The sequence below is a fragment of the Physella acuta genome, unplaced genomic scaffold (genome assembly GCF_028476545.2).
Source record: "Physella acuta isolate Inbredline_101_S28 unplaced genomic scaffold, ASM2847654v3 ptg001164l, whole genome shotgun sequence".
Classification (NCBI taxonomy): Eukaryota; Metazoa; Mollusca; class Gastropoda; family Physidae; genus Physella; species Physella acuta.
This window is the reverse complement of record NW_026732681.1, coordinates 21,218-93,306: the sequence shown is the minus strand read 5'-3', so window position 1 is coordinate 93,306 and position 72,089 is coordinate 21,218. Positions and strand designations below refer to the sequence as shown.

Below are 72,089 nucleotides of genomic sequence, written 5' to 3'. Positions count from 1 at the left end.
ATTTCTGCGTCATCCCCGCGTTTTTTTTTTTGTGTCAGTCGGTTGACGTCACGGCGTCGCTTGTTGACCTAGATAGAACATGGATAGGGTCGTATGACGTCAAGATCACCGTTTTCATGCATGGATACATACCTGTCGGCCCGTGAACTGGAGACTTGGCGCCCTAGGGGGATCACGCGTAAAGCCAAGGTCTTCGGACTGACGTCATAGGGGTTAATTTTAGGGTCTTTTTTAGTGTCAAAATAAGAGTGGAATTTAAATAAACGGAAACCAAATGACCATATGCATATATGTAACAATTTGGTAAGGGCTGTTATTTTATTATTCTATATTGTGTTATATGGGTATAGAGCAATGATTTCTTAATTATACAAACAAAGTCATATATATATATATATATATATATATATATATATATATATATATATATATATATATATATATATATATATATATATATATATATATATACAAAGAACAAAAGAACATACAAATGTGGAATATAACAATTTGATAACGGCTGTTATTTTATTATTCTATATTATGTTATATGGGTATGGGTAGTGATTGCTAAATTATACACACAAACTGATATATATATATATATATATATATATATATATATATATATATATATATATATATATATATATACCTATATACACAAAGAACATACAAATGTAGAATACATAAACAAATGTCTACTTCTTCTTCGTTCTAAATTTTTAGTGTTGAAAGGGATCGAGTCTTATATTGCCAGGGGGTTTGAACTCGAGACATTTTCGAATTTATCAACCATGAGCTTTTGCCGACTCGACCACGCCTCCATCACAATTGAGGATACAATAAACAAATGTGTCTGGTTCAATTTTCCCCCTAACAATCCTCAACATGCCAGTAGATCTGATTCAAACGATTTTAACTGATCAAAAGTCAATGATTGTTAAAACATTTGCTAATAATTTCTTCAGCTGGAAAACACTTCACTCATGACGTCACGCAGGGGAACTCTCGTTCCGACTGGCTTGTTTTTGCTATTTCACTAGGCTACCCGCGACAGACGGCAGACGTGACCCACATTCAGACGCGACAGCTTTTGACACCGTCGCGCGCGGGTAACTTCCTGCTTTGTGCAGACCTACGTCATTGCTACGTCACGAACGCGTCATTTCGTATTATGCTTTAATTTTTTTTCAATTGAGTGAATAAATTTAAGTGTAACTTTAATTTTCGGAAGGTAACACGCCATATATGGTTGTAGCCCTACCGGGCATTAAGCAACAATAAGCCTGAAAGAGAAATAAAATGTTTTGAGACAAATTTGAATATCGTGCACGTTAGAACAGCTACACCCAAAAGAAATTATGCAACCTAGATCTAGATCAAACCGTCCCACGCGAAATTTGAACTACCTTATGCCCACATAGTGCACAATCCCCAAGACGCCCTAAAGATAAAAATCAACGTAAAGTACAAATCAAATAACACACCCACATTGCGTTTTCCACTTACATTTCCCGTGAAATTCTAATTTTTAATAAATCTAGGGTAACCTTCCTAAATATGCAACCCACCCAGCAAATATCCTCTTGGGTAATTACTTTTGTAATATCTCAAACTCATACTTCAGCTTTTAATTACACTTGTCAAATAAATCAAGACGTTTCATCATCATCACTGTCAATATTATTATTATTATTATCATTATTATTATATTAGATTATTATTATTTTCATGTTTTATTTAAAATGAAGTGTATATAATAATTTACTTTTAATAATCTACTTTTTTTCAATATTGTGAAATGAATATAATTATAAAGTATCTACTACACTACACGGCAAATTTACAATTCAGCATAATCTAGTTTTCGTGCAAAAATTCTATAACACCAAAAGCGTATGGGGTGGTATAAAGTTCTATATTGGTGAGGTTGATGGTATACATCAAGTATATATCTTCTCTTCTTCTTTTAATCCCGTTCGTGCCCAAGACACATGGGGCAGATGCAGTAGAGTTCATCTGATTTATTGACCTCGGCATATGAATGGTAATGTGTTCAGTACTATGCCCAGCTGCCCTTGTTTCCCTAATGTAAGTTAGGTACCAATCAGAGCTGGGTGGACTCAGGGACATTCCACTGATTTAAACCCGGATTCGAACTCGCGACTCTCGGGTTTGCCGTCCCCTCAATTATTATTTAAATTTCTCTAGACACATTTTTTTTGCAATCAATGTTTGAATCGGTCTTCAAATTTCTCTTTACTCATTTTAGCAATTAATAATTTAATCGGCCTTTTTTAAATACACCTTTTTTTTTCTTCTAAAGTTCTGCTAGCTATGAATGTTTGAATGATTACGTATAGCAGCTTACAATGTGTTTCTTTAAACTGAATTAAAATAAATATTCACTTGGTCCTGATCAGTGGCGTAGCGAGGTCGGGTGTCACCCGGTGCGGCACTTAATGGTGTCACCCCCCCAGAGGCGTAGAGACCCTTCCCAGGGACAAACTTTCAAATTTTCGATTTGCACCCCCCCTCAAACTTTCGATTTGCACCCCCCCCCCTCGAGTTTTCGATTTGCACCCCCCCCTCAAACTTTCGATTTCCACCCCCCCCCCCCTCGAGTTTTTCTCTATATATTTTGCTATTTTTTGCCTTGGTTCACCCCCCTAAATGGTGTCACCCGGTGCGGTCCGCACCCCCCGCCCCCCCTCGCTACGCCCCTGGTCCTGATGAAGACTATGAAGGATTTTCTGTAAAAATAATGGGGTTCTCTTTTGTTAAAAATTTTATAATTTCCAACAATTGATTAGGTGTAAAATTACATTTTATGACGGCCGAAGCTGTAGGAAGCTAAGCTGCTAACCCTAAAGTCTCGAGTTCGAAACCGGGTTCAAGTCGGTATAATGTCCCTGAGTCCCCCCCCCCACCCCCCGCTCTGATGGGTACCTAGTAAAGGTGGCTTAGAAAAGTGCAGACCACACATTACCCTCATCTACCGAGGTCAAGAAATACATGAACTCTACTTCATCTGCCCAATGTATCACTAGGTCTAAAGATGATTCTTTACTTTTGAAGCACATTTTCCTTGGGGTGTGTGAGTGTATGTGGGCGAATGAAGGGGTTCATACAATGTTACAGTATGCGGTGTGGTGGTCTTTTAGTTTTTCATATTATGTTTTAAGGAAAAATACACCCCATCCTTTCTCGCCTTCATTTCAAAATGTATAAACATAGCAACATATTGTATGATAACATTGACCAATCGCATGTTAGTCTTTGCTTTTTGTTGCAGGTAAAGTAGAGTTCATGTAACAAGGCGAAATGAAAGTTTAGCATGGTAGTTAAAATAAATGAAAAATCACGTAAATGGAGTTACCTAGCATGGGGGATGTGTGTGTGTGTTAGTGTGTGTGTGAGTATGTGTGTGAGGTATCTAATACTGTGTGAGAGTGTTTGAAGTTAGCCGACAAGATCGGATATATTTGCAAATTACGGTTCCAGCTGGTTAATGCTAAAAAAAATGTTAGGTGTAGAGGTTAGCCAGTCGGTCCAATATTTAGTTGTTAGGTTTAAATGGCCAGTCCAATGTGTGAGTGTGTAGGTTTAAAATGGCCAGTCCGGTGTGGATGTGTAGGTTTAAAATGGTCAGTCGTGTGTAGGTTTAAAATGGCCAGTCCAATGTGTGAGATATTTTCACTTCGAAAGAAACTCTTCTAATCACAATATGATATTCAGTTGAAATAGTTGCATTATAGCAGGGGTCTCCAAACTACGGCCCGCGGGCCTGATGCGGCCCGCGAAGTCCTCTCATCCGGCCCGCTGAGATTGTTTGTCCAAGGAAAAATCGTTTGTTTGTGATGGCTGAGGAACTTTGCCCAGAAAAATCAAAGACATGCCTGGAACAAACTGGCCCCCGAAATGAAATTTGATAGTTAATGCGGCCCTCGGACTGAAAAGTTTGGAGACCCCTGCATTATAGTTTCATTTTAGCTGTATTATAGTTTAAGCTTTGAGAGCAAAGCAGGTTAAGTAGGGTCAGACAAATTCAAAATGATCTGACAATTTAGGTGAGAAAATGGTGGAACACTGAGGCCTTTATCGTGACAACATCGTTTTCAATCGCTATGACGTGACAACAGGTCAACTACAATCAACATGACGTGACAATATATCACATATAAGCACTACGACGTGACAATAAGACATCTACAATCACCATAACATAACAGCAAATAATGTCTAATCATTATGACGTGACAACATATCACACTTAATCATCCTGACTTGACAATAAACCACATGTAATCACCATGACGTGACAATTAATCACAAATAATCACCATGACGACAACGAATCACATATAAACACCATGACGTTACAATTAGTAGTCTACAATCACCATGGCAACATATCACATTTAATCATAATGGCGTGACAATAAATCAATATAATCACCATGACTACGACAAATCACATTATAATCACCATGATGACAACAGTTTACATATAATCACCATGACTTGACAATTAATCACATATAATCACCATGACTTGACAATTAATCACATATAATCACCATGACTTGACAATTAATCACATATAATCACCATGATGACAACAGTTTACATATAATCACCATGACTTGACAATTAATCACATATAATCACCATGACTTGACAATTAATCACATATAATCACCATGACTTGACAATTAATCACATATAATCACCATGACGACAACAGATTACATATAATCACCATGACGACAACAGTTTACATATAATCACCAGGACTTGACAATAATCCTAATTTAATCCGCGCGGCGTGAAATACTTTCTCACCCCTCTGGGTGTGCCCAAACTGCCCCGCCCCCAGAGCTCCACCCCCATGTAATCTGACCATTCGTACGTGGGTGTCCCTGAAACAACAAACGAACATGCCGTTACATTCACAGTCCTAGATATTGACGCAAGCATGTTGACCTTCCTTCTTCAAAAGAATTAAATAACAGTATGTTTTGCACGTTTGAACCAGGTTAAAGAAAAAAAATAATTTTATTTTTTCTGTTTTTTTTTTTTTTTAATTTTTTTAATTATATGAATGTAATTGCAACAGTCTTGCGCTTTTTAATATCGTTGAAAAAAATACAAAGACAAGGAAAAAAAAAAAACACTAACGTCATAACGCGTAAGGCAGATCTCCCTGACCTAGTTCTTTTGTGGTTGTTTTTAAAAAAACAACAGCGGCAAAAAGGTGGCGAAACGAACCAGTGGAAAAATTTAACCTCCTGATAGTGATACACAGCTAGTAATAAGCTCAGTTGAAGAGTTTTGTGTAGCGTTGGGAAAAATACGTACCAAAGTATTTTTTTTTTGGGTACACATACGCTTGGAAATTTAAATAAATATAAGAGGGGAAGGATTTGGGCGTATATGTTGTTTTTAGCAAAGTGGCATATTTGAAATAAATAAGCTATTATTTCATTATGGATCGTGCACATGTATTCTGACTTGTTTGAATGTGTTTCTACCCCATATAAGTTACTTCACACAAAGGACCTGAGATATGTTTAAAAGAGGGAAAGTGTAATTCAGCTGTGTTAGCTTATTTACAGTATTTCTGTCAGGCATCTCTCGGGGTTGGGGTGGGAATGGCGTGGGGTGGCGGGGGGGGGGGGGGGAGATGAGGCTTGCAGATCCTCCCACCACACGAACCACATTCATCACCCCCTCTCTTTTGAATTAGAAACCAAAATTACTTTATGTTGAAAGTATATATTTTTACCACTGTCCGACATTTCAAGAGACCCCCCACCCCCACGCCACAGAAAAAAAGGTCAGAAAGAAACTCAATGTGCCCTCAGTTTGTTATGGGGTGTGCCCTCTAATTTGTGACTAAATGAGCCTTCAATTTGCTACCTAGTTAGCAATCCAGTTCTTTATTGAATATTATACCATCTAATTCGTAACTGAATGCTGTTTTTGTACGAACGTGTTTTAAAGTCGACCCTAGTAAAAGTATGATCGTGTTCACCTTTAGCCAGGCTAGGCCCCGTACAAACTAAGGCCCCAAACAAAGCAAGGCCCCGGTATACTGGGACCCCTTTAAAACGGGGCCGAGATAGCCTACACAAGGGCCCCTGTACAGCAACTTCATTACCATGAGTACATAATATTCCTCTGTTTACTGTGTAAAGTTGTGAAGTTGAACACATTTTAAACATCACTGTGCGGTACAGTAGAACGAGTTATTTTATTTTTAAACGAGCCGACCCGCGGCATATCATACGCCACTATTTAGTTGTTTTATTTTCTACTTTTCAGTAATTCATAATTTGTGAATTCGACAGTACCAATGCTGCCACTGAAAATATTTGCTTTAAAACACTAAAACCCTCCTTTCCCCCAACCCCTACCCCCCCCCCCCCACCCCCACCCCCACCCACGTGAAAGCAGCCTCCACTTAGTTACTTCCCCTAAGTATAAAATAGTTTTAAACTCAATTATCTGCCCCTAATAGCCGTCACTAAACCCGGCTCTACGATTGTAAACATTTAGCGTGAACTACAGCTCACCAGACCATGTAGGGGTGGGTGTTGTTGCGATATGCCTAGAGAGGAAAAGAGGGGACTGCTCGGCGCGCTTACAGCTTGTTTTCTAACGTCTCCCAGAAGAGAATTATATATATATATATATATATATATATATATATATATATATATATATATATATATATATATATATATATATATATATAGATATTGAAACTCATGCCCTGTTGAAGTATGCTCTTGTTTCACTAGACTAGGACATTACACAAGGTCCCTACTACACCTGACCCAGCATATAGCAGGGTCCAAGCAGGGGTAGATAGGGAAACAAAGAAAAAGGGCCCCTTTACGACTAGTAGTACATTTTGTTACCACACAAGCCCGATAAACGATGCGTACACACTCACGTCTCATTACAAATTACTATATACGGTAATAACAAAACGACACGTCGAATTGGTTATTTAAGTAAAGGAATTTTTAAAAAACCAAAACACTAATGACCCATTACACGTAACATGATGTTAAAATAAAAAGATGAAAAGTTTGCTGAATCTTATTACCAATAATATTCGTAATGTTATGAGTCATGGCAATAGTAGATAAAGGGAGGTAACCCGTAAAAAAAACGTTAAAAAACAATAAACAAGTCCATTAAAAAGTTGTTTTGATAAAAAGTTTTTTTTTGCTTAAAAATCTATCTTTGAAAAAAAGCAAAACAATAAATACGCGTAAAATAAATTTTAAACAAAGAACACACAGCAAGAATATTTAAAATAGTTTAATAAACATACACACATACACATTTATTCTGTCCATGAAACTGTGTTATTTAAACTGTCTGACCTCAAACCAGTTATTTCTCTTTCTCGAAAATTGTATTGGTCTAGGGGACATAACATTGAATATTAAATATTAAGTTATGCAGGACATTCTTACCTCCCATGCTCAAAATTTTTTTCTAATACTACGTTAAAATCAAACTGACCCGCTATTTACTAAGGGCGTTGAGCCTTTTCAAACACATCTAACGATCAACTCTATAACGAATACGCATATACGCTTTAGCGGATGAGGCTTGGATGGGGCCCATGACTAAACATTTCTAAGGGGCCCTGTGGCCTTTATATCCCTTAAACCATTGCTGCAAGTAGCTAGTTATTTTATTTACTATCATCATCATCTGCGACCAAGACACCAAGGGCAGATGTTTCGAAGATCTTGGCATAATGAGAGCTGGGTGGGCTCAGAGCGTCCTATGGACTCTAGCCTTTCGCGCTAGCAGTCTGACGCTTTACCACTGGTCCCCTTTAATTATTATAGCAACACCCTTGTCGCATGATGCTCTGAATACATTAATTCCATTATAAATACAATATATATATATATATATATATATATATATATATATATATATATATATATATATATATATATATATATATATATATATATATATATATATCTATATATATATATATATTTATATATATATATGTGTGTGTGTGTGTGTATATGAATATGTATATATATATACATATATATATATATATATATATATATATATATATATATATATATATATATATATATATATATATGTGTATATGAATATGTCTATATATATATATATATATATATATCTATATATATAATATATATATATATATATATATATATATATATATATATATATATATATATATATATATATATAAATATAAATATATATATATATATATATATATATATATATATATATATATATATATATATATATATATATATATATATATATATATATATATATATATATATATGTATATATGTATGTATAGACCTATATATGTCTATGTGTATATGTGTATATGCGTATATGTGTGTATGTATATGTATAGCCTATATATATATATATATATATATATATATATATATATATATACATATCCGAAAATCAAGACCTACAACTATGAGTAGTCCTACTTCTTATAAATATTATTTATTACTACTTATTATAAATACAATATATATATATATATATATATATATATATATATATATATATATATATATATATATATATATATATATATATATATATATATATATATATATATATGCATGTATATATGTATGTATAGGCCTATATATATATCTATGTGTATATGTGTATATGCGTATATGTGTGTATGTATATGTATAGCTTAAATATATATATATATATATATATATATATATATATATATATATATATATATATATATATATTATATATACTATATATATATATATATATATCCGAAAATCAAGACCTACAAGTATGAGTAGTCCTACTTCTTTCAACTAAACAAGTACTATTCTTTACTAATTAAAATTTTATAGAACAAAAACATACACTATCATAATTAAAACAAAAATATTTATTAAGTTTTGATGTAGAAAAAAAAAAGCAACATACAACGTATTTCTACTATAACTAAAGCAACTTTAAACAATTTATTACATAGTTGTCGCCCTTAAGATCTGACGAAAATTTGCATTAGTTCAAAGTGTCAGAATATCTTCCAATTAATTCATGATTTTTTACAAGCTTTTATTTAACTCACTTCCTCTTTCGTCAGTCTGTCTGTCTGTCTAGATCGAAACGCCCGAGCGAAATTGCAGGTACCTCTAACTGACAGATACGGTTCGTAATTGGTACGTGGGTCAAGACATGAAGACAATGCATCGTGACATTAAAATTTTATTTGATTGGTCGCCTGATTAATTTTCTGTGGTTTAATTAAAATTTTGACCAAATTAGTAGGCAGTTCTATCCACATGCGTTATCACGGCAAAAGCGCATCATCACGACCAATAGCTGCGCAAAAAAAAAAAAATCTAAAAAAAAAAACGTTTTAATAACAAGCTTTTATTAGTAATGTAAAAATATTTTTTAAAAAACGTTTTAAACAACAAGCTTTTATGTAATAATGCACTAAAAAGTAGAAAATAAATGATACACTACAATTTAAATTACAATAAAGAAAAGCGTGGTTCTCTTCCTAAATATTAGTAAAGGTATCCAATAGATACTAAAGTGACCCACGCTTTTCTTTATAGTAATTTAAATAGTAGTGTATAATTTATTTTCTACTTTTTAGTGCATTATTACATAAAAGCTTGTTATTAAAAAGTTTTTTATGATTTTTTTTGTACCAATTAAAAAAAAAATCAAACGTGTCAGTAACGAGTTTATGGTTACCGCCCTTTGTAAAGATTTTTTCTTTAATATTGCATTGTCTGTTGATCGTAAGAGTTTATGGACACAGTCACCGCCCCTTGGTCTGTCATTCCGCTACTCATCGTTCGGTACTGTCTGACTATCTTCAGTTCTCTGGCTAGCTGACACGTCGAACACTGGGCACAGAACGTTTCCAGCAGGCAGTCGTTACAGATTGATCCCTATCGGGGAACACAACATTAGACATTAGGTGCTGAACTATATATATATATATATATATATATATATATATATATATATATATATATATATATATATATATATATATATATATATATATATATATATATATGTATATATATTTATATTTATATGTATATATATATATGTATATATATATATATATATATGGGATGGCGTGGTCGGGCGATAGAGAGCACGACTGCGACCGAAAGTCTCGAGATCAAATCCACAGCTTGTTCCAGTATGACGCTCCTGGATTCACCCCTACATTTGATATTACTATTACCCTGAGGTCAAGGAAACAAACTCTACTTCACCTTTACTTCTTTTTTTTCCACTGAAATTTTACAATAATCTATATATATAATTCTTTTCTGGGAGACGCTAGAAAACAAGCTGTAAGCGCGCTCCCTACCACCCCACCCCTACATGGTCTGGTGAGCTGTGGTTCACGCTATGTTTACATTCGTGGAGTTGAGTTTAGTGACGGCTATTAGGGGCAGATAATTTAGTTTGAAACGATTTTAAACTTACAGGAGGTATTTAAGTGGAGGCTGCTTTCACGGGGAGAGGGGGGGGGGGTGTTGGGGGAAAAGGGGGGGGGGGGGGAGGGGGTGGGGGTTAGTGTTTTAAAGCAAATATTTTCAGTGGCAGCATTGGTACTGTCGAATTCACAAATTATGAATTACTGAAAAGTAAAAAAAAAAACAATTAAATAGCGGAGTATGATACGCCGCGGGTCGGCTCGTTGCTAATAATCTGGAACACCATCTTGCTTGCTCAGAGGCGTAGCGACCCTTCATGGTGCCCGGGGACAAACTTTTCAATTTGGCGCCCTCCCTCCCTCCCCCCCCCCCCCCCCCCGCGGAAATTTTTCATATTTATAATGCAAAACTGCAGCTAAAATGAGCTTTTAATTTTTTTTCCAACCCATTCTGGCGCCCTCTAGGGTCGTTGCCCGGGGACTTATATATCCCCCCCCCCTCTCGATACGCCTCTGATCCTGCTTTTTTAGTTGTTTTTTTTATATTGGTCGGCGTCGTTGAGACGGTAAAGCTCAGGAGTGTTGGTAAACCAAAAAGTCCAGAGTTCGAACCCACTGGTAAATGAGGCTCGATAACAATTTCATCCAGGAGAGAAAACTCCAAAATCAAAACAAGTCCTGTCTTGTAGGTTTCAATATGGCAGGAAATCATTTCCAACGTTACAATTTACAGAGAACAAAAATAATGTATTATATCATCACAAATGTTAACTCCTACTCACCCTCACCCTCTCTCCGTCTACCTACCCTATGCTCCCCCTCCCTAGTATACCGCACACATTTCATTTTGTACCATCATCAGCATAATCCTACAAATATATATCTTACTCCTCCTGAATATTTCCAGCAAGCACACCTCACAGACACCCCTACCATCACTACTTCTCTGCAGTGGCGTAGCGAGGTCGGGTGTCACCCGGTGCGGCACTTAATGGTGTCACCCCCCCCCCCCCCCCAGAGGCGTAGCGACTCTTCCCGGGGACAAACTTTCAATTTTCGATTTGCACCCCCCCCTCAACCCTCGAACTTTCGATTTGCACCCCCCCCCCCTCAAATTTTTCTCTATATATTTTTACTATTTTTTGCCTTGGTGTCACCCCCTAAATGGTGTCACCCGGTGCAGTCCGCACCCCCGCCCCCCCCCCTGCTACGCCTCTGCTTCTCTGTCACTTACTGTTATATTTTCCTGCATCCTTAACTTGACCCTCAGGGCTGTCCCCGCCCCGGGGACGCAGCAGAACAGACAACAGGACTCGCCCAGGTCGGCGGCGTTCTGCGACTGCAGGCAACAATGGCAGAAGGTGCCACAGAGACCTGCGTTAAAGAAAGAGGGGAGGGAGGGGAGAGGATCATAATTAATGACATAACAGCCGCTTCATTCTTCAATTGTTAATACAGAGGCGTATAACCACCTGTCTGTAGGTATTCGCCCGCGGACACCTCATTTAGCACCGATCCACCCACCTGATATAAAGAAGCACGCTCTGACCGCAGGTTCGAGACTCCAATACTTTATTTCTTCATGAATAATCACAGTTCAGATAATTAGGTGAATCTCAACAGACCTCCACTGTCACAAATCCTCACCAGAGTTTCTTACAGGCATCTCTTCGAAGAAAGTCTATCACCCCCAGAACGCGATGGATTTTATGTAATAAACATACACTTTTAGTAGTGTCCGCCCCCCCCCCCCCAAATAAAAATGTTGACCGCCCCTCCCCCCCCCCCCGAAAATTTCAAGTGCCCCCCCCCCCCCGGAGAATAAAGTCTGGGAGAAACACTGGTCCACACACTATATCACTCCGTCTCTCACGCTCTATTAACACTTGTCTCTGCGTTCAATCCATTCTCAATCTCTCTCCATTCCAGCGCCCGATCTTTCCCTGCCTGCGATCGTTCCATCATCCACACATACCCAAAAGTATCGCTGCTTATATACACCCCCAGACCAGTGTTTTCTTCCAAACTTTTTTTCTCCGAGGGGGGGGGGGGGGGGGGCACTTGATATATTCGGAGGGGGGGGCGGGGGGGGGGGGGGGGTGGCGGCGGACTACATTTTCGGTGGGGGGGGGGGGGAGCGGACAAAAGTAAAAGTATATGTTTACCGTATAAATTCCATCTCGTTCTCGGAGAAGGGGGGGGGGGGAGGGGGGTGGTAGACTTTCTTCGGGGGGGGGGGGGGGGGGGGGGGAACTGAGCCAGACCCACCCAGCTGTACGCCCGGTGTTGTCAACAATGTCTATTTTGATACCACCTATAGCATTGTTTCTATTAATAGCTTGTCCGTTTGTCTTTAAGTTTACAACTCAAAATCTATTATAGTCACACCAGCTAGGCGTTTATGTCGGTTGCTTAATAACTATAAATAATATGATTACATGTTTATTACGGAGCCCAATGAATTTCACGCCTTTACATAGTTAACCTCATCACGCCAACGAAGCCCTCTTGCCTATACATTTTTTTTGCGAAGGAATAACGGGAGTGCTTTAGGAGTGACACACTACCTAGCGGGTATCTAGTATAATAAGAGTTTCTTTGCGTGGTATTGAGAACTGTGATGTAGACGTGATTCCTTGTGCAGAGTTTGACAGATCTCCATTCTCTGCCAGTGTTTCTTTCAGGCATTTCTCCGTGGGGTCGGGGCACAACACCCCTCCCCCACTCCCTGATTGCCACGTTCACCCCCCCCACCCCAAAGAAGAAACAAGTTAATCAAAAAAGTCTAGTGACATTTATGCGCAATTTCCTTATGTTATCTAAAAATAGCTCTGACGTATAATGCTGGGGTGCGTTCAAGCTAGAAGAACGATTGGTTTGTAGGTGTTTATGTAATTTTAAAATTTGTGCCCGAACGAGAGGATATTTTTGAAAACTTTCTTCGGCAATATTGTTCTAAATTATGGCAGGAATCGATTGGTACATGTTTCAAGTCGCTAAGTGGTCTGATTGCCGAGATATGGGCAAAAAAACTGCCTTTTTTCGAGGTTTTTTGGCTTTTCCGGGAAATACATGAAAGAAACCTGGAATTTTTATGGCCTATGCTCATCCTCGTAACTTGCTTAACATAATTGCTTTTGGAACTAGTCATCGATATTGCTTCGTTGAGGAGGAGATACGACTTAAAGCTGCGGACACACATCCATCCATCCATCCATTCATTCATACATCCAGAAATGACGGGTTAATAAACGCAATTCTCCAGAATGGAAATTGCGCTAAAAAAAAGTTAGTTATATTAAAAAAATATACATTTTAACCGTAGTCCCCCCCCCCCAACCCCGGTCTGAGAAAAATGCCTGAAAGAAACACAGTACATACAGATGCCGCAGTCATCACAGCACGAGCAGATTCCAGAGCTCCAGTTTCTGGGAGGCTTGACGGGCGCGAAGGCTGGCGTCGTCTGGATGTGGATGGTGTTCATGGATGTCGTCTGCTGTGTTGCTGTCGGCTGCTGGACCACTGTTGGCTGGAGATAACACAGCGCTTTACTTTAGGGTCGTCCGTAAATGTGGTAAACGCCAAGGCCGGAAAATGGTTCAATTTAGTGTGAAAACAATCTTTTATCCAATTAAAATAATGAAATAGAAGGAGGGAAGGGGGTGACACCAAACCAAAAAATTGTTCACTTTAGTGTGAAAACAATCTTTTATCCAATTTAAATAATGAAATAGTAAGTAGTAGGGGGAAGGGGGTGATATAAAAAAAAGATAAATTGTTCAATTTAGTGTCAAATCAATCTTTTATCCAAATATAATAATGAAATAGTAAGGAGGGGAAAGGGGAGGGGAGACACCAAAAAGAAAAAAAAAATTAGTGTCAATTTTTTTTTATCCAATTAAAATAATGAAATAGTAGGAAGGGTGAAAAGGGGTGACACCAAACCGAAAATACAAAATGTTTGGAAACGGGGGTCGGGGGTGGGGGGGGGGACGTCGGGGGTCGGGGAAAGGAGGGGGGTCGTGACACTACCAATTACCGCACCAGGTAACACCCGACCTGGTAACTACTGTAGAAATAGTGACGTTAAACGCTGAGTTCTCACCGTTATTTTGGCGTTTGTTTTAAAATTTGATTTTGTCATTTAAAATTAAAATGGATCCAGCTACTTAACACTGACCGAGCGCACATTAAAATGTTGCAAAAGGAAGAGGGTGGGCGTACGACTTCTATTTAGAACTTGAATTGCTTTATGGAGACCCTTAGCCTGTTTTTTTGACTTTGAGCTGTTGAGTTTACACTTCCTTGTCAACGCTAGCTAGAGTGTTTTGCTTTTACAAAGTTTTTTTTAAGCATAACTAATTTTTAATTAAATTAAATTAACAGTAATTTTTTGGATTACAATTTTTTAGATTACATTTTTTGGATTAAAATTCTTTTTGAAAACTGCTCAGTGTCTATTGTTATTCTACTGAATCGAAATTTAAATTTGATTTTATAAGATTTGTAAACAAATGATTCAATTAATATTACTAGGAGTATTATCGAGCGGTGTGGTCTAGCGGCAGGCCGCGATTGCTTATTCTGAAAGTCATGAGTTCGAAACCTGTGCCAGACGCATATCGACGCGATGCACACACTGCCAGCCCTGACATAATTCTCCTTACACAGAAGATGGATGACTGACCGTCTAACGTCAAGGTCATATTTTTTAAAAAAGTAACGAGTGTTATTTATAAAGAAAATTTACCTGTTGAATATCGTAATCCATTTTCCGTGTTCGCTTACTGAACCCGTGGAGAAAATAAATACAGCGATTAATCTAATGATGCAGTGTTTTTTTTTATGTTTAAATAAAACTGAAAAAAAAAACGGTTCAGGCGGATTTAAACAACTTGGCAAATAAACTAACTCCTGGCCAATTCACAATCTTGGCAAGCTTACCAAATTATATAACAACACGGCCCCTACACAATCTTGGCCAGCTTACCATCCCCTATAACAACATGGCCACTACACAATCTTGGCCAGCTTACCATCCTATATAACAACATGGCCACTACACAATCTTGGCCATCTTACCATCATATATAACAACATGGCCACTACACAATCTTGGCCAGCTTACCATCCTATATAACAACATGGCCACTACACAATCTTGGCCAGCTTACCATCCTATATAACAACATGGCCACTACACAATCTTGGCCATCTTACCATCCTATATAACAACATGGCACCACACAATCTTGGCCAGCTTACCATCCTCTATAACAACATGGCCACTACACAATCTTGGCCATCTTACCATCCCTTATAACATGGCCCCTACACAATCTTGGCCATCTTACCATCCCCTATAACAACATGGCCCCTACACAATCTTGGCCAGCTTACCATCCCTTATAACAAAATATCCACTAAACAATCTTGGCCACTACACAATTTTGGCCAGCTTACCATCCCCTATAACAACATGGCCCCTACACATTCTTGGCAATCTTACCATCCACTATAACAACATGGCCACTACACAATCTTGGCCAGCTTACCATCCCTTATAACAACATATCCACTAAACAATCTTGGCCACTACACAATTTTGGCCAGCTTACCATCCCCTATAACAACATGGCCACTACACAATCTTGGCCATCTTACCATCCCCTATAACAACATGGCCACTACACAACCTTGGCCATCTTACCATCCCCTATAACAACATGGCCACTACACAACCTTGGCCATCTGACCATCCTATATAACAACATGGCTCCACACAATCTTGGCCAGCTTACCAAATTATATAACAACATGGCCCCACACAATCTTGGCCAGCTTACCATCCACTATAACAACATGGCCACTATGCAATCTTGGCCATCTGACCATCCACTATAACAACATGGCCACTACACAATCTTGGCCATATTACCATCCCCTATAAAAAACATGGCCACTACACAATCTTGGCCATCTTACCATCCTATATAACAACATGGCCACTACACAATCTTGGCCATCTTACCATCCTCTATAACAACATGGCCACTACACAATCTTGGCCATCTGACCATCCCCTATAAAAACATGGCCACTACACAATCTTGGCCAGTTTACTATCCTATATAACAACATGACCACTACACAATCTTGGCCATCTTACCATCCCTTATAACAACTTGGCCACTACACAATCTTGGCCAGCTTACCATCCTATATAACAACATGGCCACTACACAATCTTGGCCATCTTACTATCCCCTATAAAAACATGGCCACTACACAATCTTGGCCATCTGACCATCCTATATAACAACATGGCACCACACAATCTTGGCCATCTTACCATCCTCTATAACAACATGGCCACTACACAATCTTGGACATCTGACCATCCCCTATAAAAACATGGCCACTATACAATCTTGGCCATCTGACCATCCCCTATAAAAACATGGCCACTACACAATCTTGGCCATCTGACCATCCTATATAACAACATGGCACCACACAATCTTGGCCATCTTACCATCCTCTATAACAACATGGCCACTACACAATCTTGGCCATCTGACCATCCCCTATAAAAACATGGCCACTACACAATCTTGGCCATCTGACCATCCCCTATAAAAACATGGCCACTACACAATCTTGGCCAGTTTACCATCCTATATAACAACATGACCCCACACAATCTTACCATCCTATATAACAACATGGCCCCACACAATTTTACCATCTTATATAACATCCTAGCTAGAACACATCAATAACCAATTACTACGACAGTACAATTTTGCAAGCTAATTGTCGATCTCATTGGAAACATTTCATTGAAAATATTAATTCTACTAATTAGTAATTGATCAATTAAACTCACCGTTTCTGAATAAGTCATCAAGTGCTTGCACGAGCAATAACTGACATACAGACGAGCGGTACGCACTCTACACAAAAAAAACATGCAAAAAACTATTAGGCTAGACTAATGCCTAACCATATTTACCTGTAAGACTGTCAATTTATGAACTAATAACCTTTGACTTGATGTCTATTTATAGGCTTGCAAGCAGCAGCATTAAGAATTTTAAACCAAGATTTTATAATCCCCCACCATTAAAAAAAAAACTGCAACCATTTGAACCCAAGCGCAACAGGTTTTAAAACTGGTGATCAATGGCGCGTGACACACGCAACACGCACCAGCCAACGACAGTACGACAACGGGGCTTGCGTGTACGGTGCGCGGGAAAACGTATTGTATGCCTATTAAACAGAGGGTGTTTGTGTGTGTGTGTGGGGGGGGGGGGTGTATTATAGCAAAAGTAGCAGCAGGATGTAAAATTAACTAAAAGAGAGATATTACATTTCAATGGACAGGTTTTTTTTTTTTTTAACGCAGTTACGGTCGGGAATATGGATTACTAGTAGTGTGTGTGTGTGTTGTTTGGGGGGGGGGGGGGTATTGATTGGGGGAGAAGGTAATCCACTCGCTCCAGCCAGTAGCGTAGCGAGGGGGGGTGGCGGGGGGGACATATGTCCCAGGGCGCCGACCATAGGGGGCGCCAAAATGGGTTGGATTAATAAATGGAAAGGTAGAGGGGGTGCAAATCGAAAGTTTGAGGGGGGGGGGGTGCAAATCGAAATCTCGAGGGGGGGGGGGGGGGTGCAAATCGAAAGTTTGTCCCCGGGCGCCGGGAAGGGTCGCTACGCCTCTGGCTCCAGCCCCCCCCCCCCCCCCAACACACATACTTGTGACCCTAGGCGTGAGAGTATGGGGAAGGGGTTAATTTTAACACAGGGGGCAGAACATGACGTTAGGTGAGTGACACATGGTTTATATTACACGCAAATACACTCACTCGAACACACACATCCACACACGTACACTCACACATAGGCAAAAAATATATTTATTAAGAAGAAATATAAGACTAAATTACTGAAACATGTAATACTTTAATAAACCGTAATACTTGATTAAATATACTACGGATTCACGTTTAAAATAACATTTTTCTTTCACCTGCACTAGATTTAGATCTGGTACAAATAAGAAAACAAGTTAATAAAAAGTCTAGTGACAATTTAAGCGCAATTTCCTTAATTAATTTTTTGTGACCGAACGAAAGGATATTTTTGCAAACGTTCTTCGGCAATATTGTTCTAAATTATGGCAGGAATCGATTGGTAGATGTTTCAAGTCGCTAAGTGGTCTGGTTGTCGAGATATGGGCCAAAAACTGCTTTTTTACGAGGTTTTTAGGCTTTTCCGGGAAATCCAGGAAGGAATTCCGGGAATTTTTTTGGCCCACAATCATCCTCGGAACTTGCTTAACATATTTGCTTTGGAACTAGTCCTCGATATTGCTTCGTTGAGGAGGAGATACGACTTAAAGACGACTTAAAGCTGCGGACACACATCCATCCAGAAATGACGAGTTAATAATCGCAATTCCTGTAAGGAAATTGCGCTAAAAATGCATCACATTTTTAATACCTTTGATTTACAGTTAATTTAAGTTGTCTTTTATGCTAAAAATATTATCAACCGGTGTTTCTTTTATGTACTTTTAGTAATCACCCCTCCGGAAGCTGTAAGCCCCATTAATGTAAATAATTTGTGAGCCCCATTAATGTAAACAATTTGTGAGCCCCACTAATGTAAATAATTTGTGAGCCCCATTAATGTAAACATTTTGTGAGCCCCACTAATGTAAATAATTTGTGAGCCCCACTAATGTAAATAATTTGTGAGCCCCATTAATGTAAATAATTTGTGAGCCCATTAATGTAAATAATTTGTGAGCCCCATTAATGTAAATAATTTGTGAGCCCATTAATGTAAATAATTTGTAAGCCCCATTAGTATAAACAATTTGTGAGCCCATTAATGTAAATAATTTGTAAGCCCCATTAGTATAAACAATTTGTGAGCCCCACTAATGTTAATAATTTGCCCCATTAATGTAAAGAATGTGTGAGCCTTAATAATCAATGTCAGTTATGAATACGTAAGGTAGTGGGCGAAATGTTTTATGATTTGTTGACATTGAGTTGTTAAACAGACATGTGATTGCTTTTGTTCGCCACATTATTACATTAGCATCTTTTACTGCAATTGTCTTAAACTGTAGCAATTTCTATTCTTACCAGTAATAGCAATTGTCTTGAAACTAACATTACAATATAATTTTGGCATTATGATTGCTCATCTGGCAACTATGTCTCATTCAATGAAGATTTAGCTAACAATCTTCCCTTGACTGTTTGTTAAGAAAAAAAAAAGCGCTTCTTTCATTTTAATATTTATTCACCTTTTACTGCTAGCCCTCATCAATCCCCCCCCCCCCACCTTTATCAATACCCCCACTCGAATCATAGCGTAAATATTTAATAAGTTAAAAGAGCTCGTCTCAAGTTAAACAAAGTAGGTAGGTAGGTGGCTCTAAGAACTTGTGAGTTACCTCCCATCCGTTACACACATTCAAAGCCCGACAATACTCTCGCTAAAGCCAGAGGCGTATCGAGGAGGGGGGGGGTGCGGACCGCACCGGGTGACACCATTTAGGGGGGTGACACCAAGGCAAAAAATAGCAAAATATATAGAGAAAAATGATATGGGGGGTTATGACCCCCCTAACCCCCCTGCCTACGCCACTGCCATTTGGGAAAAGTTAGAATGGCCTATGTAGAGACGTAATTTAACACATCTATAGAATCGATTTGTGGTCCTGTATCTTTGTTAAATGTATCACAAAAATACAACTACAGTATGGACTTAGTTATGGCTTAGGAAATGACGACTATACAATGTTTATTCATTAAAAAGACTTACACACAACTGGAAAAATGTCCTCCTTAAAGTCCTCGAGATCTGTAAAATCATTGACAGTAAATCTATTTTGGTCAACTGGTTTGTTGGCGATAACATCCAACTGAGTGGTGTCCCTTAGACCTATGCCAACAACAAAGATGTGAATGCCCTTTGTTCTGGCCGCGTCAGATTCTGACTGAATGATTTGACTGTTGGAGACACCAGTTGTAAGTACTATGGCGATGTTATCAACATCTAAACGATCCCCTTTTGATTCAGTGAACATGTCTGTCCTCATTGTTCTAATGGCATCTGCTGTGTTGGTGTTGTCATTTGGTGGATAGGCTATAGCTTCTATGTCATTGATGATGTCATCTTTAGTTCTGTGCTTATCAAGATGGAACTGGATATGACTGTTACTGCTAGTGACAACACCAATTCTAACATTTTCATTGTAAATATCGTCTTCATAGATGAAATCTTTGATGAATTTCTTCATCAGATCAAAGTTAGATTTGGACACACTGGAAGTGGCGTCAAGTACAAACACTAGATCAAACCTGGTGTTCACATGTCCTGGTGAGATGAGAAGTCAAAGTGCATTAAAAACATACATTGTATTAATTATTGATATGCTCATCTTTCCCCAAGTCAGTAATTTCCAATTTTTGTTTTTATGTGTTTGTATTACCCAGCCCCTGTGAATTACCTACCCCCCCGCAACCACTCAGGAACCCTGAACAAAAACCCAACCCTAAACCCTACAGCTAACTAAAACCCCAATCCTAACTCCAAACCTAAACCTAGCCCTAAACCTAACTCTAACCCCTTACTCAAATTTCTCCTGGGGCATTGTCGGTGGGTTGCCGAAGGTAATGTCCTGCTCATTATGTATGTACTATGAGAAGCTTGTATGTGTATTTAGGGGTAATAATTCATAAACAACGCCAAGCTTTTTAAACAATTTTTATCTCCCCTTACTCATAGTCACACATCGTCACAAAAACTTTGGCCCCGCATTAAATGTCCTCACACCTCCGCCTACTAACCCGCCGCAACCACCCTCTTAAAAAATGTACACACTTCGGTTTGTGACGTCGTTTATATACAACTACTTTGTACTACGACAAGCAATTACAGTCAATATAGTTGGATATTAAATTATTCGTGCTTAGTTTCTTATTTGAATGCCCATTTTTTTGGAAATCCTTTGCAACGCCACCAATGTGTATAATTCGTTTTAAAGTGTTACAATATACATTTTTATGCCGTACTGATTCGACGTTATAGATAATATACATTGTTATGCACTAATTCGTATATATATATATATATATATATATATATATATATATATATATATATATGTTCTAGATAGGAAAGCATTTTACGCATAACATACACATACACATACACATACACATGCACATGCACATGCACATGCACATACACATACACACACATACACATACACATACACACATACACATACACATACACATACACATACACATACACATACACATACACATACACATACACATACACATACACATACACATACACATACACATACACATACACATACACATACACATACACATACACATACACATACACATACACATACACATACACATACACATACACATACACATACACATACGCATACGCATACGCATACACATACACATACACATACACATACACATACACATACACATACACATACACACACACATACACATACACATACACATACACATACACATACACATACACATACACATACACATACACATACACATACACATACACATACACATACACATACACATACACATACACATACACATACACATACACATACACATACACATACGCATACGCATACGCATACGCATACGCATACGCATACGCATACGCATACACATACACATACACATACACATACACATACACATACACATACACATACACATACACACACACACACACATACACATACACATACACATACACATACACATACACATACACATACACATACACATACACATACACATACACATACACATACACATACACATACACATACACATACACATACACATACACATACACATACACATACACATACACATACACATACACATACACATACACATACACATACACATACACATACACATACACATACACATACACATACACATACACATACACATACACATACACATACACATACACATACACATACACATACGCATACGCATACACATACACATGCATATACACATTTGTTTATTATTTGTTGTGAATTTCAGAAAACACTACAATATCTTTTAAACTCTTTCCTCGTGTTCTGTGTGTTAGACCAGGGGTCTCCAATCTACGGCCCTTTTTGACCACTGAATAAATATTTGTTGGAGGTGGCTGAGGAACTTTGCCCAGAAAATTCAAAACTATTTGAAAATGTAGCTTTGTGTGCAAATACCATTGCCCGCCGTGATGCAGACATTCGTGAAAACATTGCGGCTCAAATAGCGAAAAATTCAAGCAAGTTTCGCCATTTTTCAATTGCAATTGATGAATCGCTGGGCAGCTGTTCCACCTCTCAACTGCTTGTGTTCATTAGAGGTGTGGGTGAAGACATAAACATAACACAAGAGCTGGCTTCCCTACATATAATGTATGACACTGTTACCGAAGAGGATATCTAACCATAGATAGTTCAGAGACAAACACAAAATCGCAAGATTTACCATATTTCACATCAGCAAGATTGCTAATTTTGCGAGAAAATTCTGAGCAGAGTATCTAAGAAAAAAAATAGGTTACTTCCTAATAGTAAAGGCAAGTCACAGCCATTATTGTCTGATGGAGAGTCGGTATAGAAATTGGCATCATATTTGCAGACATAACTAGTCATTTAAATTTTCTGAACCTAAAACGGCAAGAGAGGGAAATCTAGTTTCTGATCTATACACCCACCTAAAGGCCTTCATACACAAAATTGGCATGTCTTTAGAACAAGTACAGGCTAACAACTTGACACACTTTTAGCAGTGCAAGGTTTTTACGGCTGAAGCAACCACTGCGTTCCCCGCGTCATTTACATACGAGATCATTCAAGACCTCCAGCTGCAGTTTTAGTAGCGGTTTTCTCACTTGGATTTAAAGGCAGAAGAAGTGAGACTGTTTCAAAGCCCATTTGAAGCAAATGTAACCAGTTGCAAAGATGAACTGCAGCTGGAGGTCATCGGATTGCAAGAAAATGACTTCCTTAGAGACACGTTCAAAGAAAGGAAGGGTGGGTTTTTATAAGTTTTTTCACAAGGAATACTTTCCTAACATTAAAACTTTTGCATCAAAGTACCTTTCAAATGTTCGAACAAAATGCTGTGTGAACAAACATTTTCAAGAAAGTATTACGTGAATAACAATTTGAGAACAAACGTGGACCTCGGGTGGGGTGGGGGGGGGGGGTGAAATTTGTATATATTTCTAAATAAATTATATTTCGTGGGGGGGGGGGGGGGGGGGGAGGGCGGTTCTTGGGGGGGGGGGGGGGGGCGCCACGACCCTGAAGAGATGCCTTAAAGAAACTCAGGCCCCCGAACTGGTATTTGATAGTCAATGGAGACCACTGTGTTAGACAATTAAGACGCAATCTACACATGTTGATTTGGGGGATTCGACAACGCTTTTGAACTCAGTAAGGGGTCGTCCATAAATGACGTCAGACTCGTAGGGGGGAGGGGGGGGGGTTCATAATTTTGTGACGGTGTGTGATTAGGGGGAGGGGGGGGGTCAGATGGCGTGATGTAACTTTTTTGCATTATAAAAAAACATGTTAGAAAACGAGTTTTAGCCGTTATTTCGCGAATTCAAATATTTTGTTCTACTATATATATATATGTATATATATATATATATATATATATATATATATATATATATATATATATATATATATATATATATTCACCCCGAAAAGATGTGCCTGTAATTTACAAAATTTTGAAATTAAAGTGCCTAAAATAGCTGGGGACAGCTGTCGTTTTGGGGATCTATGGACGGGGTAGGGTCTAACAATCCCCATCCAGAATATACCACTGGGTGTTGATGTTTAACCTCGAAGCCTACATAGCAGTCTGATTTCTGTAATTCTTTTCTGTACTCTACAGCGTAAAGTTATATGCTAAAGATTCGCAAACTGTAGATCTAGATTTTAATTAATAGGTGAATTCTTTCTGGAAAAACAAAAATTAGCCTAGCTGAGATTTATTGTATGGCATACTAACGTTAAGATTTTAAATACTGAGAATATGACCAGTGATGTTTGTAAGATGTGGTTTAAGCTAAAGCTGATCACCGCGTGGTCGGATTGTAGAATGCACGACTGCTAACTCGTAAGTCGCGAGTGCGGATCCCGAGCTTGAGTCAGTAGGACGATGTTGAGTCCACCCAGCCGTAATGGGTACCTGACTCGTGTTAGGGAAAGTAATGGCGGCTGGTCATAATACTGACAACACTATACCTACATATAACGAGGTCACAGAAATCGGTAAACTCTACTTTATCTACCTGATGGACCTCCAAGTTCGAAAGGGTAACTTTAAAACCTTGAGGTAATGGTTTAGGATAATTAATTAATTTCATCAACATGCTACTGCGAATTACAATGGAGGAAAACCCTAAATTCACATTCTTATTCAATCATATATAAAAAAAAATTAAATATTAAAATCTGGCAGTTATTCTGTAATCTTTATTGCACATGTGTGTTACACCTCACTGATACGGAAAAACCGTATGTGTGTCTGTGTGTGTGTGTCTGTGTGTCTGTGTGTCTGTGTGTGGAAACACGATAACTTGAGTATAGTTACAGCTAGGTTGATGAAATTTCATATGTAAGTATTTTATCAAAATCGTAGATCCGAATCAACTTTTGAGCGATTTCCGATAACCGGAAGTGGTACTTTTTCTACTTTGAATTTTTCAAAAGCCTATAACTTGAATACTATTTTAGATAGATAAATGAAATTTCACATGTAAGTAAAAGATCTAATTCTCTACCTTCTGTCAAATTTTTAGTATTTTCCGTTGACCGGAAGTACTAATTTACGCTATTTCCGATTTCTCAAAAACCGCATGTAAATTTATAAAGTACTAATAACATTGCGCACTATTATGCACTTTTTTATTTGGTGTTTACTTTGTGTGCAGTTCTTTTTTCTACGAGATTTTATTCTATTTTAAAAACTTTAAGTATTTAAAATGGATTAAAAATAATGTCTATAGTCCGAGTTCCCATCCCCGGTTGTTTTATATAAGAATATTTGAGAAAGTTTTGGGGAGATCATTCCCGGTTTATTTACTTTCCTTTTTAAGTGTTCCGTCGTGAATTCTAAAGTATTATGCGTTGACATACAAAAACCCGGAACTAGTGTCCTTTTATGTTAGAGACACTAAGGGATTGGATGGCTGCAGTCTTAAAAACACTGACATATATTTAGTGGAGAAGAAAAAAAAATTATTCTTCGGGGTGGGGGGGGTGCACTTGAAATTTTCGGGAAAGGGGTTGGACTAAAATTTCCGGGGAGGCGAACAATGGGATAACCCCCCCCCCCCCTACCCAGAAGAGACTCCTGAAGGAAACTGTTCAAGACAGTGGTTCGGCGTGTTCGAATAGTAGAACAAACTATATATAATTGGGATCTCGGGTTAATTTTTCTAGTTTGAATCCTTATCTGGTCAGAGAGTCCACGTATTTTTTGGCTACTGTACTCGAGTCGTGAGAAAAAGAAACGGCTAGGCAGAGTGCTGACCCTTGTATGGGCCGTCAGGTTTGAAGGGGTGTTTAGCTTCACCTTATACACCACACAATGAGTTTCAAAAATCGATACATTTTTTGCGTGGGCACATAGGCTAGAGTAGTCTAGTAGTAGAGAAACAATTATGTTTCTGCTTATTATTTCCCTTTGACTGCTTAGCTTGCGGGTAAAGTTTCGAATGTTCAATTCAATATTTTTTTAAAGTGTATGCAGTTATTTTACTAAAATAAATGTTATCTAATCACTTGATTGTGAGGTTTTTGTTGGACTGAAGATTGGACGTATTTTGTGTTTTAACATTTTTTGTAACTAAACAATTTTCTTAAAAAATGTCAAAAACATTTTTTTTTTCAATCTCCCAATGAAAATATAAATAAATATGGCATAAGTAGAACTAAGTCATGTGGTTTCAAAAAATATTATTTTACTTTTAATATTTACAAAAGTAAAGGAAATTATATGTGAGCTGTCACAACTGTTTAGGGTTTGTATGTACCATTCACCTCTAGCAGGATTCGTAGATCTAAATGTTAGAGTTTGTCTGAGATTATTTGTCTATGGTAACATTTTTCATTGAACCTATCGCATTGATATTGATGTTCTGTACAGAACGACGCCATTTTTAACATCATTTTTGTACACTTGACAAAATGTAACGAGCTTTGGAAAAATAAATTGTAACACTATTATACAATCTTTACAGTTTATTGAACTTGTTCCATCTTAAATTCCATATTGTTCGATATTTTACAATAGCTTCCATTATCCCAAAAAGGACTATAGGCCTACATCTCTAAATTTTGAAGTTTTTCTAGGACGATGAGCATGATAATTGATATCCACTTTATGCACGCTGTTATGACATGGGTCTTACATTTTGTTTAATTTGATAAACTTCATGCTGTCCTTTTTATACACCCCTCACTATGGCAGAGGACATTATTGCATTTTTACTGCGAGGAAAGCATCACGAGGGAAACAGACTGGAATCCCCTGACACCCCTCCCCCCCACCCACCCGCCTTCCTGTCACTCTCAGTAAAATATCTCTCAAAAAAAATAATTCAAGATTGGCACTCCTTTTCTAAATATTGAAACTGTATTGAGAGATTTTCTATAAAAACGTTTACACCCTAGCCAATGTGGAACATAGTGCTTGTCGCGTCAATAAGGAAAAAAGAACAAAATCCACATGATAAGCAACTTATCAATGCTTTTGTTAAATAATGTCATACAAAATGTAATGTTTTATATTAAGTTTATATTGCTGTAATTCCCTTAAGCGTATTCCTTAGGCTACATAGTACAGAGAGTATAGGGAAGTCTGATGATAAAACTCTGTAGGTTCAAGCTCATTGTTACATTACCTTCATGTCAGGGCATGCTATCACTTAATAGCATTAACATGATAGACTGTGTTTCTTTAGACATTTTTCTCTGTGGGTGAAGGATAACTTGCAACTTCCTGTTGTGGGAGGGAGGTGCGGTCGCTAACACTAGTTAGAGTCTTTTCAATTTAATCTATTAACCGTTCCGACCAGGCCCTGCACTGGCATTTTAGAAAACCTTTTTTTTTAAAGAAAGCGTAGCCCCCCCCCCTCTCTTACCAGCGAGGAAAAAGTTGGAAAGTGGTAATTGCCGTCGTCTTTTCTTAATTTTTTTTTACAGCTACATAATCAAAAATAAAAAGCAGTTAAATCAGTATGCCGGCAAAGCTGTAATTTTATATCAAGTAGACCTATTACACGAGCTGTGTCAACACAAGTACATCGATCAATGATATAATATTACAAATAGCCTACTTTTAAGAATACACCAAATGTAAAAATTGTAAAGTCCCTCTCTTTGGCCTCTCCTCCACCCCCATCCTCGCCTATCAGTTCACACATCGCTCTACAATACAGTATAAATATAGAATTTGTTAGACATCAATCTACATTTACGTATCAAATAAACCTTAAGCATAGAGCACAAAATAGTACGTACCCTGGTACTCTAATGTTAACAAACAAAACTGGTATAATAAAAGATGAGAATAACTGAAAAGAAAATGTTTTCAGCGTAAGCATAATTTTAAATAATTTAGCAAATTTGTCTTGGGGCAAGTAATTATTTAAAAGTTGAAGTGTCAAATAAAAAAGTTGAGGCTATTTAGACACATATATAGGGGTCAGCGTGGTGGAGTCGGTAAAGCTCATGGTTGCTAATCCGAAAAGTCTCGAGTTCGAACCCTCGGGCAGATGAGGCTCGTTAGCTGGGGACAGCCACTCCTCTAGGAGAGACAACTTCAAAATTAAACAACTGCTGCCTTGTAGTTTGTTCTTGGTTGGACAAAGGCTATGGAAGCAAATCCAAAAAGAAAAGCAGGCTGAAATCGGAGTCAATGGCCTCAATGGCGCATAGTTCAGAGTTTCTTTCAGGCATCTCTTTGGGGGGGGGGGGGGTGGCTTAACCCCCCCCCCCCCCGAAAATTTTTTACCGCCCCCCCCCCGAACGAAATGGAATTTATATAATTTATATAGAAAATATATACTTTTAACAGTGTCCGCCCCCCCCCCCCCCGAAGAAAGTTTACCGCCCCCCCCGAAGATTTCAAGTGTCCCCCCCCCCCCGGAGAAAAAAGTCTGGAAGAAACACTGAACCAGTTGACACGTAACGCTAAATTATGATGGAGGCGTGGTCGAGTCGGCTAAAAGCTCATGGTTGATAAATTCGAACAAAGTCACGAGTTTAAACCCACTGGCAGATAAATCTCGATCCCCTTCAACACTAATAATTAAGAACGAAGAAGAAGAAAAGAAGACACATATATTATTAAAATTATTATTTGATTATATTTATTATGAATTAGCATATAAGGATAGTCTTTTTAAAGGCATGAAACCATTTTACCAAATAAAATCAGTAAATTAATTTTTTTTTAAATTGTAAAAAAAGAAAAAAAAGATTTTTGTTTTCATTTTCATTTTTAACTTGTCATTATCAATTTAAAAATTATTATTATATTACGAGAAAAATGGAGGAAGGATACAACGGGCGCTAGGTTGATATTGCTGTCTATTTTCTCGGTACTTTAATTTATACAAAATATAGTCATAGGCTTATTCCTAAACCATGCACCTAATCTCATTCATGACAAAAGTCGCACTTAGAGTTTCTTTCAGGCAACTCTACTTGGGAGGAGGGGGCTTCGCCTCCCTCCCCCCCCCTCACACACACACACTCCAAAACATGTCTACCGTCCCATTCAACGAAATATAATTATATACTTTTTCCAGTGTCCTCCCCCTTCCAGAAAATTCTACCCCCGCCCCCGAAAATTTCAAATACCCACACCCCTCTCCGGGGAGGAAAAAGTCTGAAAGAAACACTGGTCGCATTTGTAGATCATACAAACTATAGGAAGAATCTGGGCGGGGCTTCGCCCCTACCGGAAGAGATGCTTGAAAAAAAAAAAACTGCACGCTACACACTTTTTAGATTAGAAAAAATTCCCCCCTCCGGGTAGGAAAAAGTCTGAAAGAAACACTGGTGTCGCACTTAGCCACTACCCGAAGAATTGCATTAAAGAAATTGCAAGAAAACCACTTTTTAGATTAGACACATTAATTAGGCGGTAATTTTATTACAGAGTATCGATGAAGAAATTTCTTTTGAGTTGGGGAGGGGGGGGGGGCTCAGAAGTTCTTACGCGGGAGTGGGGCTTCGCCCCTACCCGAAGATTTGTATGAATGAAACTCTTCACGCAAACCACTTTTAAGATTAGACAAAATTGCCTTTTTATTCAATGTTTACTCGAGAATCAATGACGTCATTTTACTGTGTGCACTCTCCGGCTTGATATTATTTTCTACTATATGACGTCATATTTCGCTTTCGTTTAAGTATGCATGTTTTTAAATTGCTTGTGTTTTCTCTATAGCGTTCTTGTCAGATACAATGATAGATAGATACATAGACAGACAGCGAAACTATTATTATAGATATTTATTATTTTTTATTGCATACGTCTTAATAAAAATATGAAAATAATTCACGAAAAATCTTTTTGATTTTATTTTCTTTGTAAGGACAAAGGTTTACGATGATTCTTGCATACAGCAATATTATTTTTTTTTAAAACTGGTCAAAATTAAAATATTTTTAAAAATCAATAAATAAAATTAAAACAATCGCTGAAAAGCTTTTTGATTTCATTTCACTGTAGTAGAACGAGAAACAGCCCAGCCCAGAGATTTAATAGCAATGGTGAACATTCTAAGCTGACTTCCCTGTTCTGTTGAATATAAAACAAATCCAACTGATATTATATTTTTTCTAATTTAAAAAAACATATTTTCAAAAATTAAATAAATAATTGCAATTCTCTTGAGCTAATAATTTTTAAATAAAGACTGAAATCGTTTCGGCTCAAAATATTATTTTGTGAAAATTTTTTAGTATGAGCTTCAAAGACCTTCTAATAGATATCTCACTACAATTCTGGACCAATTGATATTACATCTAGCAGAAATTCTAAAATATTTTGAAAACGTTTTTATATAATATCAGTTTGATTGTAATGTTTACATTGAACTCTAAAAATTGCCTAAATCCTCACCTCCTTTTCTTAAGGATAACTATGATGACGACTAGGATGAGAAGTAACCCAAAAACAGCACAACCAACGCTGATGGCAATGATGGCTTCATTAGACAAGCCTTCCTTGCATGCTGAATCTACAAGAAGATAGAAACAGATGAATATGTTCCTTTTTTATATTGTTTAGCTAAATTTTTACATACATATTATGCGAACCAAAATAATGCAAACATATAATACTATTCAAACATATATGTCTGTATTCTTATGTACATTGAAATCGCTTTTTTTTAATCTTCTAAAGATATAATTTTATAATACTAACACTGTTTGTGATACTAAACAAAAGTGTTACCAGTTTTCCTGGTCCATACAGTGTTGCTGCTATCAAGATTACAGATGTTGCAAGAATCCACAGAGTCTTCTTGCTGTTGTAAGTAACATTGTCCTTCTATCACACACACATTTGTCTAGGTTTTGGAATTTGCATAATTACACATTTTGTTAATATTAAAAATACGGTTATGTTCATAAACAGAAATCACATATAAATTAATTAGTATATTTGGACGTGAACGCGAAAAGATGACGTAATGCAAATTCAAAATGCCTATAACATTTTATAGAATATAAAATATTTTATAGAAGCTTTCAAACTCTGACCTTAGAGGGAACAATATTTGGCCAGATATAATAAATTCATTGCCAAAGATAAAAGCCACAAATAGCATGTTAAAAAGATTCCAAAGAACGACAGTATAGGTTATCATTGTTGGAATTCTGAATTTTATATAGTATTTATGTTTTTTTTGTTAACTTACAATCATGTGACAGTCTACATTAGTTTTGTTGTCATTGATGACACACGTCTGACAGCTGGAGTTGTGGACAACATGAAGGTAAACATTTTCACTCTGATGTACGCCATCGTTTGTGACGGTGATGTAGGCACTGCGTCGTGTAGGGAGTGTACATCCAACTTGGTACATGCTGATGTACTCTGCTCTCACTACAGCACTGCTCTCTGTTTTTCTTGCACGTGTATTCACCTGTAGTTGAAAAAAATGCAATTATTTATATTATCAGTGTTCTGAAATTAATTGACAAATAGTAAATACCAGTTTTTCTCAAAACTTTTTGAAAAAAAGGTATTAAAATGTTCCTTTATTTTTCTACAGCATGAGCCCATGTGTAATAGAATAAGCTGAAGTCTATTTTGTCTGGCCATGGGTCGCTAGTTCGAATAGTTTTTTTAACTTGTTTTTTTCTTACCGCAGCAAAGTTTATATGGCAAGCAAGATTATCAGAAGATGTGAAAAAATCCCCATCTATCCTGACTGTTTCACAAGAAGATTCTTGAATATTACAAGTTTTCTCTGCTCCAAAAATTAGTGGCACAGTGTTGGGTCCAAACTGGCAACTTTCACCAAAGTAGCCGTTCTTACATCTGCAATAAGCTAAAAAGAAAAACAATATACCTTAATTTAACCACAAGAAAATTAAGTCCACATTAAATTTAATTCTTATTTCCAATAATGCTATTTCGAATGTTTTTTTTAAATTTTATTTTATTTAACTATCTCTCAACTGACCATAATTAAATAAACATTGGTCTTACAGTTGAGACATTGTCCGTTGTCCCCACAGTCCCTGACACACAGCTGGGTGACAATGGCTTGAGGAAGTACAGGTTCACCAGGTGTTTCACCTTCACCTGTCCATGAACTTTGGTTTTGTTCAACTCGTGTGATACACTCCATTGCCAGACTGCTGAGATGTGACAAAGTCCAATCAAAAAAACCTGTTTTCTGAACAAATGATATTTATTAAAATACAATTAAAATTTTACCTAAACTTATTTTTTTATTTGGCAGTTACAGTGAATTACTAATTTAACTTTAAAAATTAGTTTAAAGTAAAGAAATGTATTTTTTACCACCAGATCATAAGCACAGTTGGTGACACTCTGTTGAACTCTGTCAGCCGAAAGTTGATTTGTGCAAGCTTTGACTGTACTGCTATTCTTCAAGTAATCTGAACAGTTTCTCTCGGCTTCTGCTAATGTGTAGTTAACTATATGTGTGTTCTATGGATGGATAGCATACATTTTGATTTAAATAAAACATTTTATTTTATCTTAAAATATTACTGTATTAAAATCTGCATTAATTAATTATAGTTTTTAAGTATTATTTTTAAAGACAAATACAATCTTTTGTTTCACTAAAATTATACAAAAATACATTTTTAAAATTTTAATTGTTTACATTTAAATATTCTCCTTTTACATGATTCAGTAAATCAAAACAAAAACATTTCAAGAATAGTTTGACTAGTACCTTTTTGTTTATAAAAACAACTGGTTCTTAATAAATGCAGCTAACCTTTTTAAAACTATTCTTAATACAAGGATTCGTAAATAAATAGCTTTATAAGTTATTCAAAAACAAAAAAAAATGTCCCCTGTGCTTACCAATAACAATGTTTTTTTTAGAAAAAATTAAGATGAGGGTCTATACAAATTTGAGCCATTTAGAAAATGCTCCCAATATACATTATATACCTTATTAAAATATATATTCTTAAAGGAAGGCATCCAATTACTGCAAGTATATTCCAAAATAAGTACAAGTCTATGAACCAAAATGCAGTTATTGTAATTTATCTATTCTAAATTGGCCCTATTAATTTCCGTCGTATAGAAAAAAAGAAACTTGGAAACTTCGAAAATGTATTTAGTGTTATTAAAAAAGATATGGAGATGCAATAGACAACAAAACAGCTGACCCAAACAGCGGTGTTAACAACTTGTCTTCTTTTCCTAGATGAACCTGGTGTAGGACTGGGTACTGGGGCACTGCTGCTACTTTCTGTTGACATGGACTGCCGTATAAGGGCACCTGTTATATCATTATCTAGAAGTGAAATAAAATTGAAAACATAAATTAGGAATATTTAATTGTTTAAGGTTACTTTATTACCTGTTATTTAGAACATGCAAGAAAATATTATTCATTTGCAGATATACATCCAAAAATATCTATGCCAGGTTTAGTCATACTTATAACATTAGTTTAGGACACTCAAGAAATATTTTTTACTATCTGATGAACATCTAGAAACATCCAGTCCTGGTTTAGAGATGGGTGTAAAGCCTTGGGTACAGCTGCTGTATGTAGCTGGTTCAGGATCTTGTTGTGATGGTACCACTGGTACACCAGAGTAGATGGTTGCACTGGCTCTGATAAACATATTTTATAACACTTCATCTATTCGACTGGGTATAATTAATTTTTTTTGCAAAACATTATGTTATTTTAAAGAAATAAGAAATCGATTAGGCAAAAAATATATAGATTAACCTCCAGTTTAGATTAAACGTGTTTTCACCCATACTGTTCATATCATCATCTGTTCTACCATTAAAATTACCACATAGACCTGTGAATACAAATTACATATTTTAAATTACCGCAACAAAAAATATTTGTCATCAAATTTTGCAATTTTTGTGTTAGAAATTAAACAGTTTCAAATAATAGTGTAAACACTTTATTCATGATTTAAAGTATTGAATGTATAGCTAAGATATTTAACTAAGCCTTTTTATTATTGGTTGCTGTAACTATACTTTATTGTTTTGTGTACGAGTAGTTAGACCATGGCACAACCCAATCTTGAGGACCAGAGCACAACGCTTACTCTGGCCCCCTATCCACACGACCAGGGCACAAAGCTTACTCTGGCCCCTATCTACAGGACTAGCAATAGCAATATTAACAAAGGTACAGAATATAGTCGAAGTAGAGACAGAACACTCAAACCCGAACCTAATAAAACCAAGCGGCACCAAATCGCCACGCCTTTCATGGATCAAGTCAGAAGTGTAGCCACTTCTGCCAATCAGCTCTACATAAATAGAGCTTTCAATGCAGACCACTATCATAGAAGATGCGGGCAAGCTTGAACTCAGACCCCGAAGGTTCTGACACAGGACCAGGGCACAACGTTTACTTTGGCCTCTACCCACATGGATCTATCCAGCATGGTTAAACCTGCCAGTAACATGAGGCTCCCACCGAATAGCTCTGGGTGCTACTAGTGCAAACAGGCCATCATACCACTTCAAGGCGGGGTGTCATCAGGATGCTATATGGAGCAGAAAAATAATGGAGATTCTCCAAGCCATGCACAGACAGATATTGACTTTCATGAAGAAATGATTCAAACAAATTCTAAAATTGAGGTGGCATGAGAATAAAGACCAATGGAGATGAACAAGTCAGGAAGATAAATGAAGTGTTTCTGAGTGGAAAACACACTGCGAAAGGTTCACTCAAATGTGACACGCCAGGCGCTTGAGCGGAACCTCGAAGGAAAGCGAAAGAGAGCGCCCAGAGTCTTCTTTAAGGACTGAAGACAGCAGGGATGTCTTGAGATGTTATAAAAATAGTAGCGGACTGTGGAACGTTATGATTCAAGTAGTCAAGTAAGTCAGATTTTAATTTAAAAAAAAAAAACATTAATTATAATCATGACAACATCAGTTAAGTTAAAACAAAAAACTGACTCTGTGTTAAATTAAAATGTGTATCACCTTCTGTTTGTTTAAAGTCAGACGGTGAAGCTTTAATAAAGATGTTCATGAAGTTCAACTGACTTGGCATCACAGACACAACAGTTCCTGTTGGTAGAAGTACCTGAAGCACATGCTAACCAATTAATGCAAAGTCTAAACATATTTAGATAAAAAAATAATTATGTGCAATTTTACTAAATTACCTGAATTTTTTTATTATAGATTGCGTATTGTAATTTTATAAATACTGAAATTAATCATGATTTAAATAAATCTAATAATAGCCTACATCGAACTGTTGACCTCCACCAAGTTGTTTTATCTGAGTTCCAGGAGTTAGCTCGCCATTGCGAAAAATCTGGACATCAAGAGCTGCAGCATCTGAGCGTTGCTTACCTTGCCTTGTATCACAGGAACTAAAGTCCAAAAAATTATAAAATGTAATTTGTATTTAATCGAGTGTCGAATCTGCTTTGATTAATTTAAACAACTTTGCTGGGTAGATGTTCATCTATTTACCTGGGTATAGTTACTTATTTTGGTCATTATTTTATAGCCTTTAGCTGAGGTTTTATTTCCATTAACCTCAAATATAGGTTAAGCATGACTCCACCCCTATTGCTCATAGCATCAAATTTATTTATTACCATGTATACATAATTACGTGTTTGCACACGAAAATATTATTATTTCATTATAATTTTTTTTAAATATTTTTTTCCCTAGATCTGTCTTGTATTTATAGATTATAAAAAAAGTTTAAAATAACAAGTTTATGAGGTGGATTGGAGTTGTTCTATTATAACACACTGACGAGAAGCCATGCTGTTTGTATATATATTTTATTGGGCCTTCGACTACATGATGGAGACCGGAACAGGAAGTAACAATAGATAAATACAAGGGACATCACTCAATAACAACATTATAAATATAACTAATACAAGAAGAGTGAGTTCCCCTGACCTCACAAATCCCAATATATTACATCCCTTTACCCTTAGTAAACACAACACATCTCTCAATAGAACAATTGACAGTATCTTAAAATCACCAATATATTGCAACATGAACATTATGGTAGATTACATCCTTACAAACAATGCACAATATGTTACAACATAATTAAGATACAACACAATGATGTCAAAGTCCTTTTGACCTTTAAAATCATAGGTCTAACTTATTTGGGACTTTGATTGTCCTGTTTGACCTTCTCAGTGGCTTTTGATTTGGTGACTCAAGATTCTGACCATATGGATTCTCTATCTCAGGAGGTCTAGGATTTAAATCATTAACTCCAGAATTTACATTTTCTGACTCCAGACTACTTGGTTCACTCATATCAACAGAACTTGGTTGTGGAACAAACTGAGTTGGTGTGAACTGTTCAGATTTGGTGGGATTGACAGATTCACACTTATTATCTGCACAAGTTATTTTTAACTGGTCTGCATGTCTACGGACAATAAGTCCATCATTTGTTTTTACTTTATAAGACACAGGTCCTGTACATTGAACAATTTGACCTGGTATCCATTTTTCCTTTCTCCCATAATTTCTTAGATACACATTATCATTAACACCAAATTCTCTTTCAATGAATGTTTGTCATGATTTAATGGAACTATTTTTGAATTGGCATCTGAAAGTATTATGCTATTATTCAGATCCTTAATTGACATAGATTTCTTTGATAGATCAATTTTCTCAGGTAATCTGATAGTGCTTGTTGGTAACCAAAAATACTGTTTAAAAGTAATATCCTGGACCATATCAATTTGCAACTGTGATCCAGTATTTGAAGTGGGTGTATTAAATTGCAAAAATCTTTTTTTTTCTTTTGATGTTACCCTTTTAGTTTCTGTAAGTGCTAATGATGTTAGCAAAGTTGTTTGATGATCACATTCCTTCTTACTAATGTATTCTCTTTAAAAGCATTTGAAATTGCCATATCACCATAATCATTTATCAAGTTACAAATACTTTGTTTAGGCAACTCTGACTGATAATGGACTGCATCTTCTCCATCTTTTAGACTTAATTCCATTTTTCTTATTGTATATGGCCTTAAGTCATCATTCACTGACTCTTCAGGCCAACCATTCTTACAGTACTCATATACTTTTATTAAGCACTCATCTTTTTGTGTTTCTCTTTTAATATCATTCACATTTATATTGGAGTTATCCATGATAGTGAAGAAAACAAATACATCTTCTGGTACATAGCTAAGGCTTTGGTTTTTTAAAGGTAATCTACTAAGACTATCTGCACTATTCTCAGATCCAGGTTTGTATTTCAATTCATAATTGTATGCAGTTAGTGCGATAGCCCATCTTTGAATTCTTGGTGAGGCATGCTCAGGTAGGGTTTTGTTTTCTCCAAATAAACCTAGCAATGGTTTATGATCTGTAAAGATGGTGAACTTCCTACCAAACAGAAACTTATGAAATTTCTTAACACCAAAAATGATGCCTAAGCCTTCCCTATCTAACTGAGAATAATTTTTCTCAGCTTGGTTCAAAGATCTACTGGCAAAAGCAATGGGTCTGTCACCCTTTTCATCTATGTGGGATAAGACTGCTCCTACACCATCTGGTGAAGCATCACATGTTAAAATAAGTCTTTTCCCTGGGTCATAGTGAGTTAGTAAGGTGTCAGAAGACAAAGCTTCTTTTGCTGTATTAAAAGCAGCTTCTTGTTGTTTACCCCAGTGCCAAGTTGCATTTTTCTGTAGCAGCTTGTACAGTGGTGATAGTTTACCAGACAGATTCCCTATGAACTTTGCATAGTAATTTATCAAGCCCAAAAAAGCTCTTAGTTGTTGGGTATCTTCAGGTTTGGGTGCTTCTTTAATGGCTTTTGTTTTCTCAGGTTGAGGTCTGATACCTTGCTTGCTTAATATATAACCAAGAAAACTAATTTCTGTCAGCATGAATTGACATTTATCTTTGTTTATCTTTAAACCTTTTTCACCAACTATTTTCAAGACTTTATCAAGTGTTTTAAGATGTTCAGTGTCATTCTTACCAGTTATGTACACATTGTCAAAGTAAACACAAACATTTGGAATATCCTTAAAAATACTGTCCAAGACAGCTTGGAAAATTCCAGGGCTAGATGATATGCCAAAACATAGTCTTTCATATTGGTAGAGTTCTTTATGAGTGTTTATTGTCGTATAGACTTTTGAATCTGGATGCAGTTCTAGTTGAGTGTAAGCATGACTAAAGTCTAATTCAGTGAATTTGTCTCCTCCTGCCAAATTCAAAGAAATTTCCTCAATGTTAGGAATAGGGTACCTATTTAGCTCTATTTGTTTATTCAGTGTAGCTTTATAGTCTCCACAAATTCTTATAGAACCATCCTTCTTTAACACTGGCACAATGGGCGTTGCCCAATCGGAATAGTCTACCTTCTTTATGATGCCATTAGATTCCAATCTACTTAGCTCATTTTCAATTTTATTCCTCATTGCATAAGGTGGAACTCTAGATTTGCAGTATCTTGGATTTGTGTCTTTAATGCTTAACTTCACTGTTCTATCATTTAGTAATCCAGGATTACCAAAAACACTTTCATTTTCAGATATAACTTTATCTATTGAAGTAAGACTAGATTCTCTTGCATTGTTCAATGAACATATACTCTCCCAATATAACTTAAGATCACTTAACCAGTTCCTACCTAGTAATGGTGGTCCATTTCCTTCAACCACAAGAAGAGGAAGTTTAACACTTTGACCATCATAACTTACATGAACCATACACTCTCCTATTACCGGAACATTGTTACCAGTGTATGTTGTTAGACACTTGTGACATGGTTGTAGAGGCACTGATCCTCCTGTGACAGCGTCAAAGTCCTTCTTTGTGATGACTGTTAGAGATGCTCCAGTGTCAAGTTGGAAGCTGATGCTCTTACCGTTGATATTAACTAGTACATTGATGGGAGCATGACTTATTGATTTCACAGAGAACAGGCTGAAATCCGGCTGCGAATCAGTTTGAGCATTTTCACAGGTAGAGTGGTTCATTGGTTGGGTTAGGTAGTCTTGGTGAGAGTTAACATAGTGCTGCCTTTGGTTGCGGTACTGTCTTGACTGGCTAGATTTAGCAACAGACGAAGACTTTGCAAAGCAGGCCTTGGCAATGTGACCTTGCTTAATGCACTTATAACAAGTTGCAGACTTGAACTTGCACCGATGAGATGCATGGGGACCTTTGCATCGATGACATTTTTGATAATTATTACTAGATTTAGATCTAGGCTTTAAACGTGCAGGCTGTTTAGCATAAGTTGAAATGCTCTGATGGGGTTGGTGTTTGTTGACTAACCTGCTGTTTACTGCATGGATCTCTGAAGGCGTTAGAGATTTCGCCGCCTCGGATGACTGCTGGAATGAAGTCGCAAGTTGTATTGCTTTTTCCAATGTGAGATCTGACTCGAGCAGCAACTTTCTTTGAATATCAGGGCTGTTTACACCTGTCACAAACTTTTCACATAGTCTGTCAGACAGCGTGTCTCCGAATTCACAGAATCTACTTAAATGACGTAAAGCAGCAACATATTCTGATATTGACTCGTTTGGTTGACGAGTCCTACTGTCAAATCTAGCTCTACATAGGAACTTTGATGGGGTAGGCGCATGGTGGTCTGTTAGCAATTGGCTCAGCTCGTTAAAGCTCTTGGTAGTTAGACTAGCTGGTGCGCATAAGTCCTTTAATAGCCTAAATTGTTGAGGCCCTATGACTGTTAACAAAACAGCTCTCTTTTTGGCTTCTATCGTCACGTCGTTAGCTTCAAGGTAAAAGCTTAACCTATCTAGATAATCATGAATGATTTCATCATTCGAATCGAATTCTTTTATTTGGCCATACAGCGCCATTATTCTAGAAATACTTAGCCAATATGCTCTAGCAAACCTCTTTTTGAGTAAGTAGGTGCTCTTTCTAGTGGATTATTTATCCTCGTCGCCAATTGAGGTGGATTGGAGTTGTTCTATTATAACACACTGACGAGAAGCCATGCTGTTTGTATATATATATTATTGGGCCTTCGACTACATGATGGAGACCGGAACAGGAAGTAACAATAGATATATACAAGGGACATCACTCAATAACAACATTATAAATATAACTAATACAAGAAGAGTGAGTTCCCCTGACCTCACAAATCCCAATATATTACAGTTTACAACACATTTTTAAATTGAAAACAGCACACTATTCTTTTAGGGAATGCAAGCAGTGAATATGCAATTCTTAATTTATGTTATAATATAAAACTCACGTAAAAACAATGACATCATCCCCTGACTGTATCGCTGCTTTACAGTTACAGGTGGCAGATGGCGATGATAAACATGGTTGGAAGTTTACCTGAACCTGTTAGTTTACATTTAGCTGTTGTAATGTACTCAAATTAATCAAGAAATAAACTGTATTACAATTCTTTTACTGATGTATTAAATACAATTTAAATATTTTAACTTTACAAGTTTGCAAGCGGCCATAATTTTTCCAAACTACTGAACTTTGAAGAAACTAACTATAGTTCTGAATTAGTTTACTTAAATTAAGAAAATGCTAATTTATTTTCTAATGTTAAAATAGGATAAAAATTTCACCTCATAAGGCAGTGTCTTGTGTTTGTAGAGAATGAAGTCACCTGATAGGTGGTTGTCATAATACCTTGGAAAATTAAATATGTAGGTTAAGTCAAAAAAATATTTGTGTTATGACAATAATTATTAATTTCGTTTTCCTATGATGTTACTGTTTATAGAATTTTAACATATTAAATGCCAAAATCTTATTTAAAATAACCAATATAATTGGGAACAGGGCATTACCACCCCCCTCTAAAAATCCCCCCCCGACATTACCCTCTGTTAGGGTGGGGGGGGGGGGGCTAGAGCTAGGGCTACCGGCTAGGGATAGAATTTATTAAATCTATTTATATAATTTATTAAAACTGTTTTGTTTTTTAAAAAAGAAATTACATTTTATCAAAAGTTGCAATATGTGGATCATTGATAGAATAACAGATAGAGGTTCTGTCCTTATCAACAACAGTGGCTTGTATGTCAGCACATTTATCCTGTATTATTTGCTAAAAGAAGAGATAAAAATATATATGTGTCGACTAAGTTAAAGCTAGAATCTACTAACGCGCTGACACAATAACATAGAAAATTTTGCATCATATATATATATATATATATATATATATATATATATATATATATATATATATATATATATATATATATATATATATATATATATATATATATATATATCAGTTTTATCTGTTATTTAAACAAGTGAGGAATTCACACCATTCTCGTTCTGCAAAGATTAAATTTATATATTTGTGTCTTACATCACCACTGAGTTTAATGTAGGTCTGTATGGTTAGAAATCTGTTTCCATCAATGATTCTGTCTTCAGTTGCTTTCACTGGAATAGTGATTCCACCCTTCCAATTATTGGGTGTAAATTTCAGTCGACATGCTTTAGTTTTAAACACAACTTGAGAAATGATTTCAGATTTAGAGCACCTAGAATAAAAGAATAACAATATGGTGACAATATACTGAGTCATCCCTCTTTTACGTTACTTTGGAGAAAAAATTAACTACAATTTTTGCTCTGCCTAATATACAATTCTCAATTACTTGAGTTCATCACTGCCTGGAATAATCTCTATGACGACTTCCACATCACACGTACTTCCTGGTCTACCAGTACAGTAAAGTTCTGGTGGAGCAGTCAGTTTAAAAGCCAGATTTTCAGGAGCTTGACCTTCAACTAATGTTAAGGTAGTTTGTTGTGGACACTGTATTAAATAATACATTAATTTGTAAAAAGCAGAAGAAATACTTCGTGCGTTATTACTACCAAACGTTTGTTATATACATATCCTTCCATTTTTTAATCAAAGTATTTTGTATGTTTAAAAACGTTTCGTTAAAACAAGAACAGTTATATTACTCTACAGATGTAACTTACCATGATAGATGGAGTGATAACATTGCTGCTTTCTTCGTGACAATTCTTTGATCCACTTGTCACATTTTGTACCACAGCCGAACAGTAAATCTGGAAAACAATTGTGAAAAAAATATCTTTCTAAAACACGCTTAGCTGTACATTTCACTACTTCTTTTTAATTTTATATATTTTCTCTTATATCAATCAGAAACACAGTTTTCAAATTTCTTACCCTTTTCTTATACAAAGCTTGCTGAACAACTCTAAATGAAATTAAAACTTCTTTGTCGGAAGAACTAATCTTTTTGTTAACAGTTTGTACTTCTCCCTCTACGTGCAATGTAAACAAGATGTCCACACCTTCTGGTAGAAACTCTGACAGTGAGCAGACGAAATAGCCCTCACCAGATGGTTTGGTCCAGACGTCCAGCATTACGGCAGCAGGTTCTGGCGGACAATCTTTTCTTTCACTTCGTTTTTCCTTGACAGTTTTTACTAATATAAGACAAGTATTCTTTGTTGGGAAAAGGTAATTTTAGATCGTAGGCCTATTTATCTCTACTTCAAAACATGTATATCAAGTACGTATTTGAAATTTTCGGTAATTCATTCCCACTGGTTCAGTTATAATGGTGCGGAGTGTATAAAAAATTGTGTATTTTCTTTCTATGATTGAGGTTTTATTTATAATAATTATTTTTAACTTAACCTAAGACTACGACCAATCTGTGAAAACAGTAAATAGAAACTTACACACAGCAGGAAAAATATCTTCTTTAAGGTCTTCAAGTTGTGTGAAATCTTTGACAGTAAATCTATTTTCAACAACTGGTTTATTGGCGATAACATCCATTTGAGTGGTGTCCCTTAGACCTATGCCAACAACAAAGATGTGAATGCCCTGTGTTCTGGCCGCGTCAGATTCTGACTGAATGATTTGACTGTTGGAAACACCAGTTGTAAGTACTATGGCGATGTTATCAACATCTAAACGATCCCCTTTTGATTCAGTGAACATGTCTGTCCTCATTGTTCTAATGGCATCTGCCGTGTTGGTGTTGTCATTTGGTGGATAGGCTATAGCTTCTATGTCATTGATGATATCATCTTTAGTTCTGTGCTTGTCAAGATGGAACTGGATATGACTGTTACTACTAGTGACAACACCAATCCTAACATTTTCGTTGTAAATATCGTCTTCGTAGATGAAATCTTTGATGAATTTGTTCATCAGATCAAAGTTAGATTTGGACACACTGGAAGTGGCGTCAAGTACAAACACTAGATCAAACCTGGTGTTCACACGTCCTGGTAAGATGAGAAGTCAAAGTGCATAAAAAATATACATTTTATCAGTGGCGGAACTAGAAAAAAAAGGCCTCCCCCGAAGAATTTTTTTTGGGCCCCTATATATATATATATATATATATATATATATATATATATATATACATATATATATATATATATATATATATATATATATATATATATATATATATATATATATATATATATATATATGGACAACAAGGGTCGCTCTAATTTTTTTTTTAAATTTCCATCTGGTACACGAATAAATCAGAGTTTTTCCAACACACAAGCTGGCCCCTTTCAGTTTTCCAACTGAGAAGCACGGACTCTCTAAATCTAGTCCAACACACCAAACTGACGCCGATTTTTGAGGCTTTCATTAAAAACGTTATCAACCGTGTGCCCTATTTTCCAGAAGTTAAATTAAATGTTAATAATGTCGACAGTTCATTTCTTGGATCTTAGGGCGCGGGTTTGTCCACACTACCAACTAGACACGCCAAGGCATGCTGTAAGTCCCTCGGCGACGGCCCAGGTGTCAGGGGAGTCACGGGGCTCTTGGAGTTACCGGTTACATTACTGCACGGTTGATGAGTGCAACACATTGTTTCTTCCGGCAGAGCTCCACCTCCTCCCCTCCCTCGAAAACAGTCTATCTTGGAAGAAACATTGGTGCAACACCTAATTAGATTTAGTCATCGAGTGTTGTAGCGAGACTTATTCCTACTGTTGTAGGAACTTTTAAACGACTGTCTGTGGGGGCCAACCTGCTCATATGTATTGCGCTCAGGATGACACTGCCGCCGGTTGTATTCAAGTAGTAACCACATCCGCTTATGCAGGATCACGGGGCGCTAAATAACTTATTTCCGTTAGGAGTCCCCACTCCAATATGTACAAATGTTAGGCCTATGACCAGGGGCGTAGCGAGGGTGGGGGGCGGGTCCTAGGACCTTTGACCACAGGTGCTTTGACCATAGGGGGTTTGACCATAGGGGGTTTGACCACAGCGGAGCTTTGACCATAGGGGCTTTGACCATAGGGGGTTTGACCACAGCGGGGCTTTGACCATAGCGGTGCTTTGACCATAGGGGGTTTGATCATAGGGGGTTTGACCACATGTGTTTTCTCAGCAGATCGTCTTTGATCACAGGTGGTCTATCAACTGGTGTTTGATCACAAGCGCTGTGTCCGAGGTCTTCGCATCCGTGGTCGTGGCTAAAAGTACAAGCTTGCTTTGTTTCCAGTTGAAACTTGGAATCAAATGCACACGATTGGCGATGGTGTAGCACGAACAAATAACATTTGTGAAGGATGGCATTACAGTCTTCAGTCTCTCCTCCAATGAAGTCACCCAACAATGTGGCGTTTCCTTGAAGGTCTACAGATGGACTGCACACGGCAAAAGACAACTACCTTGCAAGGTGTACGCAGCTGAGAAGCGATACAAGATGCTGCACGAAAAAGTACAACGTGCTGTCCAGACATATGGTCAAACAGATGTACTGACATATTTGCGTGCTATAGCACATCTGTCATTTAATTAACCATTTTATGTATTACATCTTTGACTATATTGTTGGCAAGTTTTGTATCATTTTTTTATCCTTTTATCCTTTATATATGCTATGTATTTTCAAGTACATCTACATTATTTATTTGTGAAACTTGTTATATGTCGCATTATTTGTGTTTCATTTATATTTAAAATAAAATCTATGAGGCCTAGTACCAGCCTTTATGTGGAGACTAAAATATAGCTCTTGTCTTTTTTTTAAATACATGTTAATTTCTATTAACGTACACCCAGGAAACATGTGTAAAATCGTGTTAATTGTATCACACCTATGATCAAAGCCGGACACAGCGCTTGTGATCAAACACCAGTTGGTAGACCACCTGTGATCAAAGACCCTCTGCTGAGAAAACACATGTGGTCAAACCCCCTATGGTCAAACCCCCTATGATCAAACCCCCTATGGTCAAAGCTCCGCTATGGTCAAAGGCCCGCTGTGGTCAAACCCCCTATGGTCAAAGCCCCTATGGTCAAAGCTCCGCTGTGGTCAAACCCCCTATGGTCAAACCCCCTATGGTCAAAGCACCTGTGGTCAAAGGTCCGCGCACCGGGGGGCGGGGGGTGCGGACCGCACCGGGTGACACCATTTAGGAGGGTGACACCAAGGCAAAACATAGCAAAAATATATAGAGAAAAACTTGAGGGGTGGTGCAAATCGAAAGTTTGAGGGGGGGGGGGGGGTGCAAATCAAAAACTTGAGGGGGGTGCAAATCGAAAGTTTGAGGAGGGGGGTGCAAATCGAATACTTGAAAGTTTGTCCCCGGGAAGGGTCGCAACGCCTCTGGGGGGGTGACACCATTAAGTGCCGCACCGGGTGACACCCGACCTCGCTACGCCACTGCCTATGTCAGAAACCTTTGCGGGGCTGTACTCAACAGCTTCCCAAGTTTTCATGGCGATTGGGTGAATGATGCAGTAATGCATAATAGAAAAATGTTTTTCACATGTACAACTGTATGTGGCCAGGTCACGCGTTGGATAACCTTCTGATTTAGGGGAGGAGGTGGCTAACAAAAAGCCAGACCCTTACACACCACCACCTCAATGACGTCATTTATAAATAGTAATTTACTATTAATGATGTTCAATTAATTCTAAACGTTCTAATAAATTTCTAAATAATTATATAAAAAATAATCTTACCTGCCCTGTTTTGTGAATTAGATGTGCCTAATACTATGTAAGTAAATTAATATCTGTTGACTAGATCTAGTGCTGTCTAGTGTCTGACAAAAAGGGGCTGAAGTGGTGAATCGTACGGTTAGGAAGTAGTTCATAAACGATACATTTATCTCCTCGATACTTGTGAGGTTGAGAAAGAGGGATGGGATAGGGGTCGGCTCGGGAAAAAAACTTGAAAGAGACAACAAAACGCCTCGATCTATGTACGTCAGCATTGCCTATTGGAAAACTTACTCAGGGAAGATAATTCCAAGTATAGGCCTTAAAAGTTTACTATGATATTTCTTGTAAAAGCAAAAACAAGTAAATGTATATAAAACTGAAGTTTCTAGTATTATATTATTTTTTTATTATTTGTAGGATACAAGATAGTACAGGATACAAATTCAACCACTATCACAAACACATATTAACATTGAAAAATGTACAGTGGCTTTCGGGTCCCTTACCAATGTCGCAAAGAAGAACCGCGCATCATGAAAGCCCACTTCATATGCAACGGCTTTTCGTGCTATGGACTTTGTTGTTTTTTTTAAAGAATTTTGCCGGCGACAGCGTGTGTTTGATTGTAGGGAAATAGAACTGGGCCTTGACGATGGTTAAAAAATACAACTATAAATAACTGTTTTAAATATGTAAAAAAAATTGTCAATAATTTTTGAACCCCCTTTTTGGTCTCCATCCCCTGCCCCATCCGCCACAGTACACTTTGGAGGATCGGTCAAACAGTTACGTGTCCTCTATTTAGCTATCAAAGGGGGGGGGGCAACGAGTCAAAGAAGTCATTCAAATTTAAAGAGCTGCCTATATTTTACACTGTAGTTTGTGTAATGGATTTTTTTATCTTTTGCGGAAGAGCGTGGTATAGTGACTGTAAAATAAAGATAATCGTACCGCAGCTACAGTGTTTTTCTTTTACAAACCAAATATCAAGGCAAAAATGCACGAAAATTTAATTTGGTCAGCCGTGGGCCCCTAAACGGCCCGACCCCCCCCCCCCCCCCCGCGCATTGCGGGGTCAGGACGGACTGTAGTTCCGCCCCTGTTCATCAGGTAAATGAACAACTACTGACTAGTGTCTTTAACAAAATGTGCAGAAGTGGTCAGTTTACAGTTCAGTAGCTCGTTAATCTATGCATTACATCTTATTGTAAGAGTAAGGGTGTGGTGAGGGGTAGAGAGTTGGGAAGGTTCATTGGAAGGGGACAGGAAAGCGCCGATAAACATCTACATCAATAGTGCCGACTTTTTCCGGTCGCCTAGAAGACCAGGATGGTCGCCGCAACATTTCCCCAGGCTGATTTCAAAGCGTACCGGCAGTCAAATTTCAGATGCTTCGCTGAAGGGAGATAACTTAAACTTTTACAAGTTTATTGATACAGTTGTTAAAGTAAAAATTAACGCAATTATAAATGTATGAGATCGAAATAAATAATTATATTTTTTGTAGAATTCAGGCCAGTAGTTTAAACACACAATCATAGATATGTATTTTAATAGTGTAAACAATATAACAATGCTTTTTTGTTCTCCTAATCGACGCCACAAAAAAAGAACGGTAGGCTACGTCTTTGAAGTTGTCTATATGTCTGGCGGTCTCTCGAGCTATAGTCTGTGCATTTTTCTCAAAGACGTTTGCCGACTATCGTGTTTGTTTGTAACTGTAGAAGAAAGATAACTCGACCTCCACCTAATTTTTTTTTAAATTTTTAAAAATAATTTAGCCGGGATTTTTGGGCCCCCCAATCGGTGTGGCCCCCCCCCCCCCCGCGCTTTGCGGGGTCTGGCGGCACTGTAGTTCAACCACAGAACATAGACCAGTTTCGTTTTTTAAAAGGGCAAACTATCTGATCAATATAGTGACTGACATTCAGAATAAAAATAAAACATTTCAAAAGGAAATTCACTTACTGATCACAACTGGTTTAGGTGTTGTCGGTGCAGGTGTTGGGGCTTCTGTCACATACGAGCCTGGTTATATTAGTCACAAGATCACATTTTGAAAAACATTATTATACAAGATATACGATAATCACGATTAGTGTAGTGGAGTCTTATTGATATTTTATGGACACAGTGTTTAAACCGTAAGTCAAATCACAGTCACGTTATACTCACTATATACTCACCATTGGCATTTGCTGTAGACAAATGCTTTCAAAATGTTTTCTCTATGGCCGTATGTTAATTTTGCTCGATTGTGGTTGAATACTATAAATTGTTGCTGATATGCTCATCTTAACGGTGTTTTTTTTTTTTAAATTTGCGAATTTATTGTGTACTTAATATAATAAACATGTGCTTGTTTGTATTGGTAATCCATAAACCACTTCACGCGTTTTAAACTATCTTTACCTAACTTCACCAGATTCTCACAGTATCTAAAAAAATCCAGCCCCCCCCCCCCTCACAAACACACACAATAATCAAATGCCACACCTCGGTCAACGACTAAGTAATTAAATTACTTGTGTTTAGTTGTTTAAGTTCAGTCCATCTTTTGGAAAGTCTAACAAGATGAGATCTCTTCGTCAACACTCCGTTTTTCTACCACTGGTTTGTATAACCTCTTAACTTGGGTACTGCGCATATTTTAAAAAGTATTACAATATACATTTTGATGTACTTTTTCGACGTATAGGAAAATTAATTATACTTACATATGACGCTAAACAATTTTTGTCTCAGACTTTTAAGTAAAGAATAATTTTCAACTTTAAATCTAAAATCATCTACAGGCGTGCTTGCGATCCTGTTTAATTCTTCCGTGATTCCTGCGCCAACACCAATAGCATAGATCTGAATACCCTGTGCTTTGGCGGCCTCAGCTTCTGGGATTGTTCTGTTGTTGTTGATATTAGACTGACCATCTGTGATGACCACTGCAATGTTGGGGATATTAGGACGATCTCCGTGTGCAGGGCTGAACATTGTCGTCCTCATTGTTTTTAGACCATCAGCAGTGTTGGTACTGCCTGCGATATAAGGGATGGCAGAGATGGCTTGATATATTTCAGCTTTGGTTTTATAGCTATCCAAGTGGAACTGGATTGTATCTACATCACTGAAGATGACGACACCGACCCTGACATTGCTGTTGTCAATGTCGGCCTCAGCGAGCAGGTCTTTCATGAACTCTTTAGCCAGCTTGTAGTCTGATGCTCCAATACTTCCAGACGAGTCCACCACAAAGACCATGTCCATCTTGACGTTCTCACAGCCTGGGATAGAATGACATTGAATGTAGATAAGACATAGTGTGTGTCGAGACATGTGTGTGTTATCATTTTAGCTATACTTAACTGAAAAATGAACAGACCTTCATCTTGTGCCTGGATGTAACAGACAGCAGCAAGTACAAACAACACTGTGTGTAAATTCATTTTCAGTGTGGGGTTTATTTCACCTGCTGGGACATACAGGTTATGTGATTAGTTTTTTACTTTATACGAAGTATAGAGAAAGTCTTGTAATCGTGCAAAAAAAAAAAATGTCCACATTTTTACAAATCTCGATGTTTTACACCTCACTGATACGGAAATAAATAATTTTGCAATCTTGTCCGTATGTCTGTGTGTCTGTCTGTGTGTGTGTCTGTGTGTAAACACGATAACTTGAGTACCGTTACAGCTAGGTTGATGAAATTTCATATATAGGTATTATATCAAAATCGTAGATCCGTATCAACTTTTGAGCGATTTCCGATAAACGGAAGTGGTACTTTTTCTACTTTGAATTTTTCAAAACGCCTATAACTTGAGTACTATTTCAGATAGATAAATGAAGTTTCACATGTAAGTAAAAGATCTAATTCTCTACCTTCTTTCAAATTTTGAGTAATTTCCGTTTACCGGAGGTACTAATTTACGCAATTTCCGATTTCTCAAAAACGCATGTAAATTTATAAAGTACTAATAATATTGCGCACTATTATGCACATTTTGTTTTGGCGTTCGCTTGGTGCGCAATTCATTTTTCTACTAGATTTTATTCTATTTTTAAAAGTTTAAGTAAACAAAAATCATGTCTATATTCCGAGTTGCCATCCCACTTAGTGTTATATTAGAATATTCGAGAAAGTTTAGGGGAGATCACTCCCGGTTTATTTATCTGAGAAATTATGTAAAATTTATACAATGAACACATTTTGTCCAGTATGACAAGTTTGAAACAAATCGATCAATTAGAAGTGGTCAAAATCTCACGAAAAAAGCACAGCAGAGAAAGCAAGTTAAAAAAAACAAAAAAATTATAAAAAGTATAGAATGTGGGTCTGTCTGTCGGTTGGTTGGTTCTTTATATATTACTACACTGTTCATCCGATCACTATGAAATTTTGAGATGTTATTCGGAATACGCTTGGAAAGGTTTCTGCAAAAAAAAAATGAAAATATTTTAGGGTCGACGCCTCGGCAGTGTGCGATTTTTCACTATGTAAGGTATATACAAATATAACACAGTTGTGATTTGGTGCCCAGAGTTCACGAACGGCTATTGCAGCACTTGGTATCCGTTTGTTAGGCTCATGCATAAGGGCAAAGGTACTACCTGATATAACGGTAAAACTGCATCAGGGTCTTTTGCAGGCGCTCCGGTGGCTGAATATCGCTGAGAGCCCTGGGCGACCACGTGAGCTCAATAGCGCCTAATTTCGTTTTAATAATAAGCTATCAACTCTTTTTACACATTAACACTATGGGCTACAATATTTGTTGACTGAATCGATCCTGCTCCACCTCGCAGGGGGTGATTTTGAGTCCAGGCTTTCCCGTGAGCATTATTGCGCCTCCGTTCGTTTTAAAGAGTGCGATACACTATGCATAATATGGGTTATTATAATTGTTTACTTAATAAAAACCAGAAGCGTCCTTCAGCTCCCCAACAGGGGGTATTTGTTGTCCCTGCTCCTCAATGAGCACTATGACACCAACGTCGTATTGAAGAATGCGATAAACTATGGACACGACGGGATACTAAAAGCATTCTCTAAACTGAATCAGGCGCGTCCGCCGGCGCCCATTGTTAAATGACCGGAGCACCTCAGGTTCCCTGTGAGCACTATGGCTCCTAAATTCGTTTTAAAGAGCACCATGCAACGGAGAAACGGTGGCGACATTCAATGACTAAACGGAACCAGGGGCTGTATCCGGTTCTCTTTGGTAGTGTAGGCTTAACCTTTGGCTCCCTAGAGTGCCCTGGGGTAGTCGCTTGTTCTACCTCACTATTACGGAGGATGATTAACTTAAACTCAATGCTTTTCATACACCACACCCTGGTGTGTCTGGGCAATAGTGCGGACAAACCCGCGCCCCAACAACCTTCATCCAAGACATACAGCGCCTACTTTGTTTATATTTTTAAAAACTCAGTTTTAGAAAGCAAGGCGACGGGTCTAAAAACACACAATTGGTATTACGTGAGTTTTTGTTAGAAAAAGTTACATTTCTATAAATAATGATTAGTAACAAGTTTAGAACACCTCGAATGACGCAATATGCATTTAGATGATTCAGTCAGAGGATCGGAAAATTGATCACGCGTCTAAAAATACACAAGTGGTAAAGCATTGATTAAATTATCTTGAAATATTGCGTCAGACTTTCTTCTGAAACAGTAGCAACACTATATATATATATATATATATATATATATATATATATATATATATATATATATATATATATATATATATATAGATATATATAGATATATATAGATATATGTATGATAATAATTCAAGATAAATAAATAAAGAGATAACAAAAATAGAAGAAAAAAAAGGAATAAACAAAAAGTGCAAACCGTCTTCGAGAAGAATTTCTCTAACACTGCTTCTAAAGATATTCAATCTAGTCGAGTCTTTCGACAATTTTTGGTCTTTAAATATTTCTTGATGACGTCAATGACGTAACATTTGTTTAGTGATCGTTAAATCACTCTGAGAATGGAGGGTATTCGTGTGGTTTTTCTATACTGCCGTCAACCAATCGCATCGTTTATAGCTTCCATTTCTTCCGGGTTGTTTTATTCCAGCTCTGAAAATGGTTACAGGATATTTTAAAAATTGAGGTTGCGTGACACTTAAGTATAACGTAGCCTATACGTCAAGGTAAATGTGATTTCAATATGTTTACTTGAAATAAAACGATTTACATTTTGAATCTAAATGGCAATATGTCATACTTTTCTTTCTAAATAAATACAGCAGATCCTCTCTTCAGATATTTTTAAATTTCAAATTTTTTTTAGGAGAGCCATAACATTGTTGAGTTGGGGGTGGGTGGGTGGGGCGAGACGATACTGTTTTTTTTTTTTGGGGGGGGGGGGCGGGGGGGTTGTGTTTAAAGTTATATCCAAAACAAACGATACCATTATTCGTCAAATTCTTTCTTCGCCGTATTTTTTTTTACTATGTCCACTTCCTAACTTGAAAACAACTGCCGATGCAAAAAAAAAAAAAAAAAAAAAAAAAAATTAGAATGTTGTAAAGAAATATGTTAAATTTACAGTTCGTGCTAATTTCATAAAAGTTTATATAACTATAACCACGAACGATTTACTTTAAAATTGGCGGCATAACAACCATGTAGCTATTTCACAGCGAGCCGAACTTTTTAAGTAAATAGAGTTTAAAGTTTCCTTCGGGATCGTACCGCATGCATAGCAGGAAGTTGACATAAGTCATGTCTTTCTAAGGCATTTGTACATGTGAATATAATTTTAGGTGCACTGCTTTAGAAACCCTATGCAAATATTTGAGGGCGGGCAGGTGGGTGGTCACGATTCACATGCACCGATTCGATTTATTTTTGCCACACTCGAGTATTACAACAAAAGGAAGGTCGTGGCGCACCTTTAGGCCAAATTCATTGAAATTTCAATTTTTTTTCAATTTTTCAAATATTCATTTTTTTTTCTGAATTGTTATTATCTATTTTATTACTACTTTTAATCATCATTAATAGAATTTTAGAAACATTTAATAAAATCTCAAGATGGGTTAATGTTGCAATACGTCGCAGTTTAATACGTCATTGTTTAAGTAGAATTATGGTCCGTTTGAATGGGTACTGTACTAAGTTACGATAGACATTGGGTACGTGTTATTAAACTTCAAAATTATTACACATGTAGGCCTACTTTGTTAATTGTACTGCACCATTAATTGTTTTGAGTTCATTATAACGATTGGTGTATTTGCTATACACATTAGTTATTTAAGTCGTGTGGCGTCAAACCGGCCCGTGACAAAACGGCCCCGTCAAAACAACCCCGACAACACGGCCCCGACAAAATAACCCCGTCAAATCGACCCCGACAAAAGGTTCATAGACAAATGGATCCCGTCATTTAGGCTGCAGTCAAAAGGGCTACCGTCAATAAGGCTCACGACAAAAGGGCTCCCGTCAATAACGATTCTAACAAATAGGCTCCCGTCATTACGACTACCGACAATTTGGCTCATAACACTTAGGCTCCCGTCATTTAGGCTCCAGTCAATTAGGCTCACGACAAAAATGGCTCCAGACAAAAGGGCTCCCAGCAAAAGGGCTCCAGTCAATAAAGTTCCTGATAAAAGGGCTTCCGTCATTTAGGTTCGCGTCAAATTGGCTCCCGTTAAATTGGCTCATGACAAAAAGACTCCGGTCATTCAGACTCTCGATAAATTGACTCCCGTCAATGTGGCTCCCGTCATATAGGCACCAGTTATTTAGGCTCGCGTCAAATTGGCTCCCGTCAATATGGTTCCTGACAAAAAGGCTCGTCATTTTGGCTCTCGTCAATACGGCTCCCGACATAATGAAAATGGCCCATGTCAACACCACCCATTTCTCGATGGACTACAGAAATAAGCCTAAGATAACAAAGCGTCCTTAGCTTTAGGTCGCCATGTATTAATTTTTTTTTAAAAAGTATTTCTTGTACTGTATTAATTTTTAGTTTAGTGGTCATCTGTTACATTTCTACGTAGGGGTGTAGGATGCTGCAGCCCATTATACACATGCCGGGTTAGGGTCCCTACGATACAATTACAGTCAATATGCTTCCAGGTTATTAAAAAATATGACTTCTTTTACTCGTTGCCCCCCTTTGATAGCCAAATAGAGGCGTGTTTGACCGATCCTCCAAAGTGTACTGTGGCGGATGGGGCAGGGGATGGGCACCAAAAAAGGGGGCTCAAAAAATGTCGTCAAATGTATTTATATATTAAAAAAAGTTATTTATAGTTGTATTTTTTAACCATCGTCAAAGCCGAGTTATATTTCCCTACAATCAAACACACGCTGTCGCAGGCAAAATTCTTTTAAAAAAAAACAACAAAGTTCATTTCACGAGAAGCCGCTACATATGAAGTGGGCTTTCGTGATGCGCGGTTCTTCTTTGCGACATTGGTTAGGGAACCGAAATTCATTAAACATTTTTCAATTTGAAATAGGTGTTTGTGATAGTGGTTGAATTTGTATCCTGTACTATCTTGTATCCTACAAATAATAAAAAAATAATATAATACTAGAAACTTCAGTTTTATATACGGTTACTTTTTTTTTGTTTTTACAAGAAATATAATAGTAAACTTTTAGGGCCTATACTTGGAATTATCTCTCCTGAATAAGTTTTACAAAGGGCGATGCTGACGTACATAAACGCTTTGTTGCCTCTTTCAAGTTTTTTCCCGAGCCGACCCCCATCCCACCCCTCTTTTTAGTCTCGCAAGTATCTAGTAGATAAATGTATCGTTTATGAACTACTTCCTAGGCTTGCGATTTAATTAAAGTAGACTAACACATTGCTCAAATGCATGCATAATGTATAGACCACCCCCCTCCCCCACGCCTTGTAATACTAGCTAGTATGATTGTTAACATCTTCGTTTGTTGTTTTTGTAGTCCAGGGATCAATTTGTCAAAAGCATTTTTGCTAGCTGTCATCCTTTTATGACGTCAACATGGTGGGTGGAGTGTCGATTAACATCGACTGTCGTGGACTGGGAAGGAGGGAGGGGGGGGGGGTTGGTCCATGTGGACATCCATACATTGAAATTAACATGTAAAAACTTAGACAACAAACGCAAAATTTGTAACATGCATGCTAAATTTAAACATAAACAGCTGAGCTTGGGTTGTGTGGCGTAAACAACAGCTCAACATGCACTTAAATCAGGTTAATATAAAATTACAATACTCGAAACTTTGTAGAAAGCGAACTGTTTAAAGATAAAAATGTGATAACTCCTCAGAAAACGGTTTCTTTGTCGGGAAGTGTTTTAAGTCGGGTGTTATTTAACCGGAGCCATTTTATAGTGAGCCAATAAGTCGGGAGTCATTTAGTAGGGAGCCAATATGTCTGGATTTCTTTTGTCAGGAGCCAAACTGTCGGGAGCCCATTTGTCAGGAGCCAATATGTCGTGAGTCCATTTGTCGGGAGCCCATGTATCGTGAGCCCTTATGTCGGGAGCCAATATGTCGAGAGCCACTTTGTCGGGAGCCAATATGTCCTGAGCCTATCTGTCGGGAGCCAATATGTCGGAAGTCCATTTGTCGGGAGCCTAAATGTCGGGAGCCCATTTGTCGGGAGCCTATATGTCGCAAGTCAATATGACAGGAGCCCATTTGACGGGAGCCAATAAGTCGGGGCCCTTTGGATGGGGTTATTTTGACGGGGTCGGTTTGTCAGGGGTCGATTTGACGGGGTCATATTAACGGGGCCGTTTTGACGGGGCCGATTTGTCCCCGGCCGTTTTGACAGGGCACCGGTAAGGGATATTCATAGCGAATGGAAAAGGGAAACTGGATACGGAAGCAAATAAGGGAATCGATAGGGATGATGTTATAGAAAATTAAAAGGGAAATGGACAGAAATAAGGAAATGGATGTGTTTAGGGATAGCGATAGGCATAAGGAAAAGAATAGGGATAGCTACAGGAATAGGTAAGGGATAGACTTAGCGATAGGGAAAATGAAAAGACATAGGGAATAGATCTGGAAATAAATAAAGATAGCAACAGGGAAAGTTAAATGGGATAGGGAAAGAGAAAGGGAAACGGATATCTCTTACATAGGAATAGGGATAGCGATAGCTATAACAATAGACAGAAGGATATAACAATAGACAGAAGGATAAGGATAGAGATAAGAAATGAGGGGAAAGTGACAAGGTAATGAATAAAGCATAAGGATAATTTTGGTGACATGGATAATTATAGCAATAGGTATAACGGTTGGAATTGGGAAATGTTTATGTTTATAATCATGTTTGCGGTTGTGGTTGAGGTTGTGGTTGCGGTTAGGTTAGTGTTATGTTTTGAACAATTTCTAAGTGAACGCTATTTCCGATTTCCAAGCATCTCTTCGGGGATGGGGGGGGGGGGGGGGGGGGGGCGCTAAGACCCCCCCCCCCTCCCAAAGAAAGCCTATCGCCCCCCCCCCCCCCCCCCGAAGGAAATGGAATTTATATAGAAAATGTATACTTTTGACATTGTCCGTTCCCCCGAAAATTTTAATTTAATTTTTACTTAAAAATGTAATGTACGAGAAAATTTAGAGGAGATCACTCCCTCTTTACTTCTATTTATTTTTCTTCTCTATACATTTACTTCCTTTATTCATCTCTATCGATTTCTCCCTGCTCTTCTGTCAATCTTTATTTATTTTGCCCTTTATCTCTCTTTTTCTCTAACACCCTCACATAATTTCTACCTTGACTTTTATTTTTATTTTACGTTTAGTACCTCTAACTGTATATCAGCCTCCATTCCTCACTCTAATGCTGCAAGTTTTGCCATTAGATTTTGGCAGAAAATAGCAATTGTTGGGTGCGGCATCATTTTTTCAAGGTCAACCGGTTAGACTTGGTAACTTGAACTTACTTAACTACAGAATTTTGCGCGTTTTATTTTTTTTTCATGAACAAACACATACGGTCGTGGGGGCGGGGAATTTTTATTTTTTAAAAATATATACCTATATAGCGTTTAGTTATATACTCCAGTTCCGTAGATCTAAGTTTTAAAAACAATTAGCTTAGCTGAGATTTCTTGTACGCTTAGTAGCCTACATGGCGACTGTTTTTTGTCAGAAGTGGTTAAATTGAAGCGTTGGTGGGCACCTGACTCGTGTTAAGGAAAGTGATGGTGGCTGATCTCATTGCTGACCGAACTATCCCTCAATGTGCCGACAATACATACACCGTTAAACTCTACTTTATCTGCGCGATAGACCTCCATGTTTGAACAGGTAACTTTAAAAAAAAAATTAAATAATGTTTATGGATATTTATTTGACTTTATCAACATGCCTCTACATATAATAAATTCAAAGTTGTTTTTACTTTCTCGTATACGGAGTGTAGAGGAAGTATTGTAAATAACGAAATCGAAATATCGACGTTTTAAGCCTTCCTGAATCGGAAACTTTGTTTTGCTATTTTGTGAGTATGTCTGTGTCTGTGAACTGTCTGTGAGTACCGTTTCAGTTATAATGACGAAATTTCATACAAAAGTATTAGATCTATATCAAATTTGTAGTTCTATAGTTAAGGAAAGTAAAGGCGGCTGGGTATATTGACCACACTATCCTTTCAAATGTCGAGGTCACAGAAACAGATGAACTCAACTTCACTTGCGCCATAGACCGTCAGTTTTGAAAAAGAACTTGACTTTATTTTACCTAAAACCTAAACTAGTTTTAATGTAAAATTGTAATGATTTAGACATTAATATTGGGCATTAAAAACCGTTGAGGTTTTAATTAAAGAAGTAACAATTAACTCCCCAACCAGGAGGATCAGGGCACAACGTTTAGTCTGGCCCCTACCCACGGGGCACAACGTTTAGTCTGGCCCCTACCCACGGGGCACAACGTTTAGTCTGGCCCCTACCCACACAGACCTGACCGGCATGGTGAAACCTGCCAGAAGCACTAGGCTCCCGCCGGCATAGCTCTGGGGGTAGCTGGGGCACACAAGCCATCCCACCACTTCAAGGCGTTGTGCCATCAGGATGGCCCGAAGTAAAAAACAAAACAAAAACAGCCTGGTTTCGGAGTTAGCGCATTGAGTGTTCTGATGAAGAAACCTTAACGTTCCCTGTGAAACTTCGGGGCGTCAGTGCTAGAACTAACGACTGCAGGTTGAAGAAGGTCGACCTGAGCAGTTATGGAGTTTGGTCTACTGCGTGTGTGTTGTGTGCTGTGTGTTGGGGTGGTTTCAATGGGATAGTGTGTGTTGTGTAGGATGGGCTAGTATGTGAATCGTGTGTTAGAGGGTTTCGTGTGTGTGTTTGGGGTATGGTTTGGTATAGGTAAGAATATGAGTGTTGGGTGGCGTGGATGGGATGGGGCAGTGTGTTTTTAATGTGGAACGGTGTGGTGTGTTGATTGGTGTACTGCGTGTGTTGTGTGTGTAGTAATGTAGGTTCAGTTAGATGGGTAAGTATTGTGTGTGTGTTATGCGATAAGAGGTTGGTTGTGGATTTATGTGATTGATGTTGTGAGGTGTGGTTAGTCTTCTGGAATATGGATTTTAATCGTGGTTCATGTTTCGTGTAGAGGTGTTATGGTGTCTTTGTTGTGGAGCAGGATGGTGTATGAATTTGTCTACTGCGTGTGTTTTGGGCGTTTATGGTGAGTAGTGTGTATGCATGTGAGTTTTATATTGTTGTTTTTAGTGATTTTTGCTCTGGCCACTCCAGGTACAACCGTCAGAAGTTAGGTTTCTATGCAGGCAAACCTCCTCCGTAACACAGTTCGCGTGAAGGTCACTTCGACAATGTGTCCAGAAAAACACGGAAGCTCCCACCCCAAAACCTAGCTGTCTGTCCTCTGGGAGCCGTGGCTAATTAATCTCTGATGATACTCAAGGGATTGATTATACGCGGACTTAAGAGAAAGATACTTCTTTTCCATTTACCAAAACACGAACTTCACGAAGTTTAGTAATAACTGGTACTATTTTCCTCATTTCCCGTTTATTGATTGTCAAGCATCCAGATATATACTGTAATAACGTTCAGCACGTTAAGATTTTTAATTTAAAAATTTTCATACTACTGAATTAAAAGATGTTATACATGAAAGTAAATTATTTCCAAGCGTAGCCTAGATTTTGATTCGTTTTCGTTGATATTGGAGGCTTTTTGAAAATCTCCGCATGAATGCCTATCACATAACGTTTATTTTTAGAAATAGCTTTGGTTTTTAATAAGAGTCTAAAACGAGGATTTTTTTAACCAGCTTTTATTTAACAAGATTCATTATGCTTTTACCATAATTTGTCAAAAGTTAAGATCGAAATTTCAACCAATTCTACCGAAACAATTGGTTTCCAATTCGACACGTATTTTAGCCACGCTTAAAAGTATCACATTAAAATGTTTAAATAAAAAACTTAGGATAAGTTTTTTTTATATGCACTAAAAAGAAGAAAATAAGATTTTCTTTAATATAATTAACTGTTCACGAGATCTATATAAATTAATATCCACGATCTTAAATCTCGAGTTATTGATATAGCAGCACATAAAAAACACTGGGACTGTTTTAAAAATCGGTTTGGTGTAGGCCTGGCCATTTTATAAATCTAATATCTATGTTTAAACTATCTGTATTTTGTTGAGTTTTTGTGAGATTTTTAAAAATGATATTTTAACAAATTCAGCGTTTTACACCTTCCTGAGTAGGAAAATCTGAGTTTTGCAACTCGTCTTTCTGTCTGTGTGTCTGTTAATACGCAAACTTTAGCACCGTTTCAGTTAGATGAAGTTTCATAAATAAGTATAAGATCTTATAATTAAAACTACTTTAATTTTTTTTAGTGACATCTGATATCCGGAAGCGGTATTTTACTCTATTTCCGTTATCTAAAATAGACGAAATTAGATATTATTCGCTGCTTTTTGTCAATTATTGACGGAATTGATAGTTTACCATGTTATCTTGTAAACACGAGACATGAGCCATGTTTCAATACATTACTTTTATATTAAATGAACAATAAAACAGAACAAGTCTGGCAAATTTAGTACATGTTTAATACCGTAAAAAGTTTTGGAGAAAAAAATAATCCCTTGTCATAAGAAAGTCAAGATTTATATCACAAGAATTATATTTTAAAAGGCGGGAGTGATCTCCCCTAAACTTTCACACCTCCAGTACAATCAGGATATAGACATTTTTACAATCTTTTATTTAACTTGCCTCCTCTGTCTGTTTGTCTGTTGTGCATTGTACATCGTGGATCGAAATTGCCGAGCGAAATTTCTAACTTGGCACGTGGGTCAAAACCCGATGACAATGCAATATGACATCAAATTTGACTTTATGTGATGCTTAAATTAGTTTTTTACAAATTAATTGAAAATCTAATATATAAAGCTCAATTCTGTATGTAAAAATAAGTTTGTTTGTTTGTCGTTGACATACTTCGATGGATTTAAGTGTTAGATAATCAAAGTCCTTATGGTCTAAATTTATGAGTTAAAAAATTAATATTGAAAGTTTTGGGAAATAATTTTCATTTATCAAACTGAAAGTAATAATTTTCGGCATGTTCATTAAACACAAGTTTTAAAAAAATATCATCTTTTACAAAAATTCTAATTATGTCTTTATTTCGTCCTATAGCACTTACTTCCCTTTGATACATTAGGAAAACACAATTACTTCCCTTTATAAAACCATTGCATTAGTGGAAAAGAATTTACTTTTTATTACTTTGTTTTGGTGTTGGGAAAAAAATAATTACATAATTAGCGGGGATTGATCAAGTGCAAATGTTGTAGGTATTTTACGGATAAGCTTGGAGTATTATAATTGTTCATTAAATTGAAACAGGCGCGTTCGTTTAAGTGAGTGCAAAAGACTATGAATAAGTTGGGGTACTATTGTCGTTCATTAAGCTAAAACAGGTGATTCCGCCCCGGGCGTTTATGTTCGCGTTAGTGTTTTCTTTGTATTTAGGTGGTTTTCGTTAGTGGTTGCGTTTTGATTTGGTTCGTTTTTGTTCTTTCTTTTTTCGTTTTTGTTTGTGTTTTTTTCTTTGGGTTTGTATTTGTGTTTTTGGTTGGTTTTGCGTTTGGATTTGGTTTGTTTTCGTTTGCTTTTTCGTTGTTTTTTTGTGTTGGTATTGGTATTGGTGTTTGTGGTTTTGTGTTTGTTGTTATGTTTTTGTTTTCGTTTGCTTTTTTGTTTGTTTTTTCTTTGTGTTTGTATTGGTGTTTGTGGTTGTGGTCGGGTTTTTTGTTAGGTTTTTGTTTTCGTTTGTATTTGTAATTGTGTTAGCGTTATGTTTGCGTTTTGTTGTTTTGGTTTTGGTTGGTTGTGGTTTGGGTGGGCAATGCCGGGTTTATGATGATTACTAAACACACTGGTAATGGTCTTTAACAGAAAGGTTTTTCACAGAAGCCAGAGACGGCTAGTTTTCATATAAAGTCCTTTTTAACGCGCTATTATACGCGCATTTTCATGTTCATTTGGTACGCAATAGTTTTAGTCACGCAACTCTATTGTATTTAAAGGTTTAAAATAATGAAAAAAAAATGCGTAAAAAACGTTATAATAACAAGCGTGTATGTATAATGCACTAAAAACACTGTCTTAGAAGTAGGAATAAGGATATTGGGTTAGTTGGGTCATGTCCTTCGCGTGAATAGAATACTCCCGAACATAGTGCTAAAATGGACTCCGCCTGGAAAACGAAAGAGAGGAAGACCACTGGAGGAGAGATGAAAAAAGAAGTGCAGGCTACTGGCAAGACCTGGCATGAACTGAAGTGGCTCGCCCAGACGGAATGGAATGCCCTATACTCCACAGGGAGTGACTAGGATTAAGTAACATCTAGATGGTGCCATTTTTTTTTATACCCTCAAATATGCCAGAGAAAATGCTTAAGTCTTCTAACAACATTGAAAAATATGACAAGCCATGAGTTCTTCTGAGGAACTGATCTTGTACACAACATTGATGTAAGAAGTTTTAAAATTTCAAGGGTTTATTCTAGTATGTCAATGACTTGCAGTTTTTCACAAAGCACACACAAAATGTAGAAATAAATGCATACATTACCATTATGGCTAAAAACTTAAATACCAGAAAATAACGTATCTATTATGTTAAAAATATAAAATTTTAAGGCAGATTAAAAACACTGAAAGTTGAGAAAAAACATGTAACATACCAAGCCACAACAATTTATCACATGTAAAATTATTATATTAAATGTGGGCAAAGTTTAATATAACAATATATTTTAAAATTAAATGTAAAAAGTTTAGATTTTAAAATAAACAGCATAATGTTGATCACAAAGGTAAATAGAGGAATGTTTTAGAATAGTTCAACGCGTTAAGTTTTTTCGTAGATTTCCACTAAATAACAATCTTTGAAAGCATTTATTTTACCAGAAATAAATCTCCAGTAAACATTCAAGTTAGCCATTTTACAGTCCCACAAATAAAAATATTAAATTGAATTAAGGCATTGTTTAAATATGGGATTTTATAACAATAAAGCAATATATATTGTTGTATAAAAGGATGTATAATGTAATAACAGCCCACAAATACCAAAAACCCATGTAGCTATACTCATCACTAAAGTCAAAGATTCAAACTGAGTGCAGTAAACATTAAAAAAATACAAACAAAAAAATACAACCTAAATACATAATCTCTGTTTAAAAAAAGACTAGTCCATAAGAAAGACAATTTACATTCAAGACAATATCAAGGTTATTTTTAGATTTATAAATGAGTATGTAATTTATGGATTCTGATAATTGCTATCAGAAATGTCAATGAATTGTTTGTAGGTGATTGATGAGAATGTACCAAGCTGCTTTATTTAGTGTGTTACGTTCTAGTGAACAGGTTTCTGAATGCCTAGCTCTGGTATGTGAGACCCTATATGTTTTAAATCTTTTCTTCAGAGGCCTCTGTGTCTTTGAGTGAGACCTTCACGTACTGATCACTTACAGCAGTTGTCTCTGTGCTCCATGTGAAACATTTCTTTTTCCTATAAACGTAGTACACAACAATGACTACAGCCAAAACAATCAGAACTGTGAACACTGTGATCAGGATGATTGCTGTTTTAGAAAGACTGTCACTGCAATCTAAAAGAAGAAAAAATAAATCATATTAAAAATTATTTGTTTTGATGCACTATTTGTTTTTCAAATACATATAAAAAAATAACATTGATCTGTGTTAGTTTTGTATCATTTTTAAAATAAAATTAAGATTTTTAAAATAATTTAAAACCTAAATATGGAATACTGTTTATAAGACACTAATCATATATACAAGCATTATAAAGACCATGCCACATATACCAGTTTTTCTAGTCCATATGTGTACATTACTGTTGGCAACACAGATGTTACAAGAATCATCAGGGTCTTTTTCATTTTGAAAATAACATTGTCCATCTATTGCACATGTGCTGTTCTGTATAAAAAATGTAACAATTTGTCAACATAATCTTATTTGTTTTACATAAATGAATGATAAACAAATAAGATGTATATTATTTCACTTAATTTTACTTTTTAAAAAAGGGTTCACTAAAGGATAAATGCAAAATATATGAAAAAGCAGGGAAAGTAAAAAACATATTTTTGTATCATATTTTTAAAGAACTAACATATCTATGAGTAATTAATAAAGAATAGTTTTCTCCAAATTTCTGAATAATTTTTTGTTATGACAATTTATTTGATTTTCATTTCTTTCCAAACAGTTCATGAATTCATATTTTTACAAGAGGAAGTATTTTAATTTTCCACTTACTGTTACAGTACAATGCACATCAGTTTTGTTGTCATTGATGACACACGTCTGACAGCTGGAGTTGTGGACAACATGAAGGTAAACATTTTCACTCTGACGGACGCCATCATTTGTGACGGTGATGTAGGCGCTGCGTCGTGTAGGGAGTGTACATCCAACTTGGTACATGCTGATGTACTCTGCTCTCACTACAGCACTGCTCTCTGTTTTTCTTGCTGTTGTGTCAATCTGTTCAAGTACAACAAACAGAGAATACAGCAGAAATACAACAGGTAGCTAAATAACTATTAGCATATTATTTTGTAATAATAGAAATGATCTAGCTATCTTAAATATCTTTAACAAATAAAACCTCAATCAGACAGATCTATATGTAAATAAAAAAATTTAACACATAGGTTTGTAATATTAAAAAAACGTTCAAGCTAGAAAAATATTAAAAATAAATGAAATGCAGTGTTTTTCTTACTGAGGCAAAGTTTAATTTGCATGAGAATTTGTATGATGAGCTGAAGTAATCTCCAGATAGTAACAGTCTCACAATTTGTTTCTTCTATGTCACAAGCTTTTTCTGCTCCAAAAATATATGGTAGAGTATCTGGTCCAAACTGGCAACTTTCACCAAAATAGCCATTCTCACATTTACAAAACGCTGGAAATGTTTCACAAAATTTTCTTGAAGGTGAAACAAATAAAAAAAAAATATTTTGATATTTTAGTTAGTAAAAATTGAAAACTAATTAAATATTTAGAATATTAGAGGTAAATTTCTGCTAACCAGTAAAAAAAATATTTTCAACTACGGATAGAGAAAACTTACAGTTGAGGCAATGTCCGTTGTCCCCACAGTCCCTGACACACAGCTGGGTGACAATGGCTTGAGGAAGTACAGGTTCACCGGGTGTGTCACCTTCACCTGTCCATGAACTTTGGTTATGTTCAGCTCGTGTGATACACTCCTCTGCCAGGTTGCTTACATGTGACACAGCCCAACCAAACAGTCCTGTGCTCTGTTGTTTATGAAATTTAAATTGATAACATTTTTAAACTGCTAGAACTAACATGTGACACAGCCCAATCAAACAGTCCTGTGCTCTGTTGTTTATGAAATTTTAATGGATAACATTTTTAAACTGCTAGAACTAACATGTGACACAGCCCAATCAAACAGTCCTGTGCTCTTTTGTTTATGAAATTTTAATTGATAACATTTTTAAACTGCTAGAACTAACATTAGCATAAAAAAAGATTGCTATTTTTACCACCAGATCAAAAGCACAGTTGGTTATACTCTCCTTAACTCTGTCATCTGAAAGTTGATTTGTGCAGGCTTTGACTGTCCTACTGTTCTTCAAATAATCTGAACAGTTTCTCTCGGCTTCTGCAAATGTGGTCTAAGAATGATATCATACATTTTGAACTAAATGAAACTCTGAATTTCATCTTAAAATATTGCTATATTAAAAAATATTATTTTTTTGTTTCAATATAATAATGTTAAATATACATTTTTTAAATACAAATTGTTTAGGCCTATGCTTAAATATTTTCCATTTATAGGATTTAATTTAAAAAAAAACACATTACAGAAATAGTTTGACTTGCTCCTTTTTGTTTATAAACACAACTGTTTCTCAATAAAAATGCAAGCTAACCTCTTTTCTTCTAGTCCTATTATGAGGACCCATATATGTATAGGTTTATGATTAGGGGGCTATACAAATTGGGCACATTAAGCTTAAGCTCACAAATATGCATTATTGGTCAATTTAAAAAGAATATTCACAAAAGCATATTCCAATATTAGTACCAGTTCATAAACCAAAATTCAATTAATTGTAAATTAACAATTCTAAAATTGGCCCTATCGATTTCCATTTTATTAGAAGGCACTGGTTTATAATATGTATTTTACATAAAATGCCAGAGATTTGGAAACCTCAAAATTTTATTTAGTGTTATTTAAAAGATTTGAAAATGCAATAGACAAAAGAAAAACTCACCCAAACAGAAGAGATAGCAGCTTGTCTTTTTTCCCTAGAAGCTTCTGAGGTACAACTGCTACTAGTCATGGATTGGAGCTTAAGAGCACTTGTTATATCATTATCTAATAGTGAGATAAAATACCAAAAAGAAATTATAAAGTCCAAAAGATTTGGTTCATTTTATGACAGCTATTTTGTGTACTGTTTAGGATGTTTAGAAAGTGTAAGAACAATTTTTTAATAGGAAATAAACATCGAGAAACATCCATGCAGAGTTTCTTTCAGGCATCTCTTCAAAGAGATTACCCCCCCCCCCCCCCCCCCCAGAGAAAAAAGTCTGGAAGAAACACTGCATCCATGCTAGGTTTACTTAACTGCTTTTAACATTTAGAACACTCAAGAAAAAATATTTAATTTTACTATCAGATGAGCATCTAGGAACATCCAATCCAGGCTTAGAGATGGGTGTAAAGCCTTGAGTACAGCTACTGTATGTTGCTGGTTCAGGATCTTGTTGTGCTGGTACCGCTGGTACACCACAGTAGATGGTTGTACTGGCTCTGATAAACATACAGTTACAAGTATTTGCCGAATCATGTATGTCTAAATGATTCAGTTTAATCTTTTCTTTTAGTTTCTTTTTAATGTCAGATTTTTCATAACATTTCATCTACTCCACTTTTTATAATTAATTAGATTGGAAAAAACTACATTACTTTAAAGTAAAAATAACATTTATTTGAACTAACCTCCAATGCAAGTTAAATGTGTCTTCATTCAAATTGCCCATATCAGCATCTGTTCTACCATTAAAATTACCACATAGACCTGTGAAAACAATACGTTTAGTAAAATAATGTAACATAACAAGGAAATATCTCCCATCACATCTGCGTTTTATTCGTGATGATAAAATTAGTTTCCAGTAACTAGAATAAACTATTCAGTCATAATTTCAAAATAATTAAAACACAGCATAACTTTATAATTAAACACATTTCAATATGAAACTTATATTTAATTTACAATATATATATATATATATATATATATATATATATATATATATATATATATATATATATATATATATATATATATATATATATATATATATATATATATATATATATATAATTAAAATATGACTAGTTAAGTAAGACTTTAAGACACACAGAATCATGTGGTTTGATAAAATGTGTATCACCTTCTGTCTCATTAAAGTCAGATGGTGAAGCTGTAATAAAAATGTTCATGAAGGTGTACATGCTTGGCATCACAGACACAACAGTTCCTGTTGGTAGAAGAACCTGAAACACATGTGCTCATCGGTTAATGCTAAATGTAATCATATTTTTAGACACAGAAAACAAATTTGCTACAATATAATAAATTAATTATGTGCCATTCTAGTAAATTACCTGAAAATATTTTATTATATTATGTTTATAGTGACTGAAATTAAATCATGATTTTAACATTACAAGCAATAGCCTTAAATTTACTGTTTATACTATTTATAGATACTGAAATTAAATCATAATTTTTGATAATTCAAATAATAGTCAACATCACAGTGTTTATAGATAGCAATATTAAATTATGATTTTAATTGTTGAAATAGCCTACATCATACTGTTGACCTCCACCAAGTTGTTTTATCTTAGTTCCAGGAGTTAGCTCCCCATTTTGAATAACCTGGACATTCAGAGCTGCAGCATCGGACCGTAGACGGTTTTGTTTGGCATCACAAGAACTAAAATTCAAATAATTTTTTTAAAAAGTAATTTGTTTTTTGTATAGAGGCCTAATTGAAAATGGTTTAAAATTTAGTGGAAATTTTTAAAAAGTTAAACTTTAAAATCCAATTTTAGAAAAATTGTAACAATATATATATATATATATATATATATATATATATAATTCAAGTGATTAACCTTTTATATGCATAAATAATGATAAGTTTAAAGAATAGTTATAAAATTGAAAAAAAAACACACTATTTTTTAGTAAATGCAAAAAGTGAATATGCAATTCTTAATTTATGTTAAAATAAAAAAAAAACTCACTTAAATACAATGACATCATCCCCTGACTGTATCACAGTTTTACAGTTGCAGGTGGCAACTGGTGATGCTGAACAAGGGCGGAAATTTACCTGAACCTGTTAGTTTAGATTTAGCTGTTAATCAAAAATGTGTTATTTTTTTTTAATTTTTTACTGGTGTATTTAATCTTTTTAATTGTAATAGAATTTAAATATTTTTCAACTGTTTGCAAGCAGCTTACGATATTGCCACACTTTTTGTACTATATGTCAGCTGTCAAATGATAATTTTTTACCCAACTACTAGGCTTTCAAGAAACTAAATATCAAATCATGAATTAATTCACTTGAATTAAGAAAATGCTAATTTTTTTTCTGCATGTTTATAGGATAAAAGTTTTATGTATTTAAATAGAATACAAGTGTAATAAGTTAAAAGAGCTCGTCTCAAGTTAAACAAAGTAGGTAGGTGGCTCTAAGAACTTGTGAGTTACCTCCCATCCGTTACACACATTCAAAGCCCGACAATACTCTCGCTAAAGCCAGAGGCGTATCGAGGAGGGGGGGGGGGGGGTGCGGACCGCACCGGGTGACACCAACCTCCATTTAGAAATAGTTAATCACGTTGACTAAAAAGCGCCCCCACTCAACAGTTTTTATTGCAGCGTCACACAATAGATGTAGAAAACGGTTAAATCAGTCCGTGCCTTGTGCCGTGCTATTGTTTTTAAAACTATGACTTTAATGCTGCTAAAACGAGATTTTCATTTTTTTTAAACTCCGTTTTGCGCCCCTTATGGTTGGCGCCCGGAGCGGCCGCCCCACCTACCTTCCCCTAGCTACGCCTCTGGGCGATTTGTATTTTAAATTGGTGTTTGGACGGGGTGGTGGCTGCAGGCTCCGTGTCTTCTTTACTTACTGCTGTCTTTTTTTCCCTCTTGGTTGTTGTTGTTGTTGTTGTTGTTGTTGTATCAATGTTTGTTGTGTGATTGAGGGCTGGGGGCTTCTTTCAGTGCAGTGTTTCTTCCGGGTACTGCAACGTGTTTGTTAGTGGCTGTGGTGCTGATGCGTCTTGTCCAGTTGTTGTTGGCGTCTTCCTGACCGGTGAATCAGAAATGCCCAGGGCCTGACTTTAAGAGTGGAGCTGACTGACCGAGGGAGTATCAGTAATATTTTGCTATTTTGTCATTTTTCAAAAACTTATAAAAATTAAATTAATTGGCAAGCGCTAAAATTATGTTTAAGCTGAAAGGTAAAGCAGGATTTAAAGCAGAGGCGTAGCGAGGGGGGGGGGGGTTGTGAAGCGCACCGGGTGACACCATTTAGGGGGGTGACATCAACGCAAAAAATAGTAAAATATACTGAGAAAAATTTGACGGGGGGGGGGGGGTGCATATCGAAAGTTCGAGGGGGGGGGGGTGCAAATCGATTGAAAGTTTGTCTCTGGGAAGAGTCGCTACGCCTCTGAGGGGGTGACACCATTAAGTGCCGCACCGGGTGACACCCGACCTCGCTACGCCACTGATTTAAAGTATTGATTTTTACTTGTTTTGTATTTTTTAATTGAAGCTAAACCGTTGAAAATAATGAATGAAATTATTAATTACTTTTGCCTCGTGGAATGTCTCGATCATTTCCAGGAATTTGAAGTATATTGAGCCAGGGAGAGGTTAAATTTTCAAACTAAAAAAGTTTTTGTGACAATGTTTCGATTGATAAAAAAACAACATGGCGGCTGCGTGTTTCTTGGGCTTCTAGTTAAGATTTAAAAAATCATCATGAATTCTAAATATGCAACAAATTTTAAAAAAAATTTCAACTCTATTTTGTTATATGGTTAGGAACTGAATGTATTTGCGTTCGATCATGGCAGAACAGTTTTGTGGCGGTAAGTAGGCCCTATATTATTTTAAAGTTAACGTACGGCATGGTAAGTCAACAAGCCTAGTCCCAGGGGACATTACTCATGCTGAATGATTTGGTAAACAAACAGTACTCAGAGTACTTCTAGTATTAACGTACTACTTGTATTAGTAATGTGAAAGAAAGGTGACTCATTAAATTTTAGTAATTATTCAACATGTTAATTTTGGTCTTAGGAGGGTTTAAAATAGTTTAAATGTTTTAAAAAAAAAAATAAAAGTTACAATACAAAATGATACAAAGTTTCATTCAGGTAGATCTAATTTTTTTTAAACAATTTTATTAAAACTTTTCAATAATCAGTAACACTAAAAATTAGCAATGTTTTGTCATTGTTTTCACCATAATTATGCAACCAAGCTCATTTGCTTATTTAAGCTATGTTGTTTAAGTTTTCTTTTGGTAAAGTTTATAGAGATTCAGGGGAAACCACTCTAATTTACAGATGGCCGCTGTTTGATAGCAAATCTCGCTCTCAAACACTGCTGTTTAAAGTTAATTTCTGGCTTGTATTGATACTAGCTTATACCCATGCTTCGCTACGGTGTGGATATGGATATTACCTCAGAGCACCGCGCTATGCGTGGGTGGGGTTCCCCGCATTGGGGCGGATATTCCTTCAGCTCACGGATGGCGGTAACAAATTGGATTTTAGGTAGATACTAGATATTCATGAAAATTTTCTACAGTAAAAATAAAATGGTGCAACAGGCACTAACGTCCGGCAAGATATTTCTCCTCTCTAACTCACGGCGTAAATTAAACAGCCGCCAAACAACATGTTTACCCGTGCGTCAGCGCACAGGGAGAAACTTCCCCTTGGATGAAGCTTTGAAGAAGACAAAGTGGCTATAGCCGCTATACAGATGACAGATTGATGGAAATGCGACAAAGTGCGAAACAACTCTGGCAATAGATAATATTATTTAAACATTCATTTTGGTTTAGTATTCAATTATCTATTATATAAGACACAAATATATCACAATATACTAGTATTAAAGCCATAATAAAGAGTCACCTTTTTTCACATTACTAGATCTAGATCTATCCACATACATACCCATATCAATAGATTACCAATTTACTTATTTAGTGAATTTTAGTGTGTTTGTAGAAGTAGAGATCTGTTGTAAGTTATCTCTAGATTCTAATCTAGATCTTACTTGCTCTAGAAACTCTAGAATAGTCAACTGTGTAGACTGTCGCGTTCACAAGTGCAGACTAGTTGTCTAAGTGTAGACTACTGTGGATGTCAGTTTAGTTGAGCATCCAGTGTAGTTACTATAGAAGAGAGTGACTGTAGCATCGTGAGTGTGGGTAGTCAAATTAAAATGATAATAGGCCTAATTATAATTCTAGATACAGTGAGTTTATATATTTTCTAGATCTAGTTACTGGTGCTAAATCTAGTTCAATCTAGTAGCTTGTCAATAGAAATCTAGATCAACAATAATTTAGTAATTTAGGCAATAATAATTAAATGTTGACATTTGTTGCTAATGCGAAGCTATCTAGATTTAAGAAGTAGATTCTAAGATTAGTTGACTGCTGAAAATTAAAGAAGTGTACTACTAACTTGAGTAGTAGAAGTAGGCGGTAAAACTCCATTTTAGCGTATTTTATTCCCCGCTTCACATTCACCTCCAGTTGGGCGTATTTTATTATAAACACAACCGAAACACACAAAAAAACGTTAGGAAATCACACGGACTTTTGAATTCTTTTTTAATGTTTGGTTTAGTTTTTTTTTATTAATTTTGTCAATACTTGAGAAAAATCCAAAATTTGGAATATTTAAAGTGTAGCCTACTATTTATTTAGATCTAGATTAAACTTTTTTTTTTCTTGAAAATATGTCAGCGTCAGTTAAGAGTTTCATGGCAATGGGTAAAGTAGAAAAGCAAAATTGCAAGGCATGATTAACTTAAATGAACTCACAATG

The 72,089-nt window shown here is 36.5% G+C and overlaps 4 protein-coding genes across 5 annotated transcripts; all 4 read right to left on the bottom strand.

Annotated features, from left to right (window-relative positions):
• Positions 1 to 9,707: 9,707 nt before the first annotated feature.
• LOC131956640 (placenta-specific gene 8 protein) lies at positions 9,708 to 15,283 on the bottom strand. The gene is made up of 4 exons (XM_059321168.1): positions 15,258 to 15,283; positions 13,889 to 14,036; positions 11,742 to 11,881; positions 9,708 to 10,001 (listed from the first exon to the last, which is right to left on the bottom strand). Exons 1-4 carry the CDS (start codon positions 15,276 to 15,278, stop codon positions 9,825 to 9,827), a joined length of 486 nt encoding a protein of 161 aa, XP_059177151.1. The 5' UTR covers positions 15,279 to 15,283; the 3' UTR covers positions 9,708 to 9,824.
• Positions 15,284 to 20,339: 5,056 nt separating this feature from the next.
• LOC131956639 (cartilage matrix protein-like) lies at positions 20,340 to 21,220 on the bottom strand. The gene is made up of 2 exons (XM_059321167.1): positions 21,166 to 21,220; positions 20,340 to 20,908 (listed from the first exon to the last, which is right to left on the bottom strand). Exons 1-2 carry the CDS (start codon positions 21,218 to 21,220, stop codon positions 20,340 to 20,342), a joined length of 624 nt encoding a protein of 207 aa, XP_059177150.1.
• Positions 21,221 to 30,267: 9,047 nt separating this feature from the next.
• Positions 30,268 to 52,314, bottom strand: LOC131956636 (uncharacterized). 2 transcript variants are annotated; one of them, XM_059321164.1, is made up of 24 exons: positions 52,210 to 52,314; positions 49,727 to 49,816; positions 49,068 to 49,628; positions 48,319 to 48,378; positions 43,089 to 43,643; positions 42,568 to 42,830; positions 42,354 to 42,443; positions 42,020 to 42,180; positions 41,725 to 41,902; positions 41,342 to 41,451; positions 40,967 to 41,030; positions 40,630 to 40,724; positions 35,621 to 35,747; positions 35,350 to 35,452; positions 34,115 to 34,193; positions 33,854 to 33,993; positions 33,540 to 33,667; positions 32,689 to 32,838; positions 32,371 to 32,560; positions 32,025 to 32,209; positions 31,574 to 31,801; positions 31,108 to 31,222; positions 30,772 to 30,889; positions 30,268 to 30,447 (listed from the first exon to the last, which is right to left on the bottom strand). In XM_059321164.1, exons 2-24 carry the CDS (start codon positions 49,788 to 49,790, stop codon positions 30,429 to 30,431), a joined length of 3,783 nt encoding a protein of 1,260 aa, XP_059177147.1. In that variant the 5' UTR covers positions 49,791 to 49,816; positions 52,210 to 52,314; the 3' UTR covers positions 30,268 to 30,428. The 2 variants fall into 2 exon arrangements, with proteins under 2 accessions (XP_059177147.1, XP_059177145.1); XM_059321162.1 differs by having other exon boundaries at positions 49,727 to 49,813.
• A 10,224-nt stretch (positions 52,315 to 62,538) lies between these two features.
• On the bottom strand, positions 62,539 to 69,172 carry LOC131956637 (uncharacterized). The gene is made up of 13 exons (XM_059321165.1): positions 69,141 to 69,172; positions 68,244 to 68,338; positions 67,804 to 67,930; positions 67,382 to 67,484; positions 66,924 to 67,002; positions 66,595 to 66,734; positions 66,193 to 66,296; positions 65,452 to 65,583; positions 65,010 to 65,199; positions 64,659 to 64,841; positions 64,190 to 64,417; positions 63,733 to 63,847; positions 62,539 to 63,513 (listed from the first exon to the last, which is right to left on the bottom strand). The coding sequence occupies exons 4-11, from the start codon at positions 67,449 to 67,451 to the stop codon at positions 64,413 to 64,415; spliced, it is 903 nt and encodes a 300-aa protein (XP_059177148.1). The 5' UTR covers positions 67,452 to 67,484; positions 67,804 to 67,930; positions 68,244 to 68,338; positions 69,141 to 69,172; the 3' UTR covers positions 62,539 to 63,513; positions 63,733 to 63,847; positions 64,190 to 64,412.
• Between the last annotated feature and the right edge of the window lie 2,917 nt (positions 69,173 to 72,089).

Excerpts from the sequence above, each read along its gene's own strand:
- LOC131956640 (XM_059321168.1), bottom strand. The coding sequence starts at position 15,278 with ATGGATTACGATATTCAACAG. Across the intron at positions 14,037-15,257 it reads TGGATTACGATATTCAACAG|CCAACAGTGGTCCAGCAGCC; the intron begins GTAAATTTTCTT and ends TGTTATCTCCAG. Across the intron at positions 11,882-13,888 it reads CTGTGATGACTGCGGCATCT|GTCTCTGTGGCACCTTCTGC; the intron begins GTATGTACTGTG and ends TCTTTAACGCAG.
- LOC131956639 (XM_059321167.1), bottom strand. The coding sequence starts at position 21,220 with ATGAGCAGGACATTACCTTCGGCAACCCACCGACAATGCCCCAGGAGA. Across the intron at positions 20,909-21,165 it reads ATGCCCCAGGAGAAATTTGA|GACATGTGAACACCAGGTTT; the intron begins GTAAGGGGTTAG and ends TCATCTCACCAG.
- LOC131956636 (XM_059321164.1), bottom strand. The coding sequence starts at position 49,790 with ATGAATTTACACACAGTGTTGTTTGTACTTGCTGCTGTCTGTTACATC. Across the intron at positions 42,831-43,088 it reads AGATATTTTTCCTGCTGTGT|TAAAAACTGTCAAGGAAAAA; the intron begins GTAAGTTTCTAT and ends GTCTTATATTAG. Across the intron at positions 31,802-32,024 it reads GCCATATAAACTTTGCTGCG|GTGAATACACGTGCAAGAAA; the intron begins GTAAGAAAAAAA and ends TTTCAACTACAG.
- LOC131956637 (XM_059321165.1), bottom strand. The coding sequence starts at position 67,451 with ATGCCAAGCATGTACACCTTCATGAACATTTTTATTACAGCTTCACCA. Across the intron at positions 65,584-66,192 it reads CTGCTATCTCTTCTGTTTGG|ACCACATTTGCAGAAGCCGA; the intron begins GTGAGTTTTTCT and ends TATCATTCTTAG. Across the intron at positions 64,842-65,009 it reads CAACGGACATTGCCTCAACT|CGTTTTGTAAATGTGAGAAT; the intron begins GTAAGTTTTCTC and ends AAACATTTCCAG.